Source organism: Scyliorhinus torazame, chromosome 5, assembly GCF_047496885.1.
Source record: "Scyliorhinus torazame isolate Kashiwa2021f chromosome 5, sScyTor2.1, whole genome shotgun sequence".
Lineage (NCBI taxonomy): Eukaryota > Metazoa > Chordata > Chondrichthyes > Carcharhiniformes > Scyliorhinidae > Scyliorhinus > Scyliorhinus torazame.
The window spans coordinates 81,165,857-81,234,331 of record NC_092711.1 but is presented as its reverse complement, the minus strand read 5'-3'; the positions used below and the strand labels follow the sequence as shown (position 1 = coordinate 81,234,331).

General features: G+C 46.7%; 2 protein-coding genes and 1 long non-coding RNA gene across 6 annotated transcripts; all 3 read right to left on the bottom strand.

The window, feature by feature from the left end:
* Positions 1–21,630: 21,630 nt before the first annotated feature.
* LOC140418633 (uncharacterized) lies at positions 21,631–22,948 on the bottom strand. Its single transcript, XR_011945187.1, has 3 exons — positions 22,900–22,948; positions 22,302–22,357; positions 21,631–22,024 (listed from the first exon to the last, which is right to left on the bottom strand). It is a non-coding gene; the product is annotated as an uncharacterized lncRNA (long non-coding RNA).
* An 8,167-nt stretch (positions 22,949–31,115) lies between these two features.
* Positions 31,116–49,095, bottom strand: LOC140418617 (uncharacterized). 4 transcript variants are annotated; one of them, XM_072502146.1, is made up of 4 exons: positions 49,027–49,085; positions 47,581–47,721; positions 41,395–41,510; positions 31,116–38,547 (listed from the first exon to the last, which is right to left on the bottom strand). In XM_072502146.1, exon 4 carries the CDS (start codon positions 38,429–38,431, stop codon positions 37,307–37,309), a length of 1,125 nt encoding a protein of 374 aa, XP_072358247.1. In that variant the 5' UTR covers positions 38,432–38,547; positions 41,395–41,510; positions 47,581–47,721; positions 49,027–49,085; the 3' UTR covers positions 31,116–37,306. The 4 variants fall into 4 exon arrangements, with proteins under 4 accessions (XP_072358247.1, XP_072358249.1, XP_072358246.1 ...); XM_072502148.1 differs by lacking the exon at positions 47,581–47,721 and having other exon boundaries at positions 41,388–41,510; positions 49,027–49,095; XM_072502145.1 differs by lacking the exon at positions 47,581–47,721 and having other exon boundaries at positions 49,027–49,095.
* An 8,791-nt stretch (positions 49,096–57,886) lies between these two features.
* On the bottom strand, positions 57,887–60,004 carry LOC140418621 (uncharacterized). The gene is made up of 2 exons (XM_072502158.1): positions 59,983–60,004; positions 57,887–59,382 (listed from the first exon to the last, which is right to left on the bottom strand). Exon 2 carries the CDS (start codon positions 59,044–59,046, stop codon positions 58,066–58,068), a length of 981 nt encoding a protein of 326 aa, XP_072358259.1. The 5' UTR covers positions 59,047–59,382; positions 59,983–60,004; the 3' UTR covers positions 57,887–58,065.
* Between the last annotated feature and the right edge of the window lie 8,471 nt (positions 60,005–68,475).

Here is a 68,475-nt window from a genome sequence, read left to right as displayed (position 1 = left end):
GTTGGCCTTCATTGCGAGAGGATTTGAGTGCAGGAATAGAGATGTTTTACTGCAATTGTATAGGGCATTGGTGAGGCCAGACCTGGAGTATTGTGTGCAGTTTTGGTGCCTTTATCTGAGGAAGGATGTTCTTGCTATGGAGGTGTGTTTATTTTTATTGTTATCTTCTTAAAATCTCTTTAAATGTCCGTTTCCTTTCCATCATCGTTTTCAATACCCATCAGGTAGATTCCACTTTTAATTTTGTTCCACCTCGTTCAACCATCATCCATCCTGTTCTTTGCTCCTCGTGCACTCCACCGTAACCTGTTGACAAACAGGGTCAGGTCACAATTGCCTCCTCTATTCACTTCCTCAACTTTCCTTGAGCCCTTCTAGCACCTGATTTTTTTTCAACTCTTCCCATGTTCAGAATCTGCATGAAGGGGTGTCCTGTTTGGATTTTCTATATCCAGCAGCAACTGCTGATTGCCTCTTGGAATAATAGACTACAAGTCATATATTAGCTCGATATTGTTGGGTCGGTACAGCAATGTTGTCATTCCCATTATTATGGCCATATATGTTGAAGGGGGCAAGGCAAATCTGGCAACCTTAATGCTGACGCTGTTGCTAAGAGTTGTCTAAAACTGATGAATGTGACATCGGACTTCTCCATCTATTCTGATTTTTTTGTATTACTTCTCGCTCAATGCCACCCCCTTGTCACTACATTTTAAATTGGGCCGACTATTGCTGCAAAATTGAAAGTCGTCTGGGGGGGGGGGGGGGGGGGCCGCGCATGCGTGGCCAAATGGGCTTTTATGATGCAGATGGAATTTAACCCTGAAAAATGTGAGGTGATACACTTTGGAAGGAGGAATTTGACAAGGAAATATACTATGAAAGGTCCAACACTGAGAAGTTTCAAAGAACAAAGACAAAGAGACCTTGGTGTGTTTGTCCGTAGATCTCTGAAGGCAGTAGGTCAGGTTAAGAGAGTGGTGAAAAAGGCATAAGGGACACTCGCTTTTATCAATCAGGACATAGATTACAAAAGCAGGGAGGTCATGATGAAGCTGTATAGAACTTTGGTGAGGCCACAGCTGGAGTACTGTGCGCAATTCTGCTCACCACATTATAGGAAGGGTGTGACTGCATTGGAGAGGGTGCAGAGGAGATTCACCAAGATGTTGCCTTGGGTGGAACATTTAAGTTATGAACAGAGGTTGGATAGGCTTGGGTTGTTTTTGTTGGAGGTGAGAAGACTGAGAGGCAACATGATTAAGGTGAACAGGATTATGAGGAACATGGGTGGATAGGGAGCAGCTGTTCCCCTCAGTCGAAGGGTCAGTCACAAGTTCAACGTCAGGAGCAGGAGGTTTTGGGGGAAATTGAGGAGAAATTAGTTTACCCAAAGGGTGGTGACGGGCTGGAATGCACTGCCTGGGAAGGTGGTAGAGGCTGGTTGCCTCACATCTTCAAAAAGTACCTGGATGAGCACTTGGCATGTCATAACATTTAAAGCTATGGGCCAAGTGCAGGTAAATGGGATTAGGTAGACAGTCCAGGTGTTCTGTATGTGTCAGTGCAGACTTGATGGCCCAAAGAGCTTCTTCTGCACTGTGTGATTCTGTGATTATGGCAGCTCAATTCTGAAGAAGTCATATTGGGTTCAAAACACTTGTAATTTCCCCAGATGCTGGCAGACCTGCTGAGATTTTGCAGCACATTTTGCCTATATTTGAGTCAGCCTTTAATCTCTGTTTAGTGCACTGTTCAACCACAGGGGTGCGTGTGTCTGAGAAGTAACAAGCTGGAAACCCCTTTCCCTTCACCTCCTGCAGCACTACAGCAGATACACCTTGTTTTGACTCAGACAGCAGGACTGTGGAATTAATTGGATAGATCCTCCAAAGAGCCAGTACAGGCATAATGGGCTGAATGGTTTCCATCTGTGCTCGATCTTTCTATAAAACCAGTGATTATTCAGATAGAGAGAGAAAGCAAGAAGAATCAGTGACGGTGGAATTAAACACAACCAGAGCCAACATCTCTTGAGGAGGAGAGTGGGAAAAGCTTGAAAAGCTGAGTGTCTTCCAACAGGTGGTTTAAATCACTTTGAGAAATTAAATATAGCAGAGTGCAAATTCACTAGGATTTATGTGTATGTGTTTTCAATTAATGCATTTCAAACGGTTAATAAAATGATCTTCTATTTCCTTTTTGGACATTCAATGGCGCTGCCGCTACCCAACATCCCTTGCGGGTATGAATATGTCCTATTCAGACAACAGGAAGTGAATGCGCACGCGCGGTTCTGGAGGTTCTCTGGAGCATGCGCAGTGTCATTTTGCTCAGCCCTGCGCGAGAGGGTTTCTGGCTCGGGTGAGAGTCGGTCAGGCGGAGGGAGGAATGGGCTCACCGGGGGGAGCGGAGAATTGGGGCCGCATTTCGGCTGGGAAGGCTTCAGAAAGACTTTGTTTAGGATTCAAGCACCGAATAAGAGCCCGCAGGTCTTGAGTTAGCAGCTCCGGGCCTTTTCCCAGGACCAGGTCAACGGTGAATGGCCGCCACCTTATTTCAGCGGGAAGTGTATCGAATGCGAGGCCATGTTGGTGATGTCACAGAGTGGGCGGGGCTTCAGGGTCCCTGTGACCAGGAGAGAAAATCATTCACAATTGATTTTATTCTCATTCCACCCACACAGGAGCAGGAGACCGGCCCCGTTTTCTATCAACTCATTTTACGAGGTGTGGGTGTCGCTGGTTAGGCCAACATTTACTGCCCATTCCTAGTTGCCTTTCAGAAGATGCTGGTGAGCTGCCTTCTTGAACGCACAGGGCTAAATTGCTGGCTTTGAAAGCAGACCGAGGCAGGCCAGCAGCACGGTTCAATTCCCCGAACAGCCTCCCCGAACAGGTGCCGGAATGTGGCGACTAGGGGCTTTTCACAGTAACTTCATTTGAAGCCTACTTGTGACAATAAGCGATTTTCATTTCATTTTCATTTCAACTGCTGCAGTTCCATGAGGCGTAGATACACCCATGTAGGTACATCCACATTGCTGTTAGGGAGGGAGTTAATGACTGCCATCTTTAGAGGGACAGGAAGCTGCGAATCCAGTTGGGTTTTTATGACAATTCAACAGTTTTCTCGCTCGTGTTTTCTGAGTTCCGGCTCCACAAATGACCAGATTCATTCAGCTCAATTTCACAACCTGTTTTTGTGGGTTCTCTCTCACTCCCTTTTTTCTCTTTTAAATCAATTTCACAGGATATTAGAAGGGGAGGATTTGGAGTCAGAAATCTGAAGTCAAACATCACACCAGGATCAGGTGGAGCCTCCCACGTACGGATTTTGAACATGGAAGGAAAAAGCACCATTCACAGTGGGGAGAAACCGTACACGTGTTCTGTGTGTGGACGAGGCTACAGCCGATCATCTGGCCTGTCAAAACACCAACGTTTGCCACACGGGAAGAAACCGTGGAAATGTGGGGACTGTGGGAAGGGATTAAGATCCCCGTCTGACCTGGAAACTCATCGGCGCAGTCACACCGGGGAGAAACCGTTCACCTGCTCCGTGTGTGGAAAAGGATTCTCCCAGTTCTGCCACCTGCTGACACACCAGCGAGTTCACACTGGAGAGAGGCCATTCATTTGCTCCAAGTGTGGAAAGGGATTCACTCAGTCATCCCACCTGCTGACACACCAGAGAGTTCACACTGATGAGAGACCTTTTAAATGTTCAGAGTGTGGGAAGTGCTTAAAAGTTCCAGGGAGCTGATGTACCATCAGCGTCTTCACACTGACGAGAAACCGTTCCGGTGCTTTTACTGCGGGACTGGGTTCAAACAATCATCTGTCCTCATTATACATCAGCGCATTCACACTGGGGAGAGGCCATTCACCTGCTCTGTGTGGGAAGGGATTCACTCAGTCATTTGACCTGCTGTCACACAGATGGGTTCACTCTGGGGAGAAGCCATTTACCTGCCATGAGTGTGGGAAGGGATTCACTCGTTCATCCATCCTGCTGCAACACCAGCGCCTTCACAGTGGGGAGAGACCGCTCTCGTTCTCCAAATGAGGGAATGAATTCATTCACCCATCCTTCTGGAATACTATGTTCACACTGAGGAGAGACCTGTTCAATGGCCAGATTGAAGGACGTGTTGTAGGTTCCCAGGAACTGATGTGCCATCAACATGTTCACACTGATGAGAGATCAATCACCTACCTGCACTGTGGGACTGGGTCACTATTCACCTCACTGTACATCAGCAAATTCACAGCGGGGTGAGGTGGTGCACCCGGTCTGAAAGTGGGAATGGATTTAGTTAGTTATCCCATGTCCGGAGTCACCAGTGAGTTCACCGCTAACTACACTGATTGGATTTTACTGATAATCAGATCTCGAACTGAACTGGGTCTCTCTGCTAATAATAATCTCTAGCCCAGTTATAGTGTTTATTATTCTGGATAAAAGTCAAATCAATCATCTTTGTGTTCAATACAGTCAATCCGGGGAACCGTAAGGGCGGGGGTGGCTGCATTTTTGCGAGCCCTGGCACCACTCGTCCATTAATCCTCTTCTTTATCCAGATGCACAACCCATAATTATTTGATCCTGACCTGTATGATCTGTGTTATGTTCCTGGGAGATCCTGGTAAAACTTTGGTGGCAGGGAGCAGAGTTCATTCAAGACAATCATTGGCTGAATGATGCGGTCAGAGGCCGGACTGGGGTCCAGTCACAGTGGTGGTTTCCATGGTGGACGGAGACAGCCGGACTGGGGTCCAGTCGCAGTGGTGGTTTCCTTGGTGGACGGAGACGGCTGGACTGGGGTCCAGTCGCAGTGGTGGTTTCCCGAATGGACGTAGGCGGTCAGAGGCCTGGCTGGGGTCCAGTCACAGTGGTGGTTTCCCTGGTGGACGGAGATGGCCGGACTGGGGTCCAGTCGCAGTGGTGGTTTCCCGAATGGACGTAGGCGGTCAGAGGCCTGGCTGGGGTGCAGTCGTAGTGGTGGTTTCCCTGGTGGACGGAGACGGCCGGACTGGGGTCCAGTCGCAGTGGTGGTTTCCCGAGTGGACGTAGGTGGTCAGAGGCCTGGCTGGGGTCCAGTCGCAGTGGTGGTTTCCCGAGTGGACGTAGGCGGTCAGAGGCCTGGCTCGGGTCCAGTCGCAGTGGTGGTTTCCCTGGTGGACGGAGATGGTCAGAGGCCTGGCTGGGGTGCAGTCGCAGTGGTGGTTTCCCGAGTGGACGTAGGCGGTCAGAGGCCTGGCTGGGGTCCAGTCGCAGTGGTGGTTTCCCGAGTGGACGTAGGCGGTCAGAGGCCTGGCTCGGGTCCAGTCGCAGTGGTGGTTTCCCTGGTTGTCGGAGGCGACCAGGCTGGGTCCAGTTACAGGGGTGGTTTCCCTGGTGGACGGAGGTGGCCAGATTGGGGTCCAGTCGCAGGGGTGGTTTCTCTGGTGGATGGAGGCGGCCGCGCTGGGTCTAGTTACAGGGGTGGTTTCCCTGGTGGACGGGCCTAAAGGATGGCTGCCATTGTGAGCTGTTGTGGATGTTGGTTTTGGCTCCTCAGCCCAAATTATTTATGAATTGTGGGATGTCCCAAAGGTATTGGATGAAACAGAGAAGAGAATCCTGTCAGTCGATAGAGCAGCTTCCTGAGTGAGGCCTCGCCTTCAGTCCTTAAATATCCTGCTGCATGGGGTGTTGATCATCCTGGTTGATTCGGGGAGATGGGGCTGCAGAAGGAATATCCGTGTGCCCTGTCTCCTGAGGGGAGCTGGGAATGAATTCCCGGCTGAATTTGAGAACAGGCTGCCATGCTTTCACAATCTCGATTTGCAGGTTCAGTGGTTTGAGTTTGACGGAGAAAATTGTATCCGCTCTTCGAGGCCTGGGGTCGGTCGGGGACCCCAACCACTGGTCTTATTTTGTATCCTCGCTGTTTTTTGGGAAGCGTTGGAGGCACCAGAAATGGCAGTTCCTCTGTATTTCTTTACGGGCGTTTCGGGACGACGACATGGCGGAGGTGCAGGGGCTTCGAGGGACCTCTGGATGGATCCAGATTGTTGCTCCATTATCCTTGGAGGCTGTGGCCTTTCCAATCTTCCTGGATGGTTATGTTATTCTGCAGTTCATCATTAAACCTGACCTTTGTCCTTCTGTGACTTTACTCCTGATTTTGTGTTATTGCCTTTTATCCCGGCAAGGGTGTATGATATATGAACAGTGAGGTGTTGTTGCCTGTTACCCTGTGAAAACAACACTGAGATGGTTGTATGACATGAGGGCTGTGCAGTATTTACCTGTGTTTTTTACGTACTACAATTCTTGCTTTTACACTGAGGAGTGAGGTCAGTTGTGTCGTGAGCCTTGGCAGGGTGGAGAATCCTTGGTTGCTTTATGGAGCAGAGCGTGCACCATAGGGCCATGTTCATGGCTTTACCCTGGGATCCCCACACTTTACAATATCCTTTATTCTCCGTGTGAAGGGATGCACTGACCATGTCAATTATAATCTGAACCGATTGTATGAATGTTTGCTGTGTGTGTGTATATAATATATATATTATATGGAATAATGATCACTACTGAACTTGATTTGGGGGATTTGCTGCATCTTGTGGTTGAATGTAAGATATCCCCCTTCGGACAAAAAGTTTTGTGAATTATTTCTATACTTTTCTTTATTTTGGGGTTAAAGAATGTTGATTGGATCCTGTAAAGATGCAGACAGGTCCCTGATCCGAGAAAAATACATCACAAAGTGTCCCTGGCACCTCATTATGATTGGAATTGGGGAAAGGTCTGTTTTGGAGCAAACCTCAGTAGGGTATGGAAATCTTATCCTATATTTTCTTTAGGTGTGTGAGCGATCGCTACATGTGAAGGTGTGCACCATTTTACCCTGTTTTCATGCGTTATCCTCTTCTCCCTCTTTCTCCAGTTTATCCATTCACCGTTTTCCCCAGTATAAACTGAGGCACCAAGTTTAATCTTCTACTTTTCTGTATTCATGCACACGGGAGGATTTCTGCCGTACTGTACCAGTTGAGGATATGTGGTGTTATTTGTAAAAACGGGAAAAACTCTCAAAAATATATATTAAAAAAGTGACCCAGTTCAAGTTTCTTCAACAGGAGGGAACATCCTCTCTGATTCCACCCCTTAGGATCTTGCATGTTTCAATCTTACTTAAGCTCCACAGGATACAAGCCTAGCCTGTCCAACCTTTCCTCACAAGCCCATTCCTTAAAGGCTGCACTTCGACAGGATTGGGTCAGATTGGTGAAGATCACCTCCTGGTGAAGAACGACACAAGGGTCAGGGTGTAAGAAAGCTCTCCATGTTTCAGTTTGGTGATGTCAAGACATTGAAGTCACTAAAATAATGTTGATTTGATGTAAAATAGCTGGAGTAAGGCGGTTTACTGGGACCGGTGTCTGGTGAAATACCCTTTCTGTTGCGTAAACCTTCCATGAACAAAGTACAAATGCAACTGGACATGGAACAAGATAAGGCAATTGTTTTTAGAAAGTCAATGCATCTGAAGTTTACTCCATCAGAACATTATCATATCCCCTTAATAATACCTGACGTTTCTGATCAGAGTATTTGAGAAGGATGAATAGCATCAGCTGATAAGAATCAGAGAAAATAAATTGTCTCAAAGCTGCAGACAAACTGCTCAACCTCACCGTCAAAGATGAAAAATCCTGCTAAAAGGTACCGGGTTGGTTGATGCAAAGACAAGGCTCTGGCACGGCGGCACAGTGGTTAGCACAGCTGTCTCATAGCGCCAGGGACCCTGGTTCAATTCTGGCCTTGGGTGACTGCGTGGAGTTTGCACTTTCTCTCCATGTCTGTATGGATTTCCTCCGGATGCTCCCGTTTCCTCCCACAGCCCAAATATGTGCAGGTTAGGTGCATTGGCTTTGCTAAATTGTCCCTTAGTGTTCAAAAGGTGAAAGTGGGGTTACAGGGATAGGGCGGGGGAGTATTCCTAGGTAAGGTCCCTTTCAAAGACTCTGGTGCACTGTAGGAAGTTTATTCTACGTTCTATGCAAAGTGTGAAATCTGTAAAAAGAATCGGAGCACGCCATCACAGCCTATTATAAACCTTCCCTTTGTCCGTGATTTTAACGAGGCAGTTGCCATGAATCTAAAGGTATGGGACAAAGACAGAAATATTTTCATTCTAAACTTTAGACATGGTAACTAAATGGTAACCCGATTTAGTCTTTTTCCAATAATACATGGCAAGGATAAAAGGGTGATTCTCGACATGTCATGGAGAAATGGACAGGGACTGGACCTGGGGCAATAGCTCAGTGTCTGACTGATGATGGAGGCAAATTTATTAATGACGAGTTTGGAGACGTGCGAGAAAATATGGACATTTTGGTCATGAACATTGCAGCTGAAAGTCCTTTCAGCGACGGACTCTGTGAAAGGAATCACACGGTGATCAATGAAATGCTGCAGAAACTCTTGAGCTGATCAGCCTAACTGCAAGTTGACAACTGCACTGGCCGGGATGATTCATGTAGAGAATTCACTTCAGATGGTTGGAGGGTATAATCCCTGTCAATTAGTCTACGGGAAAATCCCTAATGACCCTCTGTGCTGGGAGATAGCCCTCCTGCTTTCGAAGGGACGACAATTAGTTCAATTTTTAGTAATCAATTCTCTTTTTGTTTCACAAAACGATTTGCTCGCTCACTAATAAATTATTGGGTATCCGCGGAGAGGGGTAACAGATAAAGTAAGGAAAACCATATTTTTTCTTCAATTTATTTGAAACATTATCCATATTGTTATGATCCTGGTCAGGACGGTTAATGTTTAAAGAGAAACACGCAGTGATTAACTGAAAGAATGGAGTCATAAAATGTCATGTTTTTAAACAAAAACAAACTTTACTAGATATTTAAAATAAATGAAAAACCAGCACTATGAACTTAACACTATAGTTAACAATGATTTACGCTGTAATCCCAGTTCAACTTTTTAAACTCTTCCCACCCAACCTATCCCCAAATAATTCCCCTACATTTAACAATATCTTGAAGGTTTACTCACATGTTCCTGGGACCATCCAAAGGTATGTCAAAGCTCTCCACAATTCACTTTAATTCTCCTTAGTATTCTGGCCAATCTCCAAGATTTTACAGGGGTCCTTCCATTGGCTTTTGGTTCAGCAACTTTCATATTGAACACCTCAACATTGTGGACTCCATAAGAAACTACAGAGAGTCGTGAATGCAGCCCAGACCAACACACAAACACGCCTCCCATCCATTGACTCTGCCTACACCTCCTGCTGCCTTGGGAAAGCGGGCAGCATAATCAAAGACCCCTCCCACCCGGGTTATTGTCTCTTCCAACCTTTTCCATTGGGCAGAAGAAACAAAAGTCTGAGAAGAATGGTTAAAGGATGGTCACGACTGGGAGTTAAATATCTGAGGGTATCAAACTTTTTGGAAGGACAGAGTGGATGGTAAGGGAGGTGGTGGAACTCTGTTATTTAAGGATGACATCCGGGCAACAGTAAGGGATGACATTGGGGCTATGGAGGATAAGGTTGAATCCATTTGGGTGGAAATCAGGAATAGTAAGGCAAAAAAGTCACTGATAGGAGTAATCTATAGGCCACCAATAGTAACATTATGATGGGGCAGGCAATAAACAAAGAAATAACTGATGCATGTCGAAATGGTACAGCAGTTATCATGGGGATTTTAATCTACATGTTGATTGGTTTAACCAGGTCGGTCAAGGCAGCCTTGAGGAGGAGTTTATAGAATGTATCCGCGATAGTTTCCTAGAACAGTATGTAATGGAACCTACGAGGGAACAAGCGGTCCTAGATCTGGTCCTGTGTAATGAGACAGGATTGATTCAGTATCTCATAGTTAGGGATCCTCTTGGAAGGAGCGATCACAATATGGTGGAATTTAAATACAGATGGAGGGTGAGAAGGTAAAATCAAGCACTAGTGTTTTGTGCTTAAACAAAGGAGATTACAATGGATGAGAGAAGAACTAGCTAAGGTAGACTGGGGAGCAAAGACTTTATAGTGAAACAGTTGAGGAACAGTGGAGAACCTTCCAAGTGATTTTTCACAGTGCCCAGCAAAGCTTTATACCAACAAAAAGGAAGGACGGTAAAAAGAGGGAAAATCGACCGTGGATATCTAAGAAAATAAGGGAGAGTATCAAATTGAAGGAAAAAACATACAAAGTAGCAAAGATCAGTGGGAGACGAGAGGACTGGGAAATCTTTAGGGGGCAACAGAAAGCTACTAAAAAAGCTATAAAGAAGAGTAAAATAGATTACGAGAGTAAACTTGCTCAGAATATAAAAACAGATAGTAAAAGTTTCTACAAATACATAAAACAAAAAAGAGTGGCTAAGGTAAATATTGGTCCTTTAGAGGATGAGAAGGGAGATTTAATAATGGGAGATGAGGAAATGGCTGAGGAACTGAACAGGTTTTTTGGGTCGGTCTTCACAGTGGAAGACACAAATAACATGCCAGTGACTGATGGAAATGAGGCTATGACAGGTGAGGACCTTGAGAGGATTGTTATCACCAAGGAGGTAGTGATGGGCAGGTTAATGGGGCTAAAGGTAGACAAGTCTCCTGGACCTGATGGAATCCATCCCAGAGTGCTAAAAGAGATGGCTAGGGAAATTGCAAATGCACTAGTGATAATTTACCAAAATTCACTAAACTCTGGGGTGGTCCGGGCGGATTGGAAATTAGCAAACGTGACACCACTGTTTAAAAAAGGAGGTAGGCAGAAAGCGGGTAATTATAGGCCAGTGAGCTTAACTTCGGTAGTAGGGAAGATGCTGGAATCTATCATCAAGGAAGAAATGGCGAGGCACCCTGGATGGAAATTGTCCCATTGGGCAGACGCAGCATGGGTTCATAAACGGCAGGTCGTACCTAACTAATTTAGTGGAATTTTTTGAGGACATTAACAGTGCGGTAGATAACGGGGAGCCAATGGATGTGGTATATCTGGATTTCCAGAAAGCCTTTGACAAGGTGCCACACAAAAGGTTGTTGCATAAGATAAAGATGCATGGCATTAAGGGGAAAGTAGTAGCATGGATAGAGGATTGGTTAATTAATAGAAAGCAAAGAGTGGGGATTAATGGGTGTTTCTCTGGTTGGCAATCAGTAGGTAGTGGTGTCCCTCAGGGATCAGTGTTGGGCCCACAACTGTTCACAATTTACATAGATGATTTGGAGTTGGGGACCAAGGGCAATGTGTCCAAGTTTGCAGACGGCACTAAGATAAATGGTAAAGCAAAAAGTGCAGTGGATACTGGAAGTCTGCAGAGGGATTTGGATAGGCTAAGTGAATGGGCTAGGGTCTGGCAGATGGAATACAATGTTGACAAATGTGAGGTTATCCATTCTGGTAGGAATAACAGCAAAAGGGATTATTATTTAAATGATAAAATATTAAAACATGCTGCTGTGCAGAGACCTGGGTGTGCTAGTGCATGAGCCGCAAAAAGTTGGTTTACAGGTGCAACAGGTGATTAAGGCAAATGGAATTTTGTCCTTCATTGCTAGCGGGATGGAGTTTAAGACTAGGGAGGTTCTGCTGCAATTGTATATGGTGTTACTGAGGCAACACCTGGAGAGTTGTGTTCAGTTTTGGTCTCCTTACTTGAGAAAGGACGTACTGGCCCTGGAGGATGTGCAGAGGAGATTCACTAGGTTAATCCCAGAGCTGAAGGGGTTGGATTACGAGGAGAGGTTGAGTAGACTGGGACTGTACTCATTGGAATTTAGAAGGATGAGGGGGATCTTATAGAAACATATAAGATTATGAAGGGAATAGATCGGATAGATGCGGGCAGGTTGTTTCCACTGACGGGTGAAAGCAGAACTAGGGGGGCATAGCCTCAAAATAAGGGGAAGTAGATTTAGGACTGAGTTTAGGAGGAACTTCTTCACCCAAAGGGTTGTGAATCTATGGAATTCCTTGCCCAGTGAAGCAGTAGAGGCTCCTTCATTAAATGTTTTTAAGATAAAGATAGATAGCTTTTTGAAGAATAAAGGGATTAAGGGTTATGGTGTTCGGGCCGGAAAGTGGAGCTGAGTCCACAAAAGATCAGCCATGATCTCATTGAATGATGGAGCAGGCTCGAGGGGCCAGATGGCCTACTCCTGCTCCTAGTTCTTATGTTCTTCTCAAACGCACTAACAGATTCAAAAACAGCTTCTCCCCGCTGTTAACAGACACCTGAATGCCCCTCTTATGGACTGAACTGATCTCTTTACGCATCTTCTCTACAGTTGTAGCACTAGCCTCCATATGCTTCACCCGATTGTCTATGTATTTACACAGTGAAATTATTATCCATCCCATCTGTTTTACGTATGGAGCGATCTGCCTGGACTCCATGCAGAACAATACTTTTCACTGTACCTCGGTACACATGACAAATCTAAATCGAAGCTTGGGCTTTACTATCTTCATCCTGAGGGATTTAAATATTGAGAACGCTCTGGTTCATAATGGGCCTCTAGGCTTTTAGTCCACAGTTCCTGCAGATTGTCCACACAGCCTGCAAACTGCCTCTGTGAGGAAATAAAAGTCATGACAGATCATACATTGTTTAACTGTTCACACCAGTGATTCTGACCTTATTAAATCAACAACGGCTACCTCTTCACTGTAATTAACCCAGGCTTGTTTCACTTGCATTTACATCAGAGTTCTGTTAATTTCTATCTATCTACATTTAAAGGAATTCCAATTCCCAAAACTGCAATTTATTTTCTGAAATATATATGATATGAAACAACATGTTTGCAACAGCCAGCAGGAGCACGATGGGCTGAATTACCTCCTGTGCTCTATGAGCCTCATTGAAAGGCAGAGCTTGTCTTCCATTGTGGGTGACATTAAAGGGAGCAGAGTCTGCTCTTCTCTGTATAGTTTAACTCTTACATCTCTGCGAACATTCTCTGAAGTGGCAGATGGAGTTTAATATTGAGAATGTGAGTTGGCAGATGGGATATGGAGAGGCAATGTAGACTGAATGACACACTTCTAAAGAGTGAATAGGGACAAATAAAGATGGGAATTGTTGTGCAGAGATATTGAAGGTGACAGGACAGAGTGAGGGAGGAATTAGTAAAGCAAATGGGATCTTGGGCTTCAGTAATAGAGGTATTGAGCACAAAGACAGGGAAGTTATGCGGAACATTTCTAAAGCTCTGGTTAGGCCACAACTAGAATATTGAGTCTAGTTCTAGTCAGCACACTTTAGGAAGGATGTGAGGGTCATTGAGAGGGTAGAGAGATTAACCAGAATGGTTCCAGGGATGAGGAATCACAGAATTGTTACTGTGCAGAAGGAGACCATTTGTCGCATCGTGTCTACACCGGCTCTGCAAACAAGCATTGTGGCCTCAGTGCCATTCCCCAGCCTTTTCCCCATAACCCCTGCAGATTGGAGAAAGTGGGCTTGTTCTCCTTGGAGAAAAGGGCATTGAGGGGGGGGGTTTGATCGAGCTGGACACGTTTATGATGTGTTTGGACAAGGTGAATAAAGAAAAGGTATTCCCATTCGCTGATGGTGCAAGGAGGAGGGGACACAGATTGGACCTTTTGGTCAAGAAAGGTGGGGGTGGGGAATGTGAGGAAGAATATTTTGATGCAGCCAGTGGTAATGACCCGGCACTCTCAGCACGAGGGTAGCAGAGGCAGAGAAATCAAACGTTTTTGAAATTAAATTGGATTGGCACTTGTGGGAGATTAGATTTCAGGGTTACAGGGCAATGGGATTGAATGGTTTGGTCTCCAGAGAACTGGTATGGACATGACCAGATTCATGGCCCATTTCCTACCCGAGTGACTGATCTGAAATTTCAGCTGCTCCAGTCTCTGCAACTAACTGAAGTCCCCCATCCCTGGTGCCAATCTCATCAATCCACTCTCCAGCCTCGGTAAGAACCTTAACTCCTCCTTCGATAGAGATCCCTTTTTTTGGCATCCATTCCAGGGATTGACTTGGAAATCAGGGAACTTATGATCAACTTGTTTAGAATCAGGGTTAGACTACACTGATCTTTTCGAAAAAGGGAACAGAGACACTGGAGAAGATACAAAGAATCTCAAGAATAACGCCAGAACTGAGAGCATTGAAACCTCAGGAAAGGCTAGGTGCTTTTCTCTCAAAAAGAGAAAGCTGACCGGATGAAATCTTTTCAGATCATGGAGAGGTCAATAATCCCACAGGAATTTCAATAGAAACCTCTTTACCGAGCGAGTGGTGAGAATGTGGAATTCGCTCCCACTGCGAGTGGTTGACGTGAACAACATGAATACGTTGAAGGAGAGGGCGAGTGGTGAGGATGACACAAAGAGTTGACAGAGAGATATAGAAGGTTAGGTGAGCGGCAAAAGACTTGGCAAATGGAATATAATGGAGGAAAATGTGAAGTTATGTACTTTGGCAGGAAGAATAAAGGAGCTGAATGTTGTTTAAATGGAGAAAGACTGCAAAAAGCTGCAACACCGAGAGACTTGGGGTCCTCATGGATAAATCGCAAAAAGCTAGCTGAAGTCTCTTGCAAGTTTCGATTTGATTTATTATTGTCACATGTATTAGTATACAGTGAAAAGTATTGTTTTTTGCATGCTGTACAAACAATGCATACCGTACATAGGGAAGGAAGGAGAGACTGCAGAATGTAATGTTACAGTCATAACTGGGATGTAGAGAAAATAACTTAATACGAGGTAGGTCCATTCAAAAGTCTGATGGTAGTAGGGAGGAAACTGTTCCTGAGTCGGTTGGTACGTGACCTAAAATTTTGTAACTTTTTCCTGACGGAAGAATGTGGAAGAGAGTCTGTTCAGGGTGCGTGGGGTCCTTAATTATGCTGGTTGCCTTTCCGAAGCAGCGGGAATTATAGATAGAGTCAATAGATGGGAGGCTGGTTTGCGTGATGGACTGGGCTATAGTAAGTGAGAAGCAAAGATTAGATTATAGTTGTATAAGAAGAAGGTTGGAAGAATAATGTATTTAAAAATTGTAGGTATTGTTGTGTTGGGGTTATGGATTTAGGTTATGTCTAATATCTTAAGTGAAAAACCATATGTAGGACCTACATCCAATTAAAATCTATTAAGTTATATGATTTTTAAAAAAAAAAATTAAATTTTTTTTTTTGAACAGATTCAATGTCCGAACTTGTAGTAAAGAAGGTGTGCAGAAAAGAGGTCACCCTTTAAGGGGTTAGGGTTAGGGTTAAGGGTTTAGGGTTAGGGTTTAGGGTTTAGAGTTTAGGGTTTAGGGTTAGGGTTAGGGTTAGGGTTAGTGTTAGGGTTTCGGGTTAGGGACTGTATGGGATTTTACGTTTTCTTTTTGACTACAGTTTTATTAAGGAAAAGGTGAGGAACCAAATATATTATAAATGTGTAAGGGTGTTGGGTTAAGGTTTTGGATAAGAGTTAGGACTAATATCCCAAGAAAAATGTGTTTCAATGAATTTAAATATTTATTAAGTTCCATGATTCTTCTGAACCGCTTCAATGTCCAAGTATGTAGGTGGGAAGGCTTTGCAGCGAGGAGACCACCCTTGTTGGGGTTGAAGTACAACCAAGAACGCGTGTCTTACACCAGCTTACCCGACCATTTGTTGTTTGTACAGAAATATCTGTTAATTTATTCAATTTAGAGAATGATTTTTCTAATATGGGATAGTAGTGGGTTGGTTAGGGTTAAGTTGTAGTGTTATTGGTTTCTGAGCGTTAAGGATTGTTGGATAAGGGTTAAAACTTGTATCCCAAGAAAAATATGCTTCATTTACTTAAAATATATTAAGTTTTATAATTTTACTAAATAGCTTAAATGTCTGAGCGTGTGGCTGGGAAGGCTTTGCAGCGAGACCACCCTTGTTGGGGTTGAAGTAGCACCAAGAACGCGTGCCTTACACCAGTTCACCCTACACATTGCCGTAGATACAGAAATGTCTGTTAATTTATTAAATTTAGAGGATGATTTTTCTAATATGGGATAGTGGTGGGGTGGGGTTAGGTTGTAGTGTATTGGTTTCTGAGGTTGAGACAATGGTTAATTTTTGAGAGGTATGTTCCTGGAAAATGTTCCTATTAAGGGACTTGGGGTTAGCGTATAGAGTGTGGATTGATGGTCCAAGGAGTATTGTAATTGTAACCTAGGGTTTGGATCTGAATAATGTAGCCATAAAAGGACTTAAGGTTAGGTTTTAGAGTGTGGGTAGGTGATGTAAGGGTGATAGTTGTAACTTAGGGTAGGTGTTTGGATATAAGTGTCGCTTAGGGGGCTTAGGATTAGGTATTTCGGTGTGGATAGGTAATGTGAAAGTTGTTGTATTAGTGTTAGGGTAAGCCATATACTATATGAATGAATATACATACTGGTGTTATGAAAAAAATCATAATTAATTTTTATTTTTGTTCCCTACCCCCTACCTGTAGCTACAATTTCAAGCCAGCAGGTTTCTTTGGGGGGGGGGGGGGGGTTTGGGATAGATTTGTGTTTATTATACCCTAGTTAGGGTTAGGATCAAGGATAGAGTTAGGGTTAAGATCCAGGTGAGGCCATAGGACCAAGGTACAAAACTCCAGGCCCGAGGTATTAAAGTGGGCATGCAGGATAGGATCCCGTGTCGGAGTTTAAGGTTAAGGTCTGTGTGCAGGGTCAGGGTGTGTGATTAGAGTGTAATGAAAGACTAAATAAGTGTTGTTTTTTGTGTTGAAAATTCTGTTATTTTTTAATTCAGACAATTAGGGGACTTTGTTCCCAGATTTATAATCCAATGTCTCTCACGTCTTTTTCTTCGTGGAGTTGACCATTTGCTATTTGCTTCCAATCCTATGATCTGTAATGCATCGAGGCCATGTTCCATAAAATGTATGTTAATTAATTTATGCCTTTTGTGAGTACGGATCTCACTGCAATGTCCCGTGAGTCTGGTTCGTAAGGTGTTACCTGTTTCGCCAATGTACAGAATGTCACACCTTTTACATCGTATAACACAGACCAAATTTTTATGTTGGCATGTTATCTTTTGTTTGTTTTATTGTAGCTACTTTTCCTGATCTAGAATTGTGAATTATAGATGTGATTTTAAAAAATTTGCAGCTTGTGCAGTTGGTACGACCACAATTATATTTCTCTTCCAAGGGAAGTTTGGTCTTGACCAAAAGGTCTTTTAAGTTCTTGTTTCTCTTGTAGGCAGTGACTATATTCCATTGGGTTAATAGAACAACGTCTTGTTTGAGTTTCTCAAAATGTTTTTTGATGAGTTTATTTATTTGTGTGGTTTTACTGTTGTACTGTATTACAAAAGGTATTTTTGAGGATAGATTTTTATTGCCGGCGGGGTTCTGTAATTCTGTTAGAAAGTTTGATTTGATATATCTAAGAAATCTTTTTGTGTAACCTCTATGTTGTAAGGCTGTGAATAAAGTATGTACTGCAGTCTCAAAATCTGAGTTTTCTGAGCAAATACAGTGGAACCTTGTCAATTGTGATTTAATGAGGCCTCGGAAGACGTGTTTTGGGTGATGGCTGTTGGTGTGTAGGAGTGCATGGGTGTCTGTAGGTTTAAAGAAAACTTTAGTAGCTAATTTGTATTCTCCATTACCCTTTATAACTTTGTATACCGTGGTGTCCAAAAAAATCTATTGTGTGTTGATGTGTAATGACTTTAATTTTAATAGATGCGTGATGGTTGTTGAGGATATGTACAAATTGTTCAAACTCAATTGTGTGTGTGTCCAAACACCCCATATATCATCTAGATATCTATAGTAGCATAATGGTGTCTTGGGGCACTTTTTGAAGACCGTTTGTTCCCATTCGGCCATGTAGATATTGGCATAGGCCGGTGCAAATTTTTTCCCATTGCTGTACCCTTAATCTGTAGATAATGTTCATTGTTAAATTGAAAGTCATTTCTCGTTAGACCGAAGTGTAATAATTGAACGAGGATTGCATCTGGTCTATTGGGTTGCCAATGTTTTTAAAAAATATTCCTCACCGCCTCAATTCCTCTATCCGTCTCAATGTTGGTGTAGAGGTTATCAGCGTCCATAGTGAATAGCATTGTTTTAGAAGTGATATTTAGGGATCTAACAATTTCAATGAAATGAAAGGTGTCTTTAATGTAGCTCGGATGTTTTTGGGCTAGAAGGGGTTTAGAAACGAGTGTATGTACTCTGCAATTCTATAGGATTCGCTCCCACAGTCTGAAACTATGGGTCTACCCGGGGGAATTTTATGTGGTACCGTCCATGTTTCCGGATTTTTATGTATTTTTGGGAGGAGATAAAATATCCGTGGTAAAGGTTGAAATTGTGTAAAATAGTCCATTTGTTTTTCAGTAATATACTGTAAACTGTGTAATTGTACTAACAAGCCTGTAATCTGGTCATATGTTTGATGGTATATTGGTGTTGATAATTTAGTGTAATACTCAGTGTTGTTAAGTTGTCGATAAGCTTCAAAAAGATACTGTTGTCAATCCATAATAACAATATTATTTCCTTTGTCCGCTGGCTTTATGATGATATCTAAGTTAGATTTAAGCTGCATGATTGCTTGTCGCTCCATTCTCATTAAGTTTTGTTTATCTTTTACTTGTTTGATTTTTGTGATGTCTGAATTGATTTTTTGGATAAAGCTTTTTATTTCTGGGTCTATTTTCTGTTCCGGTGGGTTCCAATCTGATTGGGGTAGGAAGGGTTGTTTGTCATCTGATGTTGCATATTCAAAAAACTGAGAATTTTAATTCTTCTGTAAAATCTTTCAAGATCTATTTGTATTTGTGTATTGTCTGGCTTTTGTACTGGGACAAAGGTTAATCCTTTGTTTAAAATCTTTTCTTGTATCATGGTAAGTTTGAATGAGTTTGATATGTTAACTATTGTATTGTTGAGATTAAGTGGTTCTTCTTGCAGGCTCGTTTTGTTGCCGTGTAAGTGTGTTAACCAATTATTTAGTATAGCTATTTCGTCCGTCCAATGAATGTTATCTAACTGGACTTGGAAAAATTTATTTGGAATTGCTGGGATGAAAGAATGCTGGTTAATGTATTGGTTTAAGGCTGCGATAGTTTTTTTCTGTTCTTGTGGGAGACTTGTACTGTAATTGAGTTCAATTATAAAAATCTCTGCTTTAGGGAATTTTTGTTTTGTTGTATTTAATAGAACTTCGAGTTGTTTGATTGCGGTGGAAGGTTTTTGTGTGCGGTTATTAATGCCAATTGATAACGTTACTTTTTGTATTTTTAGAAAGGGTTGTAATTTGTTTAGAACGGTACTGATGTGAGAAAACTTTGCTCCAGGAAAACAGTCGAATTGTATGTTTGGATCCGGACAATGTTTGATTTTCATGAGGTTGGAATCTCCTATAATTAATATAGATTTTTGTGGCAAAAATGACCAATCTTTATTTTTGTCACTTGTGTGAAGATGTTGTGTCATAGACATTGTAGTTACTTTTTGTATCATGGTGAGTGTTGTGTCCGGTGAGGATGAGTGTGTCTGGAATGACTGCGTGGGGTTATGTCTATCCACCTCTGGGCTCCCAGCTCTGTAGGACCAGGTAAGTGATTGGATAGGGGCTTTTAAAAGACCGAGATGGCTAGAACACGTGGGTGTAGGTGATGGGGGTGAAATTATGTGTTCCATAATTAAATTCTTAGAAGTACTTGGCACTGTTTGTGTTGGTATTTGCTGTTTTCTGTGTAATGGTATCGGTGTTGAGATGTCTGTATGTTTGGGAAGTGGTCCTGCAATTTGTCGATTGTCCTGTTGTTGTTTTGTAGAAGTAGTCGTTTTTAATCCTTTCAATGTTAAGTCTTTTTGTAAATTAAAGATGTATTCTTTTGTTTTTTGGATTGTTTTAGTTCTGAATTTATTCTTGAGCTTTGTTTTGTGCCATTGTACAGCTTTTGAAAAAGCTTCCTCGCATCTATTTATAGCGATAATTTTTTGTAATTTATTAAATAATGTTTTCAGGTTTGTTTTATAATGTTCAATTAATAAAACTTTAGTGTTATAAACCCAATTGTTTGCATTGATTGTTAATCTATTTGTTGTTGTAGTAGTTAAACCTGCTGGTTTGATTGAGTCTATTAGTGACTTTGATAATTGTACAATGTGTGTAGGGGTGTCCGCTTCGAGAATAGATAACTGGTGCATACTTTGTAACATCTTTAAAATTATTTTAACGGTTGGGATAAATGTATTTGTCCGGATATAAATGGGATTCATTGTATTGTTGTTCATTTCGTGATGACAGCCACATCAAGGTAACCTTTAAAAAAAATTTTTGTAAATTAAAATATTTAAGTTAGAAATACTTATAATTAGGAAAGTCCAAGTACATGACAGTTAAGAATATTAGACAATTTTTAATAAAATATTTAAGGAAAAGTAATTATTTTTATTCACACTTTTACTAAATTATCAATAAGCACTTATATTTGCGGAAACAAAATGTAAGATACATATCAATACATATTTTAATGTTTTCATAAGAAAAAAATATTTTTTTATACTCTTTTATTCCCCGTTTGTTTTTTTCCCTGGGGGATGCTTTCTATATTAATGTTACTTAATTGACGTAATACAAAATGGTTGTTATTAAACTATTGGATACTGTAGTATATTTCTATACTTGTGTGTAATATTGTTATTGTAAAGATTGTGTCTAAAAGGTGGTAGAAAAGGATGGTGGTTGGTTTTAAAGTGCAGTTAGGGTGAAAAAAAATTGTTGTATGTTAATTAATTTAAATATATTGTAACCAATTGTGAAGGATGGCCGTGGCAGTGTCTTCTGTGCAGGTTATATTATTGTGTGAAACAGTAAAAACTTTATTTGATATGCTTGGGATGAAACATTCTTTTCTAATAAAATCATTTAAGGTGATAATTGTCCGAATTTGTTTTTCTGGAAGTCTCTGGCTAAAATTAATTTCTGTGATGAAGATTTTAGTTCTGGGGAATTTATGTGCGGCTATTTTTAAAAGGATTTGTAGTTGTTTGATAGCAGTGGTAGATGTTTGTGTACGGTTGAAAATGCCTATGGAAAATATTCTTGTATTTATTATGGGATGGGATTTTAATTTATGTAGAACGGAGGTAATGTGGATGAATTTTGTGCGGGGGAAACTGTCAAATTGAATATTAGGGTTGGGACAATTCTTAATAGTGGACAGATTGGAGTCACCTATAATTAGAATAGACTTTGTTGGGACTAAGAGCCATTTTTTCTTTTTGTAAAATGTATGGGGTGTAGCAATATGATATATTTGGTCTCGTCATTCGTGGTAGTGGGTAAGGTTTTATTTGGTATGTGTCGAACATTGGTTGTGTTTATAATTGGACTGTCAGTTGCGTTGACACATGATTGTGCCTGGACTGGGGTTGTCAGTAGATTGAGGTGTGTGGTACAAGTTGGGAATTGTGGTAAAGGTGTAAAACTGTTATTGTGACTTGGCGCTGCATATTGGAAATCCAAATCTATGTCCTGTGTTTCCGGCGGGTTAATGACGTTTGTGTCTGTGGGTGAAATGTTAATATTTGAGTTTAAAATGTAGTTCTGAGTTTTTTCAATTATCTTGAATCTTGCATTTTGTCTAAAGTTTTTGTTATACCACCTTTTTGCCATATCAAATGCCTCTTGTGGTCGCTCCTTCTTAACATCTTTTTCTAATTTATTAAGTAATCTTTTTAAATGTGTTACGTAATGGTCTATAAGAATTGTTTGAGTAGTTTGAACCCAATTATTTGCATTTGTTATCAATTTTGAACTAATTTGCGGGGTAACTCCTATGGGTCGAATCGAATTGATTAATGTTTTGGATAATTTTTTAATATACTTGGGGATATTTCCTTCTATTATAGTCAGGTGATGCATATATTGCAGCATTTTGTACATTATTTTGGTTGCTGGTAAACAGAAATTTTCTTCAGTGAAAAGGATGGTGGTATTCATCCTTAAAATAAAACAGAAAGAGTTAATTTCTTATATAATTCTAAATACTTTATATGTAAGCAACATTAGTTATCCATAAAATAATTGAGAGAGGAAAAGCCGAATAAATGTAAACTAAAATACAAACAATTTAAAATTGTTATTTTTATATTAATTTAATTATTATTGTATTTCAAACTATGTTAATGTGATAAAGATAGAGGGCACGAGATCGATCGGGTGCGAGACTGGAAAATAGCTTTAACATTTTTGGGAGTTATTCCCAAATTGTAACGTACCTGAAAGTGGTCTTGCTGAGATTTTGCAATTCGAATGTAGTCTAATAGTGGACTATCTAGTGGAAGGAATCATTCCTTGTTAGACTTTATATTTATTTTTATTAAAAATATTTGTATTAAAAAATGCTACCTGAAGAGTTGTGCAGAGATTTTGAATTGGTTGGTAGACTAGCCCTCCGTTAAATCACGATGGGAATCTTCCTTTGTAGATATTACAAAATGTTAAAGAATTTAAAAAAAAATTATTTTTTAAAAATGAGGAAAAAAGTTGTTATGAAAAAAAATATATATATTTTTTTAAAATGTGCTATCTGCATCGAAGTAGAGAGTACAGATCTTTATGTGGGCTACTAAAACCTATTTTGTAGGCAAACAATGGTCCCGACATGTTTCGCAGTCATTACTGCTCATCAGGGGACTGTTTTTCGTCCACTAAGAGCCTTCCTCTCACTAAATGTGTAGCACAAATTTCCAAATTAAAAATCTTTCTTTTTTAAAAAAAATTGAAAAAAATTCCGTTTCAAAAAAAATCTTTATTAAAAAAATTCAAAAAATGTTTCAACTATGCAAAAGTAATTAATTATTGAAATGGTTTTACCTCAGAATAATCAAAAATAGTAGAATTGTTCTCTGAAACGCTGCAAAATGTGGCGGATTTGGTAAAGCAACCTACTCCGGAGTGAGTCTGGAAGCTTCTGACCAACTGTCAATCAGTAACAGCTGCAGAAAACCGTTAGTTAAAAAAACTGATGTCAGCAAACATCAACACACCTGAAAGAATTAGCATATTTCAATTAGGAACTGCACACTTTGCAATGTTAATATGGAACTATTAATTGTTTTAAAATGTTTTTTTCTTTTTGATCTCCTTTGATTGTCATTTAAATTGTCATGTAAACCATTTAAATTATTGTTGGTTCACATGTGATTTAATTTGGCAAATGCATTAGCCAAAGAAAATCATTCCAAATCACACATCCCATCGATACCCAGCTCTCCATCTTCAGCACATATTTATGTATTACATTTTAACCCTATCTATATTAACAAATAAATATACTAATAGCCTAAAATCTTTTTTAGGCTATTAAAGAGGGGGGGGGGCCTGTGAGGTTGAGTTGTGGGGAGGAGGGGGGCCCTGTGAGGTTGAGTTGTGGGGAGGAAGGGGGGGCCTGTGCGGTTGAGTTGTGGGGAGGAGAGGGGGCCTGTAAGGTTGAATTGTTGGGAGGAGGGGGGGCCTGTGAGCTTGAGTTGTGGGTAGGAGGGGGGGTCTGTGTGGTTGAGTTGTGGGGAGGAGTGGGGGCCTGTGAGGTTAAGTTGTGGGGAGGAGGGGGGGCCAGTGAGGTTGAGTTGTGGGGAGGATAGAGGACCTGCGAGGTTGAGTTTTTGGGAGGAGAGGGGGCCTGTGAGGTTGAGTTATGGGGATGAGGGGGTCCTGTGAGGTTGAGTTGTGGGGAGGAGGTGGTCCTGTGAGGTTGAGTTGTGGGGAGGAGGGGGTGCCTGTGAAGTTGAGTTGTGGGGAGGAGGGGGGCGCTGTGAGATTGAATTGTGGGGAGAAGGGGGGTCTGTGAGATTGAATTGTGGGGAGAAGGGGGGTCTGTGAGGTTGAGTTGTGGGGTAAAGGGGGGGCCTGTGAGGTTGAGGAGGGGGTCCTGTGAGGTTGAGTTGTGGGGAGGAGGGGGGCCTGTGAGGTTGACTTCTGGGGAGAAGGGGGGGCTGTGAGGTTGAGTTGTGGGGAGGAGGGGGGGCCTGTGAGGTTGAGTTGTGGGGAGGGGACCTGTGAGGTTGAGTTGTGGGGAAGGGAGGGGGCCTGTTAGGTTGAGTTGTGGGGAGGGAAGGGGGCCTGTGAGGTTGAGTTGTGGGGAGCGGGCCTGTGAGGTTGAGTTGTGGGGGAGGGGAGGGGGCCTCTGTGGTTGAGTTGTGGGGAGGAGGGGGGGTCCTGTGAGGGTGAGTTATGTGGAGGAGGGGGGGCCTGTGAGGTTGAGTTGTGGGTAGGAGGGGGGGGGGGGTTTGTGCGGTTGAGTTGTGGGGAGGGGAGGGGGCCTGTGAGGTTGAGTTGTGGGGAAGGGAGGGGGCCTGTGAGGTTGAGTTGTGGGGAAAGGAGGGGGCCTGTGAGGTTGAGTTGTGGGGAGGGAAGGGGCCCTGTGAGGTTGAGTTGTGGGCATGGGAGGGGGCCTTTGAGGTTGAGTTGTGGGGGAGGGGAGGAGGCCTGTGAGATTGAGTTGTGGGGAGGATAGAGGACCTGTGAGGTTGAGTTGTGGGGAGGAGGGGGTCCTGTGAGGTTGAGTTGTGGGGTGGAGGGGGGGCCTGTAAGGTTGACTTGTGGGGAGGAGGGGGTCCTGTGAGGTTGAGTTGTGGGGAGGAGGGGGGTCTGTGAGGTTGACTTGTGGGGAGAAGGGGGGGCCTGTGAGGTTGAGTTGTGGGGAGGAAGGGGACCTGTGAGGTTGAGTTGTGGGGAGGAGGCGGGCCTGTGAGGTTGAGAAGGGGGGCCTGTGTGGTTGAGGAGGGGGGGGCTTGTGCGGTTGAGTTGTGGTGAGGAGGGGGGGTCCTGTGAGGTTGAGGAGGGGGGGCCTGTGAGGTTGAGGAGGGGGGGGCTTGTGCGGTTGAGCTGTGGTGAGGAGGGGGGCCTGTGAGGTTGCGTTGTGGGGAGGGGAGGGGGCCTGTGAGGTTGTGTTGTGGGGAGGATAGAGGACCTGTGAGGTTGAGTTGTGGGGAGGAGGGGGTCCTGTGAGGTTGAGTTGTGGGGTGGAGGGGGGGCCTGTGAGGTTGATTTGTGGGGAGGAGGAGGTCCTGTGAGGTTGAGTTGTGGGGTGGAGGGGGGGGGGGGCTGTGAGGTTGAGTTGTGGGGAGGAGGGTGGGCCTGTGAGGTTGCGTTGTGGGGAGGTGAGGGGGCCTGTGAGGTTGAGTTGTGGGGAGGGAAGGGGCCTGTGAGGTTGAGTTGTGGGGAGGGGGCCTGTGAGGTTAAGTTGTGGGGAGGGGAGGGGGCCTGTGAGGTTGAGTTGTGGGGGAGGGGAGGAGGCCTGTGAGGTTGAGTTGTAGGGAAAAAAAGGGGGCCTTTGTGAGGGGGACAGGGGAGTTGTTGGGGGGGAGAAGGGACTTTTTTGAGGGGGACGGGAGTTGTGGGGGGGGAGAGAGTGGGGACCTTTGTGAGGTGGACAAGGGAGTTGTGGGGGGGACAGGGTGTGTGTGAGGAGGGCAGGGGGTGTGTGTGAGGGGGGCAGGGGGTGTGTGTGTGAGGAGGGCAGGGGGTGTGTGAGGAGGGCAGGGGGTGTGTGAGGAGGGCAGGGTGTGTGTGAGGAGGGCAGGAGGTGTGTGAGGAGGGCAGGGTGTGTGTGAGGAGGGCAGGGGGAGTGAGGAGGGCGGGGGGTGTGAGGAGGGAAGGACGGGTGTGAGGAGGGCAGGGGGGTGTGAGGAGGGCAGGGGGGTGTGAGGAGGGCGGGGGTGTGTGAGGAGGGCGGGGTGTGTGTGAGGAGGGCAGGGGGGTGTGAGGAGGGCAGGGGGGGTGTGAGGAGGGCAGGGGGGTGTGAGGAGGGCAGGGAGGGGTGAGGAGGGCAGGGGGGGTGTGAGGAGGGCAGGGGGGGTGTGAGGAGGGCAGGGGGGGTGAGGAGGGCAGGGGGGGTGAGGAGGGCAGGGGGGGTGAGGAGGGCAGGGGGTGTGTGAGGAGGGCAGGGGGGGGTGTGAGGAGGGCGGCAGGGGGGGGTGTGTGTGAGGAGGGCGGCAGGGTGTGTGTGTGAGGAGGGCGGCAGGGTGTGTGTGTGTGAGGAGGGCGGCAGGGTGTGTGTGTGAGGAGGGCGGCAGGGTGTGTGTGTGAGGAGGGCGGCAGGGTGTGTGTCTGAGGAGGGCGGCAGGGTGTGTGTGTGTGAGGAGGGCGGCAGGGTGTGTGTGTGAGGAGGGTGGCAGGGTGTGTGTGTGAGGAGGGCGGCAGGGTGTGTGTGTGAGGAGGGCGGCAGGGTGTGTGTGTGAGGAGGGCGGCAGGGTGTGTGTGTGAGGAGGGCGGCAGGGTGTGTGTGTAAGGAGGGCGGCAGGGGGTGTGTGTGAGGAGGGCGGCAGGGGGTGTGTGTGAGGAGGGCGGCAGGGGGTGTGTGTGAGGAGGGCGGCAGGGGGTGTGTGTGAGGAGGGCGGCAGGGGGTGTGTGTGAGGAGGGCGGCAGGGGGGGGTGTGAGGAGGGCGGCAGGGGGTGTGTGTGAGGAGGGCGGCAGGGGGGGTGTGAGGAGGGCGGCAGGGGGTTGTGTGAGGAGGGCGGCAGGGGGGGTGTGTGAGGAGGGCGGCAGGGGGGGTGTGTGAGGAGGGCGGCAGGGGGGGGGTGTGAGGAGGGCGGCAGGGGGGGGTGTGAGGAGGGCGGCAGGGGGGGTGTGTGAGGAGGGCGGCAGGGGGGGGTGTGAGGAGGGCGGCGGGGGGGTGTGTGTGAGGAGGGCGGCAGGCGGGGTGTGTGAGGAGGGCGGCAGGGGGGGGTGTGTGAGGAGGGCGGCAGGGGGGGGTGTGTGAGGAGGGCGGCAGGGGGGTGTGTGAGGAGGGCGGCAGGGGGGGGTGTGTGAGGAGGGCGGCAGGGGGGGTGTGTGAGGAGGGCGGCGGGGGGGTGTGTGAGGAGGGCGGCGGGGGGTGTGTGTGAGGAGGGCGGCAGGGGGGGGGTGCGAGGAGGGCGGCAGGGGGGGTGTGTGAGGAGGGCGGCAGGGGGGGTGTGTGAGGAGGGCGGCAGGGGGGGGGTGTGAGGAGGGCGGCGGGGGGGGTGTGTGAGGAGGGCGGCAGGGGGGGTGTGTGAGGAGGGCGGCAGGGGGGTGTGTGAGGAGGGCGGCAGGGGGGTGTGTGAGGAGGGCGGCAGGGGGGGGCTGTGAGGAGGGCGGCAGGGGGGGTGTGTGAGGAGGGCGGCAGGGGGTGTGTGTGAGGAGGGCGGCAGGGGGTGTGTGTGAGGAGGGCGGCAGGGGGTGTGTGTGAGGAGGGCGTCAGGGGGGGTGTGAGGAGGGCGGCAGGGGGTGTGTGAGAGGAGGGCGGCAGGGGGGGTGTGTGAGGAGGGCGTCAGGGGGCATGTGTGAGGAGGGCGGCAGGGGGGTGTGTGAGGAGGGCGGCAGGGGGTGTGTGTGAGGAGGGCGGCAGGGGGTGTGTGTGTGAGGAGGGCGGCAGGGGGTGTGTGTGTGAGGAGGGCGGCAGGGGGTGTGTGTGAGGAGGGCAGGGTGTGTGTGTGAGGAGGGCGGCAGGGGGTGTGTGTGTGAGGAGGGCGGCAGGGGGTGTGTGTGTGAGGAGGGCGGCAGGGGGTGTGTGTGTGAGGAGGGCGGCAGGGGGTGTGTGTGTGAGGAGGGCGGCGGGGGGGTTGTGAGGAGGGCGGCAGGTGGGTGTGTGTGGAGGGTAGGGGGTTTCTGAGGGGGACAAAAAGTTGGAAGATAGTACGTGGGAAGCAAAGATTCGATTGTAGTTGTATAAGGAGGAGGTTGGGAGAATAGTTTATTTAAAAATTATAAATGTGTTGTGTTAGGGTTATGGATTAAGGTTTTAACTAATATCACAGATGAATAAACATATGTAGGACATCCAATTAAAATATCTATTAAGTTATATAATCTTTTGCACCAATTCAATGTCCGGACGTGTAACTAAGAAAACTTTTTAGATCTAGAGTGTTGAGTCCTAAAGAGATAAAGGGGGACATAATAACCGGGAAGATAATACAGGGAAAGATTATGGAAAGGAAGGAGATATGAACAATTGTAGTATAGAAATAAGAAACAGAGAAATAGATACGTGTATTATGACACTACTTGGAACAAGTTAATGTTATACGTGGCTCTCGTCAAGGTTAGGATTCCGGGTTACGGACAGATGGGTGGTTTCCCTTTTTTCTGCACCCAATAAGGGATACAGCGCCGAAGCGTCTGCCACTTTACTGGCGCACGTTCAACATACTTTTCCGCATCGGATTTTACGTCATCTTGTTTCACGGAACTGAGCACGTATTTAGAAATTTAAGGTAAATGAAAGTTGGAAAATAGTACGTGAGCAGCGAAGATTAGATTGTAGTTATATAAGAAGGTTGGGATGAAAGTTTATTTAAAAATTGTAAATGTGTTATGTTAGGGTTATGGATTAAAGTTTCAACTATTATCTCAAATGAAGGAACCTATGTAAGTCATTGAATTAAAATATCTATTAAGTTATATAGTTTTTTGAACAGATTCAATGTTTGAACGTGTAACCAAGAAGGCTTATTAGATATAGAGTCAGGGTTCTAAACAGATATGGGGGACATTATAAAAGTGAGGATAATCCCAGGGAAGATTATGGATAGGGCGGAGATATGAAGAATTGTAGGATAGATATAAGAATCAGAGAAAAAAAGATACGTGTATTATGACACTACTTGGAACAATTTAATGTTATACGTGGCACTCGTCAAGGTTAGGATTCCGGGTTAGGGTTAGATAGAGTCAATGGACGGGAGGCTGGTTTGCGTGATGGACTGGGCTACATTCACGACCTTGGGCAGAGCAGGATCCATACCAAGCTATAATACAACCAGAAAGAATGCTTTCAATGGTGCATCTGTAAAAGTTGGAGAGAGTCGTGGCTGACATGTCAAATTTCCTCAGGCTTCTGAGAAAGTAGTGTCGTTGGTGGGCTCTCTTAACAATATTGTCAGCATGGGGGACCAGGACAGGTTGTTGGTAATTTGGACACCTAAAAACCTGAAGCTCTCAGTTCAGCAGGTAATTGGGATGACAAATGGAATGTTGGTCTTTATTTCAAATGGAATGGGATGTAAAAATAGGGAAGTCCTACTAAAACGATCCTGTGAATAGTTACCTAGAAACATAGAAAATAGGAGCAGGAGGAGGTCATTCGACCCTTTGGGCCTGCTCCGCTTTCATTATGACCATGGCTGATCATCCGATTCAATATCCTGATCCCGCCTCCCTCCTCTCACCCTCCCTCCCCCTCCTTATCTGTCGAGGCTGGGTCATTAAGTACGTTCAAGTTTAAGATAGACAGATTTTTAATCAGTAAGAGAATCAGGGGTTATGGGGATAAGGCGGTAAAGTGGAGTTCAAGAACATATCAGATCAGCCATGATCTCATTGAATAACAGAGCAGATTTGATGGGCCGAATGGCCTACTTCTATTCCTACCTCTTATGGACAAGCTAGATTTGGAATAGGATGAGCTGCTGATGGGGAGATGAAGAGGGGTGAGCGGAGGGTCAGGTGCAGCATAAATACTGACACAGACCAACTGAGCCGACTCAATGGAATAGAGACAAATGTATTTATTTTAGATTTACTTGTAGTGGCAGGGAAAACACTACTTGAAATGAAAATGAAATGAAAATCGCTTATTGTCACAAGTAGGCTTCAAATGAAGTTACTATGACTTTACTGTAAATTAAGTTCACTATCCAGAATAAAATAAATGTACTACATCTGCTTTTGTGAATCACTTCTGTCAAGACGTGCAGTCCCCATCACAAAACCGGCCCACTGGAAGCAAAGTCGGAAGACTGGCCAGTCCAGTAGAAAGAAACTCTCTGACTCTCCAACCGTCAGAATGAACATGGTTCATTCCTGGATGTGATTCACAGCAGCAATAACAGCAGAATCCAACCCCTGTCATCACTTATGGACTTGCTGGTGTCTCAGCAGGTTGGATACTTGGGTGAATCCTTTACCACAGTCAAAGCAGATGAATGGCCTTTCTCCAGTGTGAACTCGCTGATGCAGGCGCAGGGTGTATGAATCACGGAATCGCTTATCACACTGACAGCAGATGAATGACCTGTCCCTGCTGCCAACTCGCTGGTGTCTCAGCAGATTAATGACTGAATCCCTTTCCACACTCGGAGCAAGTGAAAGGCCTCTCCCCAGTGTGAAGTCGCTGGTGTGTGTGCAGGTTGGATGAATTGGTGAATCCCTTTCCACATTCAGAGCAGGTGAACGGTCTGTCCCCAGTGTGAACTCGCTGGTGTCTCAGCAGATTGGATGACTGTGTGAATCCCTTCCCATAGTCAGAACAAATGAACGGCCACTCTCCAATGTGACTGCGTTGATGAGTTTCCAGTGTAGAGGGCGTACAGAATCCCTTCCCACAGTCCCCACATTTCCATGGTTTCTCCACAGTGCAAGTGTCCAATGCCTCTCCAAATTCAATGATCAGTTAAAGCCTCATCAATGCACAAAACCATTGTATGGTCTCTCCTCAATGTGAATGGTGCAAAGTTTTAACAGGCTATATCAAGGTAAAACTCTTCCGCACTCAGTTTGCTGGAACACTCTCACTCAGGGGGGAGAGGGGGGTTGTCTGATTGCCTTTCTAGTCACACCGATTTTGAAAACCTTTTGAAGCAGACAAACATTTCTCTTTTGAGAGTCAAAGGCCAATGATATTCATGTCCCAGTCAACTCAGTGACTCTCAGATCCTGACGTGATGATTAATTCAAGATTTCTGTCTCCAAATTCTCTACTTCTAACGTCCTGTAAAAGGAGTTTAGAAAAGTTATCACCGTCAGTCCAGGATAGACATCCCGAACAGATAATTCTAGTTCCAATGGAACATTCTTTCCTCTCTTATTTTAAAGAAAGCTGTAAATCTCCATCCACGCACACACTGTTCTCAATCTGCTGTACACCCTCCCAATTCTCCTGTAGGTGACAATTTGTGCGACTCCTCTACAGATCCATGCTCACCATTTCCTGTCGAGTCCAGCACTAAAAATCTTGATGCAGATGCTAGACTAAAAACATACACGTTTAAATCCCGGATTAAAAATCTGTTTCACCTACAGTACTGTATTGCTTGATCAGAGTTTAATGAGCTATAGCAGTAGAAATAGATTAAGATAATGATTGTTTATGAACACAAACACGCTGCCTACAAGGGTGGTGAATGCAGAGACATTCAACTACATCAAACAGGAATTCAATGGGTAATTGAAAGAAATATACTTGAAGGACTATGGGGATATGGACAGTGAATAGGACTGACTGGATTCCTTGACTGAAAGACAACATGGACTCGAGTTGTCAAATGAGACTCCTGTGCTGTAATGGTTCTATGACTGGAGATATACAACACAGCTACAGTAACAGACAGAAGTAATAATGAATGTATTTCATGAGGGGAGCACGGTAGCACAGTGGTTAGCACAGTTGCTTCACAGCTCCAGGGTCCCAGGTTCGATTCCTGACTTGGGTCTCTGCAGAGTCCGTATGTTCTCCCAGTGTCTGCGTGGGTTTCCTCCAGGTGCTCCGGTTTCCTCCCACAGTCCAAAGATGTGCCGGTTAGGTGGATTACCCATGATAAATTGCCCTTTGTGTCCAAAAAGGTTGGGTTATTGAGTTACGGGGATAGGGTGGAGGCGTGTGCTTAGGTGGGGTGCAGTTTCCAAGGGCTGGTGCAGACTCGATGGGCCGAATGGCCTCCTTCTGCACGGCAAATTTTGAAAAATGACAGACTTTATAACAACACGAGACATATCTCTGTCTTATATTAATTCATTATGTCAGCCACAAAACCCTTTAGTTGTGACAATCAGAAAAGAGACCATCCTTTAAGTCAGACAAATAAATGGACCAAGTTGATGGAGCAAAGGATGTCACTGTCTTCGAGAGAGAGAGAACTGGGCCAACCTTTCCAGAGTCTGCACCCTCCCTGGATTCACTTCCTTTCCCTCCAGTTCCTGCAGGTCAATCATTTAAGGTCAGAATGAGAAAAGAAGTGGAAAGGGGACGAAAAGAAGTGGAAAGGGGACGAAAAGACGTGTTTTACTCACAGGTGTGGGACAGAGGATGAAATTTTAGCTTGTGTTAATCTTAATCTTCAGTCACAGATGGAGGAGGAGCAGCAGCTTTGCTGGGCAGGAATGAGCAGATTCACAAGCTCCAGACTCAGACAATAGAGGAAACTCCTTGTCGCCATTAGTACAAAGCTCGTATATGGATTGGCTGCAATCACCTGACGAGCACTTCCGGTGTGCCAGGTCTTCCCATTGGTTAAGCTCAGCTCCGACCACTATGAGAGGGCGGAACCTGAGCCCACGTGGTGCTGGGAGGCACTTTGACCTCCAGACGCGCTGAGCTGTTGTCCAATCTGCTGTATCTTGCTTCTGCAACCAGTGATATCCTCCCGCTGGCTGGGAACGCCCCTCTGAGGCATTGTGACGTCACAATGGACCCCGGCCTGAATCAGCCAATAGGAATCACTGTTGTTCACAGGGACATCTTCAGCACCACCCTCCCCATCATCTCATGGAGCCAAGTTTTCCAGGGAAACGGTCCGGCCATTGGGGTGGCTCTTGAAAACCGGAAGGACTCTGATCCTCCAGCTTGTGAATGAAGGTTGAGTTTAAATACAGGCTGAAACCTCCTGTATCCAACATCTGTGAATAAAACACTTTCTTTTCTCCCATTTCCAATTCTTTTCTAATTCTAGGTTCAAATTTGAACTGGCCATTTAAAAAGGATGCCTTGACTTGCTGACTTGAATCACCCCCTTTTCCCCTTGTGTAACACTGTCTGAAAATAGACATCAGGCTGATTAATGTACTGAAAGTACCTCTGCCACAGAAGATGAGCAGAGATAATGTTCACCCCCCTATAATTCTGCTGTAAATAATTTATCTCACAAACTAACGGACAGATATCAACAAACATTGGTACACCGACAGAGTATGACCCATGCAAGAGCTGATCTATTTTTTGTTAAGACCAGGATCTCGATTTTTTTTTTTAAAGTATCCGTTCACAATGGAAGATCAGGCAAATTGACCTTTTCTTTGAGATTGTTGTGATTTGTTTTGAATGTTAATTGTTTGAGAATGTTTGTCGATTATCTTCACTGCTGGGAAAGAATTTGAAATGAAATGAAAATCACTCGTCACAAGTAGGCTTCAAATGAAGTTACTGTGAAAAGCCCCTAGTCGCCACATTCTGGCGCCTGTTCGGGGAGGCTGGTACGGGAATTGAATTGTGCTGCTGGCCTGCTTTAAAAGCCAGTGATTTAGCCCAGTGTGCTAAACTGAATTTGTCACAGCTGTCCAAATATCAGCAGAGTTTTCAGAGCAGTTTTTGGATCAGGATTTTCCTGAAACCTCATTGAGAGACAGTACCCTTAATAAGTAAATGTACTGTTTTTAAGGTTCAGAGTTACAAAACCTGATTTCATTCCTGTCGGTAACAATAGATCTCAAAAACTAATGGAAGGGGTTGAACAAAACATGGCACACAAATAGGCTATGGCCTAAGGAAGAAATAATTGAATTTGTTAAGCATGTGGATTATACAAAGATTATAAATAAATAAAAGTACAGCACAGGGACAGGCCCTTCGGCCCTCCAAACCTGTGCCGACCATGTAACCTAAAACCTTCAACACATCCAGGGTCCGTAGCCCTGTTTCCCCACCCGATTTATGTATTTGTCAAAACACCCCTTAAACATCACTATCGTACCTGCTTCCACCACCTTCTCTGGCAGCAAGTTCCAGGCACCCAATACCCTCTGTGAAAAAAACTTCTCTCACGCATCTCCTCTAAACTTTCCCCTTGTACCTTAAACCTTTGTCCCTGAGTAATTGACTCTACCACCCGAGGAAAAAGCTCCTAACTATCCACTCTGTTCATGACTAGATCCAGATCTTGGAATTTTTCATATTCAAATGGAGGGCTAGACATCTGCACACAAAAGAATTTGTCCTGGTGCTGCATCTTTTCAATTAAACGAAAGATTGGAGGCCAAATGTTCCCTGACGCAGACCCCATGCCAACACATCAAGCAATCAGAATCCACTTGATATTTTGGCATTTAAACAAAAGCTTTAGGTAGTTTTTCCCTGGTGCACTCTTCATGGCAGCCCCTCAATCAATCAGAGTCCACTTACCAACCAATTTATACACAGTCAGTATCAATTACTCCCTTTTAAATTTGGTATTCTTGCATCTATGCTGATGAGTATAAGAGGAAAAGCTTTGACAGCAATATTCAAATATTTTTAAAGGATTTGTTCCGGTGTGAATTCGCTGGTGTTTCTGCAGCGTGAATGAATGAGAGAATCCCTTCCCACACTTGGAACAGGTGACTGGCCTCTTCCCGGTGTGAATTCAGTCGTGTTTCTGCAGGGTGGATGACTGAGTGAATCCCTTCCCACTCTCGGAACAGTGAACGGTCTCTCTCCAGTGTGAGCGCGTTGGTGAGTCAGCAGATCCATTTTGCTTCTCAAGCTCTTCTCAGTCAGAACACATAAAATGTCTTGTGTCAGAGTGAACATGTTGGTGTGAAGTGAGATGGGTTCGAGTTCTAGAGTTTTACAGCACAAAACACGGCCCTTTGTCCACTGTGTCTGTGCCGGCTCTCTATTCTCAGTTTCAGGGATTATTAACGTTAACTCAAACAAACTCCAGCTGTCAGAATGAACATGGTTCTGTCCTGGATGTGATTTCGGTTCAGTCCTGGATGTGATTAACATCAATAACAGCAGTCGTGGAGGCACTTGTGAACTCGCTGGTGTGTCTGCAGGGTGGATGACCGAATGAATCCCTTCCCACATGGGGAACAGATGAACGCTCCCTCCCTGGTGTGAATGCGCTGGTGTTTCAGCCGGAGGGACTGCTGAGTGAATCCCTTCCCACACACGGAGCAGGCGAACGGCCTCGCTCCAGTGTGACTGCGCTGGTGAATCAGCAGATCCATTTTGCCTTTGAAGCTCTTCGCTCAGGCGGAACATTTAAAAGATTTCGTGTCAGAGTGAACACGTTGGTGTGAAGTGAGGTGGGCAGACTGAGTGAATCCCTTCCCACACTCAAGGCAGGTGAATGGTTTCTCCCCAGTGTGAACGTGCTATAAATTGCCCTTCAGTGTGCAAAGGGGAAGTGGAGATACGGGGACAGGGCAGGGGAAGTGCGCCTGGGCGGGATGCTCTTTTTTAGGGGTGGTGCAAACTCAATGGGCCGAATGGCCTCCTACTGCACTGGAGGGATTCTATGATGCTGCCAGACCTGTTGAGTTAATCTGGCATTTTCAGTTTGAACTCTAAATTACATACATTTTTAATCCACTAATTATATTAATTGAACCACCATAACATCAACTATGAGGAGCAGTGTGTTGATGTTTCAGCTATTGCAGCCTTGGGAAACTTTGTGGAGTTTGCACATTCTCCCCGTGTCTGCGTGGGTTTCCTCCGGGTCCTCCAGTTTTCTCCCACAGCCCAAAGATGTGCAGGTTCGGTGGATTGGCCACGCTAAATTGCCCCTTAGTGTCCAAACAAAGGTTAGGTGGGTGGAGGCATGGGCTTAAGTAGGGTGCCGTTTCCGAGGGCCGGTGCAGGCTCGATGGGCTGAATGGCCTCCTTCTGCACTGTAAATTCTATCATTATGTTGGATTTTCTCTCTGTCTGACCCGATGGATGTGCCTGGTGGTATTTCCCTGACGGTAACACAGTTGATTCACAGTGCCAGGGTTCAGAGTTCAATTCCCACTTGGGGCACTGTCTGTGTGGAGTCTGCACGTTCTCTCCGTGTCTGCATGGGTTCCCTCCGGGTGCTCCGGTTTCCTCCCACAAGTCCCGAAAGACGTGCTTGTTAGGTGAATTGGACATTTTAAATTCTCCCTCTGTGTACCTGAACAGGCACCGGACTGTGGTGACTCGGGGCTTTTCACAGTAACTTCATTGCCGTGTTAATGTAAGCCTACCTGTGACACTAATAAAGATTATGTGTTTGTGTATTTTAGGGAACAGGTAGAACTTCCTTGGTTCTACCTGTTGTACCTCAGATATTCCATCTGTTTTTGGTTAATGTGTCTGGAGTCTGAGTTCTTCCAGTCTGTCTCCAATTCTCCTTCCTGTCTCGGGTATATGGGTATAGGTAGCTTGGTGTTGCGATTAGTGTTGTTTAGTTGTCTGTCTGTCTCCAGCAGGTATTGTTGTCTCTCGATAATGACGGTGCTGCTACTCTTGTCTTCTGAACATTTCCGTGTTGGATCCAAGCTCCCGGATTGTCTGTCTTTCTCTCTGGGTAAGATTCTGTTTGTCTCCTGTATTTCACTGTGACAGGGCAGAGACCTGATTGAAGGGAATCAAACATGGGAGTTCTGGGAAAGATGGGCAAGGATTTGGGAGGTGACAACATGTTCAAAGAGTTTGGAGAGGAGAGGGAGGTTGAAGATGGGGCAGTAATTTGTAAGGATGGCAGGGTCAAGGGTTTGTTGTACTGAGGAGGGGGTGATGATGGCAGATTTGAAGGACTGAGGGACAGTACCTGAAGAGAGAGAAATGTTGACAATATCCATGGACACAGGGCAGTTGGCTGATCAGTAGCTGAGTGGGAATAGGGTTGATGGAGCAGGAGCTGGGTCTCATGGACAAGATGAGCTCTGAGAGGGCATGAGGGGAGATGGGAGAGAAACTAGAGAAAGATGTGGGTTCAGGGCTCGGGAAAGGATGAAATTTAGAGACAGTTTGGTCCGGTGGGCTCGTGGAAGGGAGGGAAGCAGCAGAGGCAGCTGATCAGATTTACTCAATCTCAGTCACAAAGAAGCTCCACAAGCTCCTTACACTTCATGTTGGCGGTGAGGATGGAAGAGACAGGGGACAGCGAGAGTACTTCAAAAGGAACTTGTGTCAGATATTAAAAAGTTTTAATACACTGCGTATTTAACACAAATCTAATTTATTTGACTTTTAGCCAGAATATTAGCCCCTGTAAATGGGCTGGAGTTTGGTATCAGCAGAAAGAGACCCAAATGAACATGGTTCAGCCCTGAATGTGAGTAACAGAAAAATCCAATTACTGCACAGAGATCAAAGAACAATACAGCACAGGAACAGGCCCTTCGGTCCTCCAAGCTTGTACCGGTCATGACACCAACCATGGCCAAAACTCTTGAACCATATCCCTCTGTATCCATCTTATCCATGTGTTTGTCAAGATGATTTTTGAACGCCGTTAATGTATCTGCTCTGTGGCCTCGTTGGTGTGTCAGCAGCTGGGATGAAGCGGGAAATCCCTTCCCACAATTGGAGGTGAACGGTCACTCTCCAGTGTGAACTCGCTGGTGCTTCTGCAGGTCAGATGACTGAGTGAATCCCTTCCCACACTTGGAGCAGGTGAATGGCCTCTCCCCAGTGTGAACTCGCTGATGCCTCTGCAGGTCAGATGACTGAGCGAATCCCTTCCCACACCAGGAGCAGGCGAATGGTCTCTCCCCAGTGTGAACTCGCTGGTGGTACCATAGGGCCGATGACTGAGTGAATCCCTTCCCACACCAGCAGGCGAATGGCTTCTCCCCAGTGTGAATTCGCTGGTGTGTCAGCAGGTTGGATGACTGAGTGAATCTCTTCCCACATTGGGCGCAGGTGAATGGTCTCTCCCCAGTGTGAACTCGCTGGTGTGTCAGCAGGTTGGATGACTGAGTGAATCTCTTCCCACATTGGGCGCAGGTGAATGGTCTCTCCCCAGTGTGAATGCGCTGATGTACAGTGAGGCGAGATGAGTGTCTGAACCCAGTCCCGCAGTCAGAGCACCTAAACGGTTTCTCGTCAGTGTGAACACGTTGATGGCTCATCAGATCCCCAGAACTTTTATAGTACTTCCCGCAGTCTGGACATTGGAACGGTCTCGCATCAGTGTGAACTCGCTGGTGACTCAGCAGATCAGATGACTGAGTAAATCCCTTCCCACATTCAGAGCAGACGAATGGCTTCTCCCCAGAGTGAATTCGCTGATGTACAGTGAGATGAGATGATTGTCTGAACCCAGTCCCACAGTGAGAGCACCTGAACGGTTTCTCGTCAGTGCGTACACGTTGATGGCGTATCAGACTCCCAGAACTTTTATAGCTCTTCCCACAGTCTGGACATTGAAATGGTCTCTCCCCAGTGTGAACTCGCTGGTGTTTCTCCAGGTCAGATGACTGAGTGAATCCCTTCCCACACTTGGAGCAGGCGAATGGTCTCTCCCCAGTGTGACTGTGTCGATGAGTTTCCAGCTTGGATGGGGCAGTGAATCCTTTCCCACAGTCCCCACATTTCCACGGTTTCTCCTCTGTGTGACTGCATTTGTGGTTTATGAGGTCTGATGATTGACTGAATCCTCGTCCACACACACAACACGTGTACGGCTTCTCCCCACTGTGAACGATGCTTTTTCCTTCCATGTTCAAAGTACGATGATATTGAGGATATGATAAATTGAGGACTCTGTCAGATCCTGATGTGATGCTTGGTTTGAGGTTCCGGACTTTGAAGCTTCCCCTTCGAACACCCTGTGAAACTGATTTAAAACAAAAAATAGGGAGTGAGAGAGAACCCACAAAACACGAAGGCAGGTTGTGAAATTGAGCTGAATGAATCTGGTCATTTGTGGGGCCAACACTAAAAAAAAGTGACCATGAGAAACTGCTGGATAGTCACAAAAACCCAACTGACCTCTTTGGGAGGAGAGAGAAAGAGGTGAAGAGGGATTTTGTGTATCTACAAGACAAATTAAAGAGGATAGATGGCATAGCAAACTCGATCTTCAGCTTCATAAACAGTAATATTGATACCAAAACTATGCTTCTGGTGGCACAGTGGTTAGCACTGCTGCCTCACAGCGCCAGGGACCTGGGTTCAATTCCGGCCTTGGTGACTGTGTGTCTGGAGTTTGCACTTTCTCCCCGTAACTGCGTGGGTTTCCACCCGGTGCTCAGGTTTCCTCCAACAGACCAAAGAAGGGCACGTTAGGTGGATTGGCCTTGATAAATTGCCCCTTAATGTCCAGGGATGTACAGGTTCGGTGGGGCTATGGGGTTACGGGGACAGGGTAGGGGTGTGGGCCTCGGCAGGGTGCCCTTTCAGAGAATCAGTGGCGACCTGATGGGCCGAATGGCCCCCTTCTGCACTGTAGTAATTCTATGGTTCTAATTCTATTCTATGAATCTTTATAAAGCTCTGGTCACCACTCTTCAGGAAGGATGTGAAGGTTCTTGGAGAAGGTGCAGGGGAGATTTACCAGAATGGTTCCAGCAAAGGAGGTTGAGGGAGATTTGATTCAGGGACACAAGATTATGCCAGGTTTCCACCAGGTGGACAAAGAAACTGTTTTCATTCACTGATCGTACAAGCAGTCGGGACAGAGATTTAAAGTTTTGGGTAAAACCTGGATTGAACTATATAAGATCCTGAGGGGTCTTGACAGGGTGGATGTGTTGACCTTGGGTAGGGCGCTCTTTCCAGGAGCCGGTGCAGACTCGATGGGCCAAATGGCCTCCTTCTGCACTGTAAATTCTATGATAATCTATGATGTGGAGAAGATGTTTCCTCTTGTGGGAGAATCTGGAACGAGGGCATCACTGTTGCAAAATAAGGGGTCTCCCATTTCCGATGGAGATGAGGATTTTTTATTCTCTTGAGGGTTGTAAGACTTTGGAACTCATGTTCTTAAAAGGCAGTGGAAGCAGAGTCCTTGAATATTTTTAAGGCAGAGCTGGATAGATTCTTGATGAGCAAGGAGGTGAAAGGTCATCAGGGGTAGGCAGGAATGTGGAGTTGGGGTGGAATGAGATCAGCCACAATCTTATTGAATGCTGAGCAGGCTCGAGGGGCCGAAAATAGACACAATGAATGATTTCACACAGACATAGGAGACTGTTAAATAGGTTAAGAGCCCATGGTGTTAAGGGCAAGATCCTGGCCTGGATAGAGGATTGTCTGACTGGCAGAAGGCAGAGAGTGGGGATAAAGGGGTCTTTTTCAGGATGGCAGCCGGTGACTAGTGGTGTCCCTCAGGGGTCGGTTCTGGGACCACAACATTTTACAATATACATTAATGATCTGGAAGAAGGAACTGAAGGCACTGTTGCTAAGTTTGCACATGATACAAAGATCTGTAGAGGGGCAGGTAGTATTGAGGAAGCAGGCAGGCTGCAGAAGGACTTCGACAGGCTAGGAGAGTGGGCAAAGAAGTGGCAGATGGAATACAAGTGTGAGGTTATGCACTTTGGAAGGAAAAATAGAGGCATCGACTATTTTCTAAATGGAAAGATGCTTCGGAAATCAGAAGCACAACGGGACTTGGGAGTCCTTGTTCAAGATTCTCTTCAGGTTAACGTGCAGGTTCAGTCGGCAGTTAGGAAGGCAAATGCAATGTTAGCATTCATGTCGAGAGGACTAGAATACAAGACCAGGGATGTACTTTTGAGGTTATATAAGGCTCTGGTCAGACCCCACTTGGAGTATTGTGAGCTGTTTTGTGCCCCGTATCCAAGGAAGGATGTGCTGGCCTTGGAAAGGGACTAGAGGAGGTTCACAAGTATGATCCCTGGCATGAAGAGCTTGTCTATGAGGAATGGTTGGGGACTCTAGGTCTGCACTCGTTGGAGTTTCGAAGGATGGGGGAGGGTGGGGGGGCGGAATCTTATTGAAACTTACACGATACTGCGAGGCCTGGGTAGAGTGGACAATGAGAGGATGTTTCCACTTGCAGGAAAAACTAGAAGCAGAGGACACCATCTCAGACTAAAGGGACGATCCTTTAAAACAGAGATGAGGAGGAATTTCTTCAGCCAGAGGGTGGTGAATCTGTGGAACTCTTTGCTGCAGAAGGCTGTGGGGGCCAAATCACTGAATGTCTTTAAGACAGAGATAGATAGGTTCTTGCTTAATAAGGGGATCAGTGGTTATGGGGAAAAGGCAGGAGAATAGGGATGAGCAACATATCAGCCATGATTGAATGGCGGAGCAGACCCGATGGGCCGAGTGGCCTAATTATGCTCCGATGTCTTATGGTCTAATTTGAGGGAAATAAACCTGCGAGGATACAGGGAAAGAGCAGGATAATGGGACTGACTGGATTGCTCCAGAAAGCTAGCACGGACTCAAAGGGTCGAATGCCCTTCTCTGTCTCTGACTCTTTTGTGTAATCTAGTTTTGTAATTTAACTCCGGGGGTTCAGATATCACTCGGGTAAATCTATGCTACACTCCCTCTGAGGCCATTCTATCCTTCCTCAGGTTTGTTGTCCAGAACTGAACACAGTTCTCCAGGTTTGGTCTAACCAGGGTTTGTGAATCTCGGGGCTTTTCCAGTCACACTGAGACCTGAAATCTTCCCTCACAGACAGAACAGACAAACCTTTTACCTTCCACACCCAGATGCTGCTGATATTCAGGTTCTGGTGAATCGAGTGACTTTGTCAGATTGCGATGTGACGTTTGGTTTGCGTTTCCCGTCTGTTAAACGTCCTCTTCCAGTATCCTTAAATTTACAGAAACCTCACTGTCAGTTTAGGATAGAAATTCACAACATTCTCTCCCTGCCAACTTTGATTAAATGTATTCCTGGAGGTTTGATGACATGACCTGCCTGCCGCATCCTCCAGCCATTACTCGGCCAACACATCCATCCTTGTGACACACTGCCTTCCTCGGCCAATTGGGAAGCAAAATGACTCATTACCTCACAGGACAGTTACTGTCCTAATGAATTTCCAGACACCCAGGGATGAACTTCACCAACGCAGGGAGCGGAGTTGGTGTGAACTCGGGGAGAGGAGATTCGGAACAGTAAGTATAAATAACTTATCTCGGGAATTCACGGCCTAGTCGGCAGGGAGTGGAGTTGGTGCGAATCCGGGGAGGATGAGCTTTGGAACAGTCAGTATAAATAACTTACCTGTTGGGTATCGGGAACTGGGAATAAAAACCGAAATGTGATTTTGTAAGGGCCATGAAGAATCCAGCACGAGTTTTAAGGATACAAAGTAATAACGTTTATTCACAATAACAATATATACATAACAGTAGCAGTAACTTCCCTTGCTACCTCCTCCTTCCTGCTGGTTCCTGAACTGGCCAGCTTATTTATACTAGGAGTTTCTCCACCCCCCTCATTGGGGGAAGTTCATACTCCCATAGGATTGTGGGATAGTCATTAGTCCCCAGCCAATCGTAAGTAGGCAGGTTATAACACGTGACATCAGAGTAAAGCTGATTGGCTGGTTGGGAATCGGTTCCTAAATTTGAAAAACTGGAGTAATTAACTAATTAGGGGAGTAACGAGGAGATTAGTAACTAGGAGATTGCTGTTTGTATCTATATCAGCAATTTGGATGAGAATGTACAAGGCATACAAAAGAACAAAGAACAAAGAAATGTACAGCACAGGAACAGGCCCTTTGGCCCTCCAAGCCCGTGCCGACCATGCTGCCCGACTAAACTACAATCTTCTACACTTCCTGGGTCCGTATCCCTCTATTCCCATCCTATTCATGTATTTGTCAAGATGCCCCTTAAATGTCACTATCGTCCCTGCTTCCACCACCTCCTCTGGTAGCGAGTTCCAGGCACCCACTACCTTCTGTGTAAAAAACTTGCCTCGTACATCTACTCTAAACCTTGCCCCTCTCACCTTAAACCTATGCCTACGAGTAATTGACCCCTCTATTCTGGGGAAAAGCTTCTGACTATCCACTCTGTCTATGCTCCTCATAATTTTGTAGACCTCTATCAGGTCGCCCCTTAACCTCCGTCGTTCCAGTGAGGACAAACCGAGTTTATTCAACCGCTCCTCATAGCTAATGCCCTCCATACCAGGCAACATTCTGGTAAATCTCTTCTGCACCTTCTCTAAAGCCTCCACATCCTTCTGGTAGTGTGGCGACCAGAATTGAACACTATACTCCAAGTGTGGCCTAACTAAGGTTCTATACAGCTGCAACATGACTTGCCAATTCTTATACTCAATGCACCGGCCAATGAAGGCAAGCATGCCGTATGCCTTCTTGACTACCTTCTCCACCTGTGTTGCCCCTTTCAGTGATCTGTGGACCTGTACACCTAGATCTCTCTGACTTTCAATACTCTTGAGGGTTCTACCATTCACTGTATATTCCCTACCTGCATTAGATCTTCCAAAATGCATTACCTCACATTTGTCCGGATTAAACTCCATCTGCCATCTCTCCGCCCAAGTCTCCAAACAATCTAAATCCTGCTGTATCCTCTGACAGTCCTCATCGCTATCCGCAATTCCACTAACCTTTGTGTCGTCTGCAAACTTACTAATCAGACCAGTTACATTTTCCTCCAAATCATTTATATATACTACAAACAGCAAAGGTCCCAGCACTGATCCCTGCGGAACACCACTGGTCACAGCCCTCCAATTAGAGAAGCATCCTTCCATTGCTACTCTCTGCCTTCTATGACCTAGCCAGTTCTGTATCTACCTTGCCAGCTCACCCCTGATCCCGTGTGACTTCACCATTTGTACTAGTCTACCATGAGGGACCTTGTCAAAGGCCTTACTGAAGTCCATGTGGACAACATCCACTGCCCTACCTGCATCAATCATCTTTGTGACCTCCTCGAAAAACTCTATCAAGTTAGTGAGACACGACCTCCGCTTCACAAAACCGTGCTGCCTCTCACTAATACGTCCATTTGCTTCCAAATAGGAGTAGATCCTGTCTCGAAGAATTCTCTCCAGTAATTTCCCTACCACTGAAGTAAGACTCACCGGCCTGTAGTTCCCTGGATTATCCTTGCTACCCTTCTTAAACAGAGGAACAACATTGGCTATTCTCCAGTCCTCCGGGACATCACCTTAAGACAGTGAGGATTCAAAGATTTCTGTCAAGGCCTCAGCAATTTCCTCTCCAGCCTCCTTCAGAATTCTGGGGTAGATCCCATCAGGCCCTGGGGACTTATCTACCGTAATATTTTTTAAGACGCCCAACACCTCGTCTTTTTGGATCTCAATGTGACCCAGGCTATCTACACACCCTTCTCCAGACTCAACATCTACCAATTTCTTCTCTTTGGTGAATACTGATGCAAAGTATTCATTTAGTACCTCGCCCATTTCCTCTGGCTCCACACATAGATTCCCTTGCCTATCCTTCAGTGGACCAACCCTTTCCCTGGCTACCCTCTTGCTTTTTATGTACGGATAAAGAGCCTTGGGATTTTCCTTAACCCTATTTGCCAATGACTTTTCATGACCCCTTCTAGCCATCCTGACTCCTTGCTTAAGTTCCTTCCTACTTTCCTTATATTCCACACAGGCTTCGTCTGTTCCCAGCCTTTTAGTCCTGACAAATGCCTCCTTTTTCTTTTTGACGAGGCGTACAATATCTCTCGTTATCCAAGGTTCCCGAAAATTGCCGTATTTATCCTTCTTCCTCGCAGGAACATGCCGGTCCTGAATTCCTTTCAACTGACACTTGAAAGCCTCCCACATGTCAGATGTTGATTTGCCTTCAAACATCCACCCCCAATCTAGGTTCTTCAGTTCCCGCCTAATATTGTTATAATTAGCCTTCTCCCAATTTAGCACATTCACCCGAGGACCACTCTTATCCTTGTCCACCAGCACTTTAAAACTTACTGAATTGTGGTCACTGTTCCCGAAATGCTCCCCTACTGAAACTTCTACCACCTGGCCGGGCTCATTCCCCAATACCAGGTCCAGTACCACCCCTTCCCTAGTTGGACTATCTACATATTGTTTTAAAAAGCCCTCCTGGATGCTCCTTACAAACTCTGCCCCGTCTAAGCCCCTGGCACGAAGTGAGTCCAGGTCAATATTGGGGAAGTTGAAGTCTCCCATCACCACAACCCTGTTGTTTTTACTATTTTCCAAAATCTGTCTACCTATCTGCTCCTCTATATCCCGCTGGCTGTTGGGAGGCCTGTAGTCAACCCCCAACATTGTGACTGCACCCTTCTTATTCCTGATCTCTACCCATATAGCCTCACTGCCCTCTGGGGTGTCCTCCCGTAGTACAGCTGTGATATCCTCCCTAACCAGTAGCGCAACTCCGCCACCCCTTTTACATCCCCCTCTATCCCGCCTGAAACATCTAAATCCTGGAACGTCTAGCTGCCAATCCTGCCCTTCCCTCAACCAGGTCTCTGTAATGGCAACAACATCATAGTTCCAAGTACTAATCCAAGCTCTAAGTTCATCTGCCTTACCCGTAATACTTATTGCATTAAAACATATGCACTTCAGGCCACCAGACCCGCTGTGTTCAGCAACTTCTCCCCGTCTGCTCTGCCTCAGAGCCACACTGTCCCTATTCCCTAGTTCTCCCTCAATGCTCTCACCTTCTGACCTATTGCTCCCATGCCCACCCCCCTGCCATACTAGTTTAAACCCTCCCGTGTGACACTAGCAAACCTCGCGGCCAGGATATTTATGCCTCTCCAGTTTAGATGCATCCCGTCCTTCTTATATAGGTCACACCTGCCCCGGAAGAGCTCCCAGTGCTCCAGATAACGGAAACCCTCCCTCCTACACCAGCTGTTTAGCCACGTGTTTAGCTGCTCTATCTTCCTATTTCTAGCCTCACTGGCACGTGGTACAGGGAGTAATCCCGAGATTACAACCCTAGAGGTCCTGTCTTTTAACTTTCTGCCTAGCTCCCTGAACTCCTGCTGCAGGACCTCATGCCCCTTCCTGCCTATGTCGTTAGTACCAATATGTACAACGACCTCTGCCTGTTTTCCCTCCCCCTTCAGGATGCCCTCTACCTGTTCGGAGACATCCTGGACCCTGGCACCAGGGAGGCAACATACCATCCTGGAGTCTCCTTCACGTCCACAGAAGCACCTATCTGTGCCCCTGACTATAGAGTCCCCTATTACTATTGCTCTTCTGCGCTTTGACCCTGCCTTCTGAACATCAGAGCCGGCCGTGGTGCCACTGCTCTGGCTGCTGCTGTTTTCCCCTGATAGGCTATCCCCCCCCGACAGTATCCAAAGGGGTATACCTGTTCGAGAGGGGGACAACCACAGGGGATTCCTGCCTGACTGCATGATCAGTAAGTTTGCAGATGACACTAAAATAGGTGGTATTGTCGGCAGTGAGGAAGGTTATCAAAAATTGCAGCAGGCTCTTGATCAACTAGGGAAGTGGGCCGAGAAATGGCAAATGGAGTTCAGTGCAGATAAGTGTGAGGAGTTGCATTTCAGAAAGTCAAATCAAGGTCGGACTTTCACAGTGAATGGTCGGGCCTTAGGGTGTATCATGGAACAGAGGGATCTTGCAGTTCAGGTGCACGGTTCTCTAAAGGTGGAGTCACAGGTAGATAGGGCAGCACGGTAGCATATGGTTAGCACAGTTGCTTCACAGCTCCAGGATCCCAGGTTCGATTCCCCGATGGGTCACTGTCTGTGCAGAGTCTGCACCTTCTCCCTGTGTCTGCGTGTGTTCTCTGGTTTCCTCCTTCAGTCTAAAGATGTGCGGGTCGACTGGCCATGCTAAATTGCCCTTAGTGTCCCCAAAAAAAGGTTAAGTGGGGGTTACTGGGTTACGGAGATAGGGTAGATAAGTGGGCTTGAGTAGGGTGCTCTTTGTAAGGGCCAGTGCAGATTTGATGGGCCGAATAGCCTCCTTCTGCACTGTAAATTCGCTGAAGAATGCTTTTGGCATGCTGGCCTTCATCAGTCAGGGCACTGAGTATAGAAGTTGGGAAGTTATGTTGCAGTTGTCCAGGACGTTGGTGAGGCCGCACCTGGAGTATTGTGTTCAGTTTTGGTTGCTTTGCTGTCGGAAAGATGTTATTAAGCTGGAGAGAGTGCAGAAGAGATTTACAAGGATGTTGCCAGGACTCAAGGGACTGAGTTCTAGGGAGAGATTGGACAGGCCAGGACCTTTTTCTTTGGAGCGTAGGAGACTGAGGGGTGATCTTATCGAGGTGTATAAGATCATGAGAGGCATGGATAGGGTGAATGCACTCGCTCTTTTTCTCAGGGTTGGAGAATCGAGGACCAGAGGGCATCGGTTTAAGTTAAGAGGGGAAAGAATTAATGGGAATCTGAGGAGCAACGGTTTTACACCGAGGATAGTACGGAATGAGCTGCCGGAGAAAATGGTTGAGGCAGGGACATTGACAACATTGAAAAGCATTTGGACAGATACATGGATAGGAAAGGTTCAGAGGGATATGGGCCAAACACAGGCAAATGGGAGTGGCTTAGATGAGCTTTTTGGTTGGCATGGACCAGTTTGGGCCGAAGGGCCGGTCTCCGTGCTGTAGATTCTATGAACCCCAAGTCTCTTTGGACACCCACTGTACTTAACCTCTTTCCATTTAGAAAGTACTCAGTTCGATCCATTTTTGGTTCAAAACAGATAACCTCACACATGTTTACATTGCCACAGTCTTGCCCATTGACCTTGTCTGTCAATATCTTCTTGCAATTTTATGCTATCATGTATGCTGTCTGAGATGCCACCAAACTTTCATCAGCAACAGTGCAGAAGAGGCCCTTCGGTCCATCGAGTTTGCACCGACACATGATAAACCTGACCCACCTACCTAATCCCATTTGTCAGCACTTAGCTCATCGCCTTCAATGTTATGACGTGCCAGTCTTCATCCAGGTACTTTTTTAGAGGATGTGAGGCAACCCATCTCTACCACCCTCCTAGGCAGTGCATTCCAGACCGTCACCACCCTCTGCATAAAAATATTTTTCTTCAGTACATGTGTCAATAAATCTAATCCCCACTCTCTGCTGTCTGTTGGTTAGCCAATCCTCTATCCAAGCTAATATATCATCTCTCAACCCCCTGGGATTTTACCTTATTACCTTTTGTGTGACACCTTGTCAAATGTATTTTGGAAATCCAAATACATCTACAGGACCCCATTATCCACTTAGCCTGATACATCTTCCAAGAACTGCAAGAAATGAGTCAAACACGATTTACCCTTCACAAAACCACGCTGACTCTGATGGTTTGACTTTCCAAATGTCCAGTTATTACTTCCTCAATAATGGATTCCAACAGTTTCCCAACAACAGGTTTTAAACTAACTAGTTTCCTACTTTCTGCCTTTTTGACCTAATCCAGCGACATTGGAGATTTTCTCAGTGGAGCCTCAGTCACAATCACGGAGACTAACTTTAAATTCCAGATTTTATTAATTTAATGGATTGGAGCCCATGTCCCCTGAACATTTTCCTGTCTCTCTGCGTGACTAATGCAGTGACATTGTCACTGGGTCAGTGTCACCCCCCCCACCCCCCTGGGCTCTGTGAGGTTGTTTGTGGAGAGAAGCCGGAAGCGGCAGATAGTGAGAGTGGAGAATATTCATTGTTTTACACAGAACATACAGTGCAGAAGGGGGCCATTTGGCCCATAGAGACTGCACCGACCCACTCAAGCCCTCACTTCCACCCTATCTCCGTAACCCCTCCTAACCTTTTTGGTCACGAAGGGCAATTTATCATGGCCAATCCACCTCACCTGCACGTCTTTGGACTGTGGGAGGAAACCCACGCAGACACGGGGAGAACGTGCAGATTCCGCGCAGACAGTGACCCAACCGGGAATCGACCCTGGCGCTGTGAAGCCACAGTGCTATCCAATGACTTGTGCTACCGTACTGCACATTCGGTTCTGGGGCCCTGGGGTTTGTAAACCCCGCCCCCAACACTGACCTCTCACCTGTCACCTCACAACGCCCGGGCAATGATTGACGGCATCGCGCGACCAGTAGGAGAATAGTGGGCGGGTCCGGCAGACCAGGCAGGAGTGATTGGTCCTCCAACCAATCGGAGTGAATGTGGGCAGGACTGGCCGAGTGAAGCATGCGCAGTGTGATTAATGGCGATGCAGAAAAGGTTCTTTCTCGGATGCACAACTCGTGAAGGTGGGAATGGCGGGACGGAGGGAGAGCTGGATCATGCGGGTCGTTAGGCACGCTTTGTAAACATGTTATATAAACCGAAAATCCGGAAAAATAAACCACCGGTACCTGGGGATCTGAGCGGGGCCTGGCGCTTTCTCACAGAGAGGACTATGCGGTCGCCATCTTTATTTGGTACTGGCAGCGGTGCGCATGCGCCGTCTCAAATTGGGTTCCTCGCAGCAATGCACATGCGCCCTCGGCACCTTATATGGATAACTGGCAGCTCACTGCGCACGCGCACCCACCATCTTTATTGGGGCACGAGCAGCAGAGCGCAGGCTCAGTGGCCATCATTGTTGGGGGCAACGTTTTTGAAATGTGTCTTCATGACAGAATGTCCAGCAAACTGCTTCACTCTGAGTTACAAATTCCTATTTATGGGGCAGATTATATGTCCAGGGCAGTGACAATAATTCGAATTTATATTGTGACTTGAACAGAATAAAACTTTTTCGACTTTCAGAGAAACGTTACAAAATAACAATTGACACTGAGCCACATGAGGAGATATTAGATTTTCTTTTTAAAATGTTTTTCAATAATTTTTACAAAACAGTCCAAATAGGAAAATAATACAAAGAAAACGTGGCAATATGCCAACAAAACAAAACAACTTAACCCTCTAAACGATTAACAATTTAACACCCATCTCAAAGGAGAATGGGGCATACGCCCCTTACAAAAAGGCGCAAGATGAAGAGGAATTGACCCTTCCAGGGCGTCAGCCCACAGGCCCCCATCCAGCTTCTCATCTAGCTCCTCCTCCCACTTGCCCTTCAGCTCCTCCACCGAGGCTTCCTCCACCTCCTGCAGCTCCTGGTATATCGCCGAGACCTTACCCTCTCTGACGCACATGCCCAAAATCACCCTGTCCTGTATCCTTCGGGTAGGCAGCAGCGGGAATTCCCCTACCTGCTTTCTCACGACCGCCCGAACCTGCATATACCTAAAGGCATTTCCCGGAGGTAACCCAAATTTCTCCTCCAGCGCCCTCAGACTGGCACAAGTCACATCGATGAATAAATCCCCCATCCTTTTAATTCCCACCCGGTGCCAGCTTGGGAACCCACCATCTATCCTACCTGGAACGAACCTATGGTTGTCCCGTATCCCCCCCCCCCCCCTCAAACTGCACTCCAAGAACACCCTCTTAACCCTCGGGGTCTTATTTGCCCACACAAATCCCATAATGCTCCTGTTTACCCGCTTAAAGAAGCCCTTGGGGATGAGAATGGGCAGGCATTGAAAGACGAATTGGAACCTGGGGAGGACCGTCATCCTAACGGATTGCACCCTACCCGCCAGGGAGAGTGGCAACATGTCCCACCTCCTGAAGTGCTCCTCCATCTGGTCCACCAGCCGTGCCAGATTGAGCTTATGCAAGACCCCCCAACTCTTAGCCACCTGGATACCCAAATACCGAAAACTCCTCACCACCATCTTGAGCAGTAGCTCCTCCAACGTCCTTTCCTGGCCCCTCGCATGCACCACAAACAGCTCACTCTTCCCCACGTTGAGCTTATATCCCGAGAAGTCTCCAAACTCCCGAAGGGTCTACATGACCTCCTCCATCCCCTCCAGCGGATCCGCAATGTACAGAAGCAGGTCATCTGCGTATAGTGAGACATGGTGCTCCTCCCCACCCCCCCAGACCAAACCCCTCCAGTTTCTGGACTCCCTCAACGCCATAGCCAGCGGCTCAATCACCAGGACAAAGGGCACCCCTGCCTCGTTCCATGGTACAACCTAAAATACCCTGACCGCAGCCGGTTCGTCGATACACTTGCCACCGGTGTCTGGTACAACAATTCAACCCACCCTATGAACTCCTCCCCGAACCCAAACCTACCTAACACCTCCCACAGATACTCCCACTCCACCCGGTCAAAGGCTTTCTCCGCGTCCATTGCCGCTACCACTTCTGCATCACCCCCCTCTGTGGACATCATAATCACATTCAGGAGCCTCCGCACATTCGTGTTCAGCTGTCTGCCCTTCACAAACCCCGTCTGATCCTCAAGTATCACTCCTGGGACACAATCCTCAATCCTGGTGGCCAAGACCTCCACCAACAACTTGGCATCTACATTGAGGAGCAAAATCGGCCTATACGAGCCACACTGCAGCGGGTGCTTGTCCCGCTTGAGGATAAGCGAGGTCGAAGCCTGCACATCGTCGGGGGACAAATTCCCTTTTCCTTCGTCTCATTAAAGGTTCTCAGCAGCAATGGGGCCAAGTTCAAAGAACTTCCTGTAGAACTCAACCGGGGACCCATCCGGTCCCGGGGCCTTGCCCGCCTGCATACTCCCCAACCCCTTAACTAGCTCCTCCATCTCGATCGGGGCCCCAAAACCCTCTACTCGCCCCTCCTCCACCCTTGGAAACCTCAGTTGGTCCAGGAACTGCCGCATCCCCCCCCCCCCCCCCCCCCCAAGGGGGTTCTGACTTGTACAAGTTACCATAAAAGTCCCTAAAGACCTCGATATTTTAGCTGGACTCCACACCGTGTTCCCGCCCCCATCCCTGATTCCCCCAATCTCCCTAGCCGCCTCCCTCCTCCGCAGCTGATGTGCCAACATCCGACTCGCCTTCTCCCCATGCTCATACACTGCTCCCTGTACCCTCCTCCACTGGACGTCAGCTTTCTCCGTGGTCAGCAAGTCAAACTCCATTTGGAGGCTCCGGCGCTCCTTCAACAGCCCCTCCTCGGGGGATTCCGCATACCTCCTATCCACCCTCAGTATCTCCCCTACCAGTCTCTCCCTCTCCATCCGCTCCCTCCTCCCTGTGGGCCTTGATTGAAATTAGCTCCCCCCTGACCACTGCCTTCAGCGCCTCCCAGACCACACTCACCGAATCCTCCCCATTATCATTGGCCTCCACATATCTTTGGATGCACCCCCGAACCCGCCCACAAACCTCCTCATCTGCCAGCAGTCCCACATCCATGCGCCACTCTGGCCCCTCGCCCACCCCAACTACAGCTCCACCCAGTGCGGGACGTGATCCGAAATCGCAATGGCCGAATACTCCGTCCCCTCCACTCTCGGGATCGGCGCCCTGCTTACCACGAAAAAGTGTATTCGCGAGTAGGCCTTGTGCACATGGGAAGACAAGGAGTTTGACCTGGCAAACCACCACGGATCCACTCCCCCCATCTGATCCATAAACCCCCTCAGGACCTTGGCCGCAGCCGGCCTCTTACCCGACCTCTACCTAGCCCGATCCAGTGCCGGGTCCAGTACCGTGTTGAAGTCCCCCCCATTACCAGATTACCTGCCTCCAGATCTGGAATCCGACTTAGCATGCGCTTCATGAACCCTGCATCGTCTCAGTTTGGAGCATACACATTCACCAGCACCATCCGAGCCCCCCGCAGCCTACCACTCACCATCACATATCGGCCCCCCTTATTCGCCACAATACCCGCCGCCTCAAAAGTCACCCGTTTGCTCACCAAGATTGCGACCCCCCTGTTCTTCGCACCCAGCCCAGAATGAAAGACCTGCCCCACCCATCCCTTCCTCAGCCTGGTCTGATCCGCAACCTTCAGGTGCATCTCCTGTAACATGGCTACGTCTGCCTTTAGTCCCTTTAAGTGCGCAAACACCCGGGCCCTCTTGACCGGCCCATTCAAGCCTCTCACGTTCCACGTGATCAGTCGGATCAGGGGACTACCCCCCCCCACCCCCTGCCAACTAGCCATCTCCTCTTTTAGGCCGGCCACGTGCCCACGCCTCCGGCACTCTTCAGCCCCCCCAGGCGGAGGCTCCCTGCCCCGACTCTCCCTCTTACCTCCAGCTCGCCCTCAGTCAGTACAGCAGCAACCCAGTCCCCTCCCCCCCCGCCACCAACCCCCCCATCCCCCAGCCAAGCAATTGCTTAACCCCCCTGCTCCCCCCACTGCACTCCCATAAGTCAGCTGACTCCTGCTGACCCCGGCCACTCACGCCTCTGCCACCGATCCTCCTGTTGGATTCCCCCTCAAAGTCCCCCACCAAAGGGGCGGCCCAAGTCCCCCCCTCCACTCCCCCTACAAACCAATGTGTACTCCAGTCCAGTGACGCCCCCCGCATCAGGCCCCGCCCCCCCTTTCCATGGGTAAAAGCCTACGATCCCTGCCTGGGCCGACCCCGCCCCCTATGGCGCAGCTCCTTTCTCCTGCAACCTCGCCCCATTCCCCAAAGGCCCAGGGCCTCCAGCACACACTCCCCCCCCCCCCCATCGAACGTGGGGAACACCCCCTCCCCATCGAACGCGGGGAACAACCCCTCCCAAACCAGCACACATACAGAAAAAACACAAATATCGCCCCCTCCCACTCCCCAACATCCCCCATAGCATGCTACAAACCACTAATTTGAGTCCAGCATCTCATTTTTGATAAAGTGCCACGCCTCGACCGGTGTATCAAAGTAGTGCTGTCGGTCCTGATACGTGACCCATAGCTGCGCTGGCTGCAACAGGCTGAACTTCACCCCCTTTCTGTGGAGAACCACCTTGGCCCGGTTGAATCCTGCCCTCTTCTTGGCCAGCTCTGCACTCCAGTCCTGGTAAATGCGGATTTCAGCATTCTCCCACCTGCTGCTCCGCTCCTTCTTCGCCCATCTCAAGACACACTCCCTGTCGGTGAAACGGTGAAACCTCACCACCACAGCCCTCGGCGGCTCATTCACCCTCGGCCTCCTCGCCAGGACTCTGTGCGCCCCATCCAGCTCCAGGGGCCTTGGGAAGGCTCCCGCACCCATCAGCGTACCCAACATCGTAGCCACATACGCCCCAGCATCCAACCCCTCCACACCTTCAGGGAGACCCAGAATCCGCAGATTCTTCCTCCTCGACCTGTTCTCCAGATCCTCAATTTTCTCCTGCCATTTTTTATGCAACGCCTCGTGCGCCTCCACTTTCACCGCCAGGCCCAGGATCTCGTCCTCGGAGGCCTTTTGCTGCACCTCCTTAATCGCTGTCCCCTGCATCCTCTGGGTCTCCACCAGCCTTTCAATCGACAACCTCATCGGGGCCAACATCTCCGCCTTCAATTTCGCAAAGCAGCTTCTCCAAAACTCTTGCGGCTCCCGAGACCACTGAGCCCATGCTGCCTGGTCTCCGCCCGCCGCCATCTTGCTTTTTCTCACCCGTTCTCCTCTCTTCTCTAATGCCACTTTTTTGACCACTCCGCTCCTGGTCCACTCCATACAGTGCTGGGGGAACCTCACTGCTGCCTTCCCACACCGGGAATCATCGTCCAAGTGCCGCTGGGGCTCCTTCGGGCCCAAAAGTCCGTTCACGGCAGGAGCTGCCAAACTTGCGACCTACCCAGGCAGAGCCCCAACCGGAAGACCCATCTCTGGTCAGATATGACACCAAGGCTCTCAACCATTCTATTCAGCTTCAGAAAGTTGCTGGGGAAAGGGATGGAGTTGGCAGCTAGGGTTGAAGCAGGAACTGAAGACAATGGCTTCAGTCTTTCCAATATTTAATTGGAGGAAATTTCTGTTCATGCAGCACTAGATATCAGAGAAGTCAGGACAGTGTATGAGTTGGGGGGGAACTTGGAGATTATGTTATTCTCATAAACCTGCTACTCTGGTCCTGGTCTGGTTCCACTTCAGATAGAGAATTGAATCCTTTCCCACAGTCCCCACATTTCCACGGATTCTCCATGGTGCCGGTGTCCTTCTGTCTGTCTGTGTTGGCTGGTGAGTTGAAGGCTAGTCCACACACAGCCTGAGTACGATCTCTTCCTGATGTGAAACCTAGTCCACACACACAGCCTGAGTACGGTCTCTTCCTGATGTGGAGCTTGGTCCACACACACAGCCTGAGTACGGTCACTTCCTGATGTGAAACCTGGTCCACACACACAGCCTGAGTACGGTCACTTCCTGATGTGAAACCTGGTCCACACACACAGCCTGAGTACGGTCACTTCCTGATGTGAAGCCTGGTCCACACACACAGCCTGAGTATGGTCTCTTCCTGATGTGAAACTTGGTCCACACACACAGCCTGAGTACGGTCTCTTCCTGATGTGAAACCTGGTCCACACACACAGCCTGAGTACGGTCACTTCCTGATGTGGAGCCTGGCCCACACACACAGCCTGAGTACGGTCACTTCCTGATGTGGAGCCTGGCCCACACACACAGCCTGAGTACGGTCTCTTCCTGATGTGAAGCCTGGTCCACACACACAGCCTGAGTACGGTCACTTCCTGATGTGAAAACTGGTCCACACACACAGCCTGAGTACGGTCTCTTCCTGATGTGAAACCTGGTCCACACACACAGCCTGAGTACGGTCACTTCCTGATGTGAAACCTGGTCCACACACACAGCCTGAGTACGGTCACTTCCTGATGTGAAGCCTGGTCCACACACACAGCCTGAGTACGGTCACTTCCTGATGTGAAACCTGGTCCACACACACAGCCTGAGTACGGTCTCTTCCTGATGTGAAACCTGGGCCATACACACAGCCTGAGTACGGTCTCTTCCTGATGTGAAACCTGGTCCACACACACAGCCTGAGTACGGTCTCTTCCTGATGTGAAACCTGGGCCACACACACAGCCTGAGTACGGTCTCTTCCTGATGTGAAACCTGGTCCACACACAGCCTGAGTACGGTCTCTTCCTGATGTAAATGGTGCAATATGTTTTCAGACTCTGTGACAGGTTAAAGCTCTTTGCACAGTCAGTTCGCTGGAAGAGTCACTCAGTGTGTAAGTGCCTCAGTGCTTTTCCAGTCGCACTGATGTTTGCAATCTTTTCTTTTAGTCAGGACAAACATTTCTCCTTCCACATTGAAAGGCCGATGATTTTCAACTCCTGATGAATCGATAGACTGTCAGGACTTGCATGATGTTTGGTTTGAATTTCCCATCTGCAATCCTCATATTGTGTAAAAGATGTTTACATTGAATTACTTAGATTCTACAATGAACAGGCCAGTTGGTCCAACTGTTCTGCTGCTGATTATACTCGACACATCTCCTTCCATTCTATCCACCTCATCTCAGCCTGTCAGCTGATCTTTCCATTCCCTTTTCTCATGTGCTTGTCCCATTTCCTTTTGGAAACATCCCAGCGCTTTCCACAACTCCTTCCCTGGTAACAAGTTGCACATTCTAATCCAGTGAATGAAGAAATGTGTCTATATCTCCCTCTTGGACTTATTAGTAACTCTCTTGTATTTATGACCTAGTTTACAATAATAATAATCTTTATTATCACAAGTAGGCTTATGCAATGAAGTGACTGTGAAAAACCCCTAGTCACCACACTCCGGCACCTGTTCAGGTTCACAGAGGGAAAATTCACAATGTCCAATTCATCCAACAAACACATCTTTCAGGACTTGTGAGAGGAAACCCGAGCATTCGGAGGAAACCCACACCGACACGGGGAGAACATGCAGACTCCGCACAGTGACCCAAGCAGGAATTTAACCTGGGACCCTGGCGCTGTGAAGCAACAGTGCTTGTCAGCCTCCTCGGTGTTAAGCACGAAACCGACGAATCCCGCACCGTTTCTCAGTGCTAACCACTGTGCCGCCCATGTTTATTCCTGGCTCCCAGTTTGCGACTCCTTTACAATTGGCAGCATCCGCTCCACCTCTCCCCTGTCCAACTCACAGATCGTTTTAAAGCTTTGTATCAGGTCACTACTCAATTATTTGTTTTTTCAAGAAAATAAGGCCCAATCTGTTTAATTTTTACCCGATAGCTGAATTCTCTGTTTACAAAAATCATTACGATGCATCCAGGTTAGAAATTGAGGAGAGAAACCTTTTTTTGAGTTGGCACGTGCGCCTGTGTGGTCGCTTCTCTGCAGATCTGGTACCCTGAGAGCCCCGCCCCTCATTCACTGATTGGTTGGAGGACAAGCTGTTTCCGTTAGTCATTTTGCTACCCCCTATTGGTCAGGAGCTGCCGTCAATCATTGCCTGGGCATTGTGAGGTGTCAGGTGAGAGGTCAGTGTTAGCACTGGGACTGCGGCGCCAAGGACCCAGGTTCGATCCGTGTGGAGTTTGCATATTCTCCCCGTGTCTGCGTGGGTCTGACCCCCACAACCCAAAAAGATGTGCAAGGTAGGTGAATTGGCCATGTTAAATTGCCCCTTAATTGGAAAACATTGGGTACTCCAAAGTTATTTTTTTAAAGCGCAATAAAAATTGCCATTGATCTGAACAATCCTAAGTGCGCTAATAGCTACACTGACAATCAATTTAAGATAATCAGTCCAGCTCGTAACAGGACTCATTTTATTTTGCTAAAAGCGACATACTTTCATATGCAGGCACCAGTTCTCTGGAATATGATCAAGACTTGCAACTTTTTTTGAATTACTCGGAAGCTCAAGGAACCTGTAGTTTTCTGTTGATTTGTCAACATCAATGTTTCAGCCAATCAGAGTGCACTTGCAAACCAATCAGCCCTCTTGACTCCTGTTGTATTAATTGTGATCATTTGAAATTTGGCATTTTTCTGTTTGTCCTGATAAGTACAAAATGAAAAGCTTCAGCAACATTTCTCTTTTCAGCAATTTTAATTTCAGTGCTCATAAGTGACTTTAAGTTCTTTGAGAATTTACTTTGATAGTGGAGGTGTCACTGTGAAGAATGTGCAAGTCAGTAAGAATTGTCAGCAAGGATTAATCATCAGTTTCTAATTGGTGATGTTAATCAGTGGAATCTTAGCCATAGTATTGCTAGTTTAGCTCACTTAGCTAGACAGCTGGTCTGTAATGCAGAGCAAGGGCATCAGTCAAGGTTATTCATGAAGGCCTGCCTTCTCAACCTTGCTCCTTGCCAGAGGTGTGCCTCAGGTTAAATCACAACCAGTCAGCCTGTGGTCATTTGCTCAACTTTACCCAGAGACAGTGAATTGTAGAGTTTGCACTAAAGATCCATTTCGTGCTGAAGGAAAAGTTCATAAATTTATTATCAACAAGTTCCTGAATTAAAGCAAAAAAAATCACAGATGGTGCTCTTTAAATGGAACTTTGCAGCCCTGAAAATCAGTGACAGATCCAGAATATTAAACTCCAGCCAGTTATAGGGATTGTTAATGTCAGCAGAAACAAACCAAATATTGTCAGATTATCAATCCTGGATGTGCTTAACAGCAGAATCCAAACCCTGCAGACAGTTGTGAACTCGCTGGTGTGTCAGCACGTGGGATGACCGAGTGTATCCCTTCCCACACTCAGAGCAGGTGAACGGCCTTTCCCCGGTGTGAGTGCGCTTATGTAAATGCAGGCTGCCAGACTGAGTAAATCGCTTCCCACACTCGGAGCAAGTGAATGGTCTCTCTCCAGTGTGAGTGCGCTGATGTGCAGTGAGGATTGATAACTGCCTGAAACTCTTTCCACAGTATGTGCAAATGAATGGCTTCTCCTCTGTGTGAATTCGCTGGTGTGACTGGAGGCTGGATGAATTAGTGAATTCATTCCCACACATGGAGCAGGTGAATGGCCTCTCTCCAGTGTGAACCCGCTTGTGTGCACGGAGGTTGGATGAAGACCTGATCCTCTTTCCACAGGAAGTGCAGCTGAACGGCCTCTCCTCAGTATGAATTCTCTGGTGTGACAGCAGGTTGGATGACAGAGTGAAGCCCTTCCCACACACAGAACAGGTGAACGGCTTCACCCCTCTGTGAATTTGCTGGTGTGACCAAAGACCGGATGGACCAGCGAAATTCTTCCCACACAAGGAACAGGTGAACGACTTCCCCCCAGTGTGAACTCGTTGATGTGCATTGAGGTTGGATGAACATGAGAACCTCTTTCCACAGGTAAAGCAGCTGAACGGTCTCTCCTCTGTGTGAATACGCTGGTGTGACAGCAGGTGGGATGATGTTGTGAATCCCTTCCCACACTCGGAACAGATGAATGGCTTCTTCCCAGTGTGACTCTGTCGATGGTATTCCAGCAGGTATGGATAATTGAATCCTTTACCACAATCATCGCATTTCCATGGTTTCTCCATTTTGTTAGCCCCAATGTGACTGCGTCGATGAGTTTCCAGCCGAGATGGATAATTGAATCCCTTCCCACAGTCCCCACATTTCCACGGTTTCTCCATAGTGCTGGTATCCTTGTGTCTCTCCAGTTTGTACAATCAGTTGAAGCTTCATTCACACACAGAGCTCATGTACGGTTTCTCCCCACTGTGAATGGTGATGTTTTTTCAGGCTGTGAGAGCTCTTTCCACAGTCAGTTCACTGAAACACTCTCACTCAATGTGTGAGTGTCTCGGTGCTTTCCCAGTCACACTGATGTTTGAAATTTTCATTCAAAGACAGAACAAACATTTCTCCTCCCACTGTAAATGACAACAGTATTTAGGTCCTGATGAATCAGGTGGCTGTGTCAGATCTTGATGTGAATTTCAGTCTGTAAATCCTCCTCTTCTAATACCCTGGAAAAGCAAAACTATTCTGAACAGACAATTCTCGTTTCTCTGGAACATTTTTCCTTCTCTTGTTCCCCCCAAATCTGTCAATCCCCGTCCCACACACTCTCCCTCCTTCCTGGGCTGAAATGCAAACCCTTCTCACTATCTCCACCATTTCATGTCTCCACTCTCAGCACAGACAATGATTGTGAAGGGTTTGCGGATCCACAAAGTCCAATTCCTCCCACCCGCTGACTCCACATCTTAGGCACAAACAAGGCCCGAGACATCAATCACACTGCGCATACTCCAAGCTCTTTGACGCTGCGCCTGCGCGCTAATATTGAGCCCCCACAGCCGGACTGCGCATGCTCTCGCTCTCAATGCCCCGGAGGTGATTGACGGCAGCTCCGGACCAATAGGGAGAGCGGGCGGGAGTGGCCGGTCCTCCAACCAATCGGAGTGAATGAGGGATGCAACTAAAGCATGCGCACTGCAAGTAATGGCGATTAACAGGCACTTATCTGGCGAGAGAATATTGGTACGGAAGGTGAGAAGGATCGGAGATTTCTCAAACATGTGTAAACCGAAAGGCAAAAAAGCGGACAAACCGGGTCCATTTACCACGAACGGGGCCGCAGCGCCTCATGTCCAGCCTGCGTTAACGGTCACCATCTTTATTGGGGACAACATGCAGCAAGACGCATGCGCGATCGCCATCTTTCTTGGGGGCAATGTTTTGAATGACTGGGCGGAGCTTGTTACCCATTGTTCAGAATACAGATAACCTGTCCATCAAACTGCATTACCCTTTGAGACCCAAGGTCTTATTTGTGAAGCAGAGAAAGAAAGAAAAATAAACAAATCCTGCCGTCCGGATCCCACGACCTCACGGGACGCCCTGCCCTTTGTGTTTAAAGATCTGTTCAGTCACATGAATACCAGGGCAGACACCACAATCCAGAACAAAGAAAAGTACAGCACAGGGACAGGTCCTTCGACACTCCAAGCCAAGGAGTCATGATGCCCTAACTTAAAAAAATGCTTCTGCCCTTACCTGGTTTAGTCGCTTCTCCTGGGCGGGATTCTTCCAGAACCTGGGCCGGACCGAAGAGCGGACAATCAGCGCCATTGGCGCCAGCGTGGTTGGCCAGCGCGGACGGCTCTATGCGATCGGCCTGCCGATTCTCAGCCCGGGATGGGCCGTAGTGAAAATACTGAATCCCACCAGTGCCGTCCACATCTGCTCTCAGCCGGTGGAACTCAGCGTGGAGGGAGGAGATGAGCTCATTTCTTCCACGCCAGCCCTTGTACTCCTGTGCCATGTTGCGTCGGGACCGCCGTGTTGAAAGAGGCCACTGAGCATGTGCGGATCCCGCGGGGCACAGTTCGCACCAGGATCGGCAGCTGGAGCAGCGTGAACCATTCCAGCACTGGGCTGGCCACCTGTAGGGGCCAGAATTACTCCTGGCAGCGGCCCGTTCACGCCGCCGTAAAACACAACGGCGTTTACGACGACGTGGACACTCTGCCGCGGGATGGGAGAATCCCGCCCCATGTATCCATCCAGATGCCTCTTCATAAATTCATAACATACAGGAGCAGAATTAGGCCATTCGCCCATTATACGGGCTGGTTTAGCACAGGGCTAAATCGCTGGCTTTGAAAGCAGCCCAAGGCAGGCCAGCAGCACGGTTCAATTCCCGTACCAGCCTCCCCGAACAGGCGCCGGAATGTGGCGACTAGGGGCTTTTCACAGTAACTTCAATACTTGTGACAATAAGCGATTTTCATTTCATTTCATTTTCAATTAAAAATCTGTCTAACTCTTCCTTAAATTTACTCACTGTCCCTGCATCCACTGTCCACGGCACTCTGGAGTAGCAAATTCCACAGATTCACAACCCTTTAGAAGTAGTTTCTCCTCAAATCTGTTTGAAATTTGCTACCTCTTATTCTAAGATTATGACCTCTCGTTTTAGAATGCCCCACAAGAGGAACCATCTGCTCCACATCTACTTTATCCATATTTTTAGCATCTTGTACACCTCGATTTGATCTCCCCTCATTATTCTAAACTCTAGAGAGTATAGGCCTAAACTGTTCAATTTCTCCTCATACGACATCCCCCTCGTCTCTGGAATAAATCTTGTGAACCTCCTCTGAACTGCCTCCAATGCCACTACATCTTTCCTCAAATAAGGGGACCAAAATTATGCACAATACTCCAGGTGTGGTCATACCAATGTCTTGCATTGTTGCAACAACACTTCCTTACCTTTGGACTCAATTCCTTTTGCCATAAATGCCAACATTCCATTTGCTTTCCTTATTATCTGCTGCACCTACATGTTCATTTTCTGTGACTCATGCACAAGGACACCCAGATCTGTCTGCATTGGAGCACCCCAAAGTCTTTAACCATTTAGATAATAAGTTGCCTTTCCATTTTTTCGACCAAAATGCATGACCTCACACTTATCTATGTTAAACTCCATCTGCCACATTTTGGCCTATTCTCCTAACCTATCGATGTCCATATGTACGGTTCTTATTTCCTTATTAAAACTTACTGTCTCACCTATTTGGGCAGCACTGTAGCACAAGTGGATAGCACTGTGACTTCACAGCGCCAGGGTCCCAGGTTTGATTCCCTGCTGGGTCACTGTCTGTGCGGAGTCTGCGCGTTCTCCCTGTGTCTGCGTGGGTTTCCTCCGGGTGCTCCGGTTTTCTCCCACAGTCCAAAGATGTGCAGGTTAGGTGGATTGGCCATGATAAATTGCCCTTAGTGTCCAAAAAGGTTAGGAGGGATTATTGGGTTACGGGGATAGCGTGGAAGTGAGGGCTTAATGTGGGTCGGTGCAGACTTGATGGACCGAATGGCCTCCTTCTGTACTGTATATTCTATGTTTGTGTCATCTGCAAATTTGGCTTGAGAACCTTCTATCCCTGTTTCCGAATTGTTAATATAGATTGTAAATAGTTGGGGCCCAAGGACCAAACTCAGTGACACCCCACTAGTTACATCTTGCCATCCAGAAAAAGACCCATTTATCCTGACTCTCTGTCTCCTGTCCATTAGCCAGTCTTCTATCTAAGCTAATAAATTACCCCAAATCCCATGTGATCTCTCCTTGTGGATTAACCTTCTGTGCAGCATCTTATCAAATGCCTTCCAGAAGTCCATATTTACGACATCTACAAGATCTAAATATACAGATGCTTGTTACATCTTCGAAGATTGGATTGTCTCAGTCTTTGTGAGAAGAAACTCGATGAGCTCCTCGCAGTTGTTGGATTTGAGGATGTAGGAGATGGGGAGATGCGAGCTCTTCAAAAGGAGCTAACTTGTTTGAGATATTAGAAACACCAGACACACTGTATATTTCACTAAAACCTGGTTTATTTAACTTTTTTTCCACACTAGCAAGACCTGAGAATGGGATGGAGCTTATTAACATCAGCAGAAATGCAATCAAATGAACATGTGGAATCTGGGATGTGATTATCAGCAAAATCCAATCATTGTAGTTTATTGTGGACTTGCTGGTGTCTCAGCAGAGTGGATGACTGAGTGAAACTCTTCCCACACACACAGCAGGTGAACGGCCTCTCCCCGGTGTGAACCCGCTTGTGTGTCAGCAGGTGGGGTGAAGTAATGAATCCCTTTCCACATTTGGAGCAGGTGAACGGGCTCTCCCCTGTGTGGACCCGCTGGTGTATCAGCAGGTTGGATGCATTGATGAATCCCTTCCCACACTCGAAGCAGGTGAATGCCTTCACTCCAGTGTGGATTCGCTGGTGTGCAGTGAGCTGACAGGCTTGCCTGAACCGAGTTCCGCAATGAGAGCACTTGAACGGTCTCTCGTCAGTGTGAACACATTGATGGCGCACCAGTTCCCATTGAACTTTTAAAGCACTTCCTGCAATCTGGACATTTAAAAGATCTCTCATCAGTGTGAACTAGCTGGTGTGACTGCAGATCAGACGACTGAGTAAACCCCTTCCCACACTCAGAACAGGTGAATGGCCTCGCCCCAGTGTGAGTGTGCTGGTATGTGAGCAGGTGGGATGACCGAGTGAACCGCTTCCCACATTGGGAGCAGGTGAATAGCCTCTCAATCGTGTGAACTTGCTGGTGTACAGTGAGGTGACATGCTTGTCTGAATCCAGCCCCACATGAACGCATGTGAACTGCCTCACGTCAGTGTGAACACTTTGATGGGTCATCAGGTTCCCAGAACTTTTAAAGCATTTACCACAGTCTGGGCATTTAAAATGTCTCTCATCAGTGTGAACTTGCTCATGTTTCAGCAGGGTGGATGACTGAGTGAATCCCTTCCCACACTGGGAGCAGGTAAATGGTTTTTCTCCAGTTTGATTGCGCCGATGAGTTTAAGGCTCTGATGGGTAATTAAATCCTTTCCCGCAATCCTCACATTTCCATGGCTTCTCCCTAGTGTGACTGAGTTTATGTTCCGACAGGCCAGATGCTTGGCTGCAACTTTGTCGATACTCCGAGTGAACAATACTTTTTCCTTCCCTGTTCAAATTCCGATATTCAGGTTGCGATAAATTGGGTGACTGTCAGATCCTGATGTGATGTTTGGTTTGAGTTGGACGACTTCAAATCCTCCCCTTCTAACACCCTGTGAAATTGATTTAAAACTAAAGAGAGTGAGAGAGAACCGACAAAAACACAAAGGCAGGTTGTGAAAAGGAACTGACTGAATCAACTCAGTTTAAAATTCTCAGTTCTGGGAAGGGACTTATGGACTCGAAACGTTAAGCGTGTTTTTCGTTTCACAGATGCTTAGTTTATCTAGAGTTTTCCATTCATATTTCAATTCTCATTGTTCTTTTCAAATCACTCCATGACATTGTTGTTCCCTATTTCATAGAACATAAAACATACAGTGCAGAAGAAGACCATTTGGCCCATCGAGTCTGCACCGACCCACTTAAGCCCTCACTTCCACCCTATCCCCGTAACCCAATAACCCCTGAATTTCCTTCAAATTCCGCTCTTCTGATGTCCCATAAAAAAAGGAATATCCGTCAATCCAGCAATAAAAATTGAGAAGAGACAAACATTTCTCTTGGTTTATGTTTGCTGTGTGTTAATCCTCCCCTTCTAGTCCCCTGTAAAAGGCGTTTCCACAATCCATCATTGTCAGTCCAGGATAGAATTCCACAACATTCTCGCTGCGCACGCGTACTGCTGCTCGTTGCCCTGGTTAAAGATGGCGGGCGCGCATGCGCCAACCTTCCCCCTGGCCCACATCAAGATGGCGGCCATTAACTGGGGCCTTGGAGGGGAAAGGCGGCACCAAAATTACTTCCTAACTTGATGCAAAATCAGGACTGGGAGGGTCTTACTATGGGTTGAACGTTTCCACTGTGAAATTACAAAGCCTTCCCACCCACTCTTCCTCCTCCATTACCTTCCCAAAACTTGCCGTTTCTCATCATTTGCGGAGACCTCATCACTATCTCTCCGCAGCTGCAGCACAGCCCACTGCAGCACAGCTTCTGTGCATGCTCATTTCACAATTTCATACTGCGCCTGCGCGTCGGTTCTCTGGCGAGGATTGGATTGGATTGGATTTGCTGATTGTCACGTGTACCGAGGTACAGTGAAAAGTATTTTTCTGCGAGCAGCTCAATAGATCATTAAGGATAGAGCACATTCTGCACAGTGACGAATGCTGGGTTGTTTCTGATTCAATTTCGATTGAAACACCACACCAAGATATCCAATTTTTAGATCAATTGATATTTGAACCGAAGACCACAGTCCTTGAGCCATATTGTTTTACACAGTGGGTAAATACAATAATAATAATAATCTTTAAAGTAGGCTTACATTAACATTTTAATGAAGTAACTGTGAAAAGGTCCGAGTCGACACATTCTGGCGCCTGTTCGAGTATATGAAGGCAGAATTCAGAATGTCCAAATTACCGAACAGCACATTTTTCAGGACTTGTGGGAGGAAACCGGAGCACCCGGAGGAAACCCACGCAGACACGGGAAGAACATACAAACTCCGCACAGACAGTGCCCAAGCCGGGAATTGAACCTTGGACCCTGGAGCTGTGAAGCAACAGTGAGAGAAACAAGTCTTAAGTTGAACCAGAAAGTTAAGGTTGAAAGAACATGACAAGTGTTTGAAGTGGCTACCAGGAAGCGTCATGAAAATATGTGGGTCTGGCACATATTTTGTTAAGATGTTTCATAGTGGAAAGATTAGGTTGGTACATATAAATCATGTTTTACCTTCAGAGGTTCACGAAGAGAAGGAATTTGGGAAGAATCAAATGAGCCTGATGAGTTGGATAGTTGGAATACGAGTAGGGTACCTATAGTTATAGTTACTCCGGTACTATATGGAACATGCTGCCTGGGTAGGTGGTAGGAGCAGGTATGATAGCGGCATTTAAGGGGCATCCAGACAAATATATGAATAGGGTGGGAATGGAAGGATACAGACATTGTAAGTGCAAAAAGTTTTAGTTTAGGCAGGTACCATGGTCGGTGCAGACTTGGAGGGCCAAAGGGCCTGTTTTGTTCTTTGTTCTAGTTCTATCCCGGGTGTGATTAACAAAAGAAAGTTACATATGAACTCACTGGAGACTCAGCAGTGGCGTGAACAAGGAGTTCCTTCCCCATACACATTTGAACCACGTCTTGCCAGTAAGAATGAACAGATTGTATTTTAAATCCTTGGAAATGTTGAAACTGGGGGCAGGTGGGAGAACTGAGGAAATCCCCGTTCCTGGGACACACCTAACTACACACACGTGAAGTATCTGAATGGTCTCTCCTGGTGTGGCTCTGCTACTGTATCAGTAAATGGTATGACAATGTGAATCCCTTTCCACTCAATGGTGATGATAATTTAATGCTGTTACTTTACTAATCGGGTTCCTACTCAAACATGACTTTTTGTCATGAGTTCCACATTCTCAACACTCTTCAGTTAAACTAAACAAATTATTGCAGATCATTGATATCTGCAAAAAAAAAGAGAAACTGCTGGAATTTTCAGGCAGTCTGGTTTTATCTTGAAGCGTGAAACATCATTAACATTTCAAGACTGTGAACTTTCATTCAAACTGCATCGTGTCTGTGCACAACTCAGTCAAATGTTTTTCAATCCACTGAAGCTGTCAATAAAAACTGCCCTCCACTTCACTGGAAGTGCGAGGGACACAACTGCACAGAATTACAGAAATAAAATGGTCATTCCTATGGGATTGTTGGTGGCTGACATCGAACAGGCTCCCAACAAGAATTATCTCAATCATACGATCAGGGAAGAGAAATTAGGGAACATTCCCTGAACCTCATTCACACCAAAATTAACTGTGAGGAAACACTGGAAAGGATAGATTTGATGTTTGTAAAAAACAGAGGAGGCTAAGGGGAGATTTAATTGACATCGATAACTCATGAGGGCTCGAGTTAGAGTGGATGGAAAGGAACAGAAAGATCTATAACCAGGGACATAGATTCAGAGTGAAATAAATCATCACATTTTTTTTTTTAATTTAGAGTATCCAATTCACTTTTTCCAATCAAGGGGCAATTTAGTGCGGCCAATCCACCTATCCTGCACATCTTTTGGGTCGTGGGGGAAAAACCTATGCAAACACGGGGAGAATGTGCAAACTCCACATGGACAGTGACCCAGAGCCGGGATTGAACCTTGGCGCCGTGAGGCAGCAGTGCTAACCCACTGCGCCATTGTGCTGCCGAAATCCTCACATTTATATCGCTCTTTTCACCATCACCAGAATCCCAAAGTGCTTTTGAAGTTGATTCACTGTTTTAATATACGAAAAGCAGCAACTCCCACAAACAACATAACCATCTGATAATCTGTTGTGATGTTGATGGGGGGGATACATATTGAACAAGATAGGGGATTGTTGTTTGCTGAAATAGTGACATGGGACTTTTACAGATAATGAGGCAGACATTGCCTCAGTTTAATACCTTATCCAAAAGCCAACAGCTCTGACAGCGCAGTATTCTGCTGGACTCTCAGCCTAGATTGTGGTGCTGATTCCTGCATTTGGAGTTAAATTCATAATGTTCTCACTTAGAGGTGAGAGTGTTATCAACTGAAACATTAAGTTAGTGGAATTGATGGAAGGATTAGAGAATTGTGGAGATATCTATTTCACCCAAAGGGTGGAGGGATCTGAAACCCACGGCCTAAGTTGACGGTTGAAGCAGAAAACCCACTGAAGTAAAGAAAAGCATCTGAAGTGTTATAATTTACGGAACAACTGTGCAAGAGCTAGACTGTGGGATGAGAATGGATTGCTTGTTTTCTGCCAAAATGGGCATGATGGACTAAATAGCCTCTTTCTGGGCAATATACATCATTATGATCCCAGTAAGGACTGTCAATGATTAAAGAGAAATTCAAACACTCAACGATTTACTGAAAGAAATAACACCACAGGATTCCACGGTTCAAAACAAATACACTTCACGATGAAAGGAACAAGTAAAGCAAATACTACTAATTGAACATTGTCTCAGATGAAATTTTATACTTTATATCGAAAAGCATAATCACGAAAACCTGAAATGAAAATTCTCAATGGAACCTCCTACTTTCTCTGATTATTTCCCCAGAAAGGTTTTGGCTAATTATTGGGCTGTGTAATTTTCTTTTACTTCCTGAGACCAAACCAAAGTGCCACAGCTCTCAGGAATTCACAGTGTTCCTGCTATGCTCTGACGTATGAGCTTTCTTGAGAATTTGCCACTATGCTCCAGCGAAACGATCTTCCACCGCCTCTTAAGCACCTCACAATTGTGAACACTCCAGCTCAAGTGTGGGTCTCACTGTATAGTGACCCCACCTCAGAAATGTCTTTGAAGGGCAGCACGGTGGCACAGTGCTTAGCGCTGCTGTCTCACAGCATCGAGGTCCCAGGTTCGATCCCGTCCCTGGGTCACTGTCCATTTGGAGTTGCACATTCTCCCCGGGTTTGCGTGGGTTTCGCCCCCACAACCCAAATGTGCACTGATACAGTGCAGCTCTGATGAAAGTTCACAGACCTGAAATGTAAAGCATATGGCTACAGGGATGGTGCA

Coding starts and splice junctions, on each gene's coding strand:
- LOC140418617 (XM_072502148.1), bottom strand. CDS start 38,431: ATGGAAGGAAAAAGCATCGTTCACAGTGGGGAGAAGCCGTACACGTGT.
- LOC140418621 (XM_072502158.1), bottom strand. CDS start 59,046: ATGGAGAAACCGTGGAAATGTGGGGACTGTGGGAAGGGATTCAATTAT.